The 72,089-nt window shown below is 36.3% G+C and overlaps 2 protein-coding genes across 2 annotated transcripts in view; one reads left to right on the forward strand and one right to left on the reverse strand.

Moving 5' to 3' along the window:
- Positions 1–3,948, reverse strand: part of LOC122407560 (uncharacterized) — a 4,196-nt gene extending 248 nt beyond the window's left edge. Inside the window, exons 1-6 of the mRNA XM_043413867.1 lie at positions 3,766–3,948; positions 3,588–3,656; positions 2,806–3,169; positions 2,614–2,722; positions 2,199–2,421; positions 1–2,101 (exon numbers count right to left, since the gene is read on the reverse strand). The exon at positions 1–2,101 is cut by the window's left edge and continues 248 nt beyond it. Coding sequence (XP_043269802.1) covers positions 1–2,101; positions 2,199–2,421; positions 2,614–2,722; positions 2,806–3,169; positions 3,588–3,591 — 2,801 coding nt within the window. The 5' untranslated portion in view covers positions 3,592–3,656; positions 3,766–3,948. The remainder of the gene's footprint in view (positions 2,102–2,198; positions 2,422–2,613; positions 2,723–2,805; positions 3,170–3,587; positions 3,657–3,765) is intronic.
- A 20,286-nt stretch (positions 3,949–24,234) lies between these two features.
- On the forward strand, positions 24,235–25,372 carry LOC122408453 (uncharacterized). The gene is made up of 2 exons (XM_043415248.1): positions 24,235–24,474; positions 24,569–25,372. Exons 1-2 carry the CDS (start codon positions 24,241–24,243, stop codon positions 25,370–25,372), a joined length of 1,038 nt encoding a protein of 345 aa, XP_043271183.1. The 5' UTR covers positions 24,235–24,240.
- The last annotated feature ends 46,717 nt before the right edge of the window (positions 25,373–72,089 follow it).

Raw genomic sequence — 72,089 nt, forward strand, 5'->3', positions numbered from 1 at the left:
CATAAAAAGACATCATTTTTCCGTTTACATTCCAGAATCTGTTCAACGACTCTCCATGCATCCCCAGAAAAATACTTTTTCATTGACAAGATATTGATATCGTCATCGATAATTGAATCACAAACTGCGTCCGGGTTCGATTCCACAGACTCTTCCTGGATATGTTTACCATGATAAACTGCTGAGTATGCAATTTTATCATCAACCACCCATTTCAAAATAACAAGGGCTCTTTCATTAATACTCAATTTAAAAAACGGCCGTTGTTTAATTCCTGCAGGCACACGACGTTTCTTGCGCAACCCAATGACGGTTTTCTCAGACCCTTTCGGACGTCCCCTCCGTTTTAAAGCACAGGGAACCGTAAGGTTTTCTAAATCGCGATTCCGCTCTGAGCGATTTCGGTTAACTCCCACTAAACACGCGTTTCCGTTAGGATCCATAGCGCTCAATGACGAGTTTTCATTTTCCACTGAACCAGTTCTGTCATATTCTACTCCACTGACATTGTCATCATCATTTCTTCCTTTGACAGTATTCTGATTCACGTCAATTTCATGAAAAAGTAAATCTTTACTCGAACCCAAATTAAAACCATCGTCAAAATTGAAATCACATGGAAGACTTGACGATACTGGAGTACTCGTAGAAAAACCGGAAACTTCTTCCATCGATATCGGTGAACTCTGGAATTCGCGATTTTCTGACCAGGCTTTTCGTATTTTTTCTAGTAACTTAACTCGCCCAAGGAAGATATTACCGGTGACCTCGCTGCCTAGTTTATTAAGTTCGCTAGTAATATCACGCATTATCCGATAACGCTGATTTTCAGTAGAAACATAGCGTTTTGAAAGTTTCGAAGAAACTGTTACGCTGGGAATATTTTCATCGTCTATTGTTTCATCGCTGAAAACTCGCTGTGTATTGCAAAAGTATTCCCGAGTCCATCGACGACTGCAAATACTGGGATCGTAAAGATCGCAACCTGACAGATTTTTAACAACGAACACATGGCTAGAAGAAAAAAACAGAAAAATGAAGAACACTTTCAGTAATAATTGAACATAATGCAGAGATCGATAATGGATTGATAGTAACCGGCACGGCAACGCCATTGACATAAATGAAGGACATTCGCATGACTTTTCAGACGCAATAATCGTTGAACCTGCCAATCGAAATTCGAAATGGTCATCATCCCGTTCGGTATAAGTAAGCTTTCCGCGTCTATAACATTTCAATTCCGCACTGACGAAATCGAATGCATATCGTGTAAGATACTGACAGTAAGACCATTCTGCGGAATTCTTTTCATACGGTATAACCAACGACTTTTGGTAAGTATATGCGGCCTTGAAATCGCGTTCAGAATTTAAACAAGCGACTAAAGCGAAGAAGCTTCCGATAAATTCTTCCAAAGTGCTGTACAATTTAACCACACTTTTAATCTTTGCGTTCAACGATTCGATTCTATTATTCGTTGTGTTCAAAAATGTGCTCTGCATGAAATTAATGCTCAAGGTCCATTCGTTTCGAATATCGTGCCAATTTTTGTTAAAATAGTTTAAAATTGCTGATGGCAACTTCTTGCTTTCTTCATAGTAACGCATGTATTCCGTTTCAGTTGAAGAATAAAGCATTTTCCGAAAGAGATCTTTTGCCGTATCCCGTTGTTCGGGTGTAATGGGCAACTTCTCACAACTAACTTCCCTATTGAACGTCCTTTGAGCGTGGAAAATACAAATCAAAACGTTGGCAGAAGGAAATTCTTCTTTGATAATTCTTCTCTCGAGTAAATCTTTATCCGCCATGATACATTTAGTACTTGACCACGATGGATGAACTTCTTTAAAAGTTCGAAGAAACCAAATCATACTTTCTGCGTCTTCATTCATAAGAATGCATACAGCAACAATCTCGGTATTTCCTTCTGAATCCTCTACAACCATCAGATAAACCGGAGCTCGTATATCAAGCAGCTTAAATGTTCCGTCAATACCCACAAATTCAGGGTATGCCAACATCGATTGTTTCATTTCAGTTGTTGCAAAAAAAAGACCCTTCATTTCTCGATTTTCTTCGAGTACATGACATTCAGCTCCTACAATAAAATCAAACATTCACACGTAAACATTTTCAAACATCAATCCATAAAATATATCCATTGCAAAAATTAACTAAACTATGCTTATACATACCAAACTCTTTCTCCAGTTTTTCGATTGTATTTTTCAAATTGTTTTGGCCGCTTTTTCGTGACATGACATTAGACAAATCTTTAAGCAAAATTTGTTTTTTGGATTTTGAAAAAGCTTTTTGTGCAATTAACTTTTTATTTGCACCGAGAGCCAACAAATTTTTGACTTGACTCTTTTCGTTTGCTGTCATGGCTCGAACTCGAGGCAAAAAATCATACAGTTTCTAAAAAAAAAATGTGTGAAATATGTAGCAATATAGTTGAACAAATAAATTTTTTCGATTCTAGTTATCATTTTTATGTACCAGTAGCCGACTAGCAAAAACACGCACAAAACACAAAGCGTTCTAAAATTTTCCCTATAAAAGTTTCAAAACAACCGAATTATTTGATAAACACTAAAAATCTCCAAATACCTTTGAACAGATGTGATTATGCTTATCAACCATTTTTCGCAGAACTAGTTTCTTCCCATCACTGCTGCAAATGAAGAACATCATAGCCGGGCATTGTTTTTGAAATGTCCTGGTAAATCAAATTTTTAAATGAATATATATAAGTTATAGCCACAAAAATAAGATCTGAGATTAACAACTATCAAAACTTACGAAGATTTCCGGATGCCTCTCGTCAACGATTTAAAATTTTTTCCTCCGTGTATACAACTATATCTTAACCGATAGTATTTCAAATCAGCATTGAGCAGTCTTGAAATACCTCTCTTTCTGCACTGATCGATAGTTGAACAGTCACGTTTGTAGAAAATACAAAAATTTTTCTTTTCGTAAGCCAAAACCGATTGTTCAAGTTCAGCGTAGGAAGCAAACTCAACCCCAACACTCAGCGGCATGACGGAGTGTAATGTTTTTTTTTTACTCGTTGATGGTCGCTCTAAATCTACGTCGCTTAACTCAGAACATGATTCCACCTCTTCGAACTGATTAGAGCTGTCGTCAGAACCCAATGATGACACTAAAAATTGAAATAATCCATATGGAAATTCTTTAAACGTGTTGACTATCAATGTTATTCAATTACAGCTGTGTCGGACACAGAGCGATACTGTGTTGAACTCTATATCCAACTCCGCTATAATTGAAAAGCACTGTATATTAATATTATCAGAATGCAATAAATGTAAGAGAGAAACGGATAACACCAAACAATAGTTAACACCGAATAGCTTGATTTTCAAACGAGAATATATTGAAAAGAGTAGAAACATCATCACTGCAAGACGCATTTTCTCATTTTTTTTCTAATAGATATTCGTAAGTATCCAAGAATTTAGCTGCCTAGCGTTATCCACCACTCAATACTACCACCTCACATCTTACCAAAAAAAAACTTGAATAAATTCTGGATGATAAAAAAATTATATAAAACTTACACATCGCTGCGAATCCTCCCAATTCCCAATCAATCGCTGACTTCTGATTGTTATTTGGACAACTAAATACTGTAACACGTGAAAAATTTAAGGTTATAACTGAATCAAACAACCAAAACAGAAAATCATACAAATTTTACCATTTCAATTACAGATAATTAAAAAAAAAAAAACTCACCTATTAAAATAACAAATCGCAACCCAATCCGACGCACTTTGATAAATAATTAAAACACAAAAATATCACGTCGAACCGGGAACAGCTTGCTTTTAGGCGCAAATATGCGTGATCGGCGTAGTTTAGAAAACGGTTAAATTGTGCGCATGCGTAACGAAAATTCGTCGAACGCAGCGCCCCATATTTCAAGAAACATTGAAAACGCTCAGCTGTATAATTATATATAATTAGTCGGACGAATAACAATTCGTCCGACTAGCCGGACGAGTAGCCACTCCGTAAATAGTAATATGCACTTCGTTAGATGACGAAAATTATATTTAGTTATCCCGCACGCACTTCATAACATCATAACCCCAAACGTCAACATGACGTGAAACTTCGGCTGGTGACTTTCGAGCTCTCGGCATGTGACGTCAGTCCGCGACACCGCCGCGAAGTAGACCGAGGGACATGAGGCCTTTGATGGTATTATATACAGACATGTCAAATTTCTAAATGTGTTAGTAACTTTTGCATAATCTTGAGCCTGTGCAAAGTTTTTTCTCAGCAATTACGCTACTGATCGTGTTGGTTTCGGGCTCATTCGAAAGAGATTTTGAAATTTAGTCTCCAAACTAATTTTCGCTTAACAAAACATCTCTTGAGCTCCGCAATGCCAGAAAATGACATGCCAGTTTTACCCCCACCACCGCGAATCGTTTTATTCAGAGAAAAGATAGTCTCGGCGAGAGCCTCAGGCCAGCAGACGACAGGGCTGTCAATGTACTTGTCCCGAGACTCTACCGAGTCTCTTGATGAATTATTTGCTTAGTACATTTTTATAGATTCCATTCTCATACGAACATTTTTTATGGGATAATCTTTTTCATGAAATTATCAGCAAATAAGGGACCATCAATGTACTTTTCCCAATCTTATTTTCCCTAGGTATGATGTTCGGATTATAAAGTTGGTTTCCACCATAAAAGACCAATTTTTTGTAAAAATTGTAGTGAAAATATTTCGTCACAAGTCTGCTCTTGAACTTTGGCGATTTTTTTCCTTATACTCTAATATGTTATGCCTATTAGGAACTCAACAGCATGGAGGAATCCGGGATGAGGCCCGCGAAATGAATTTCGGTTTATAATGTTTGTTTCCACGTAAAAGACCAATTTTTCTTCGAAATTGTATTGAAAATATTTCGGCACTGGTTTGGTCTTGGACATTGGTGATTTTTCTCCTTGTCTTCTAATATGTTTTGTCTATTGGGAATCCAAGAGCATGAAGAAATGCGTGTTGCGGGCCATAATACGACTTTCGGCTTATAACGTTGGTTTCCACGAAATAAGATCTATTTTTCGTTAAAATTATACTGGAAATATTTCGTCACAGGTCTGTCTTTGGACTTTGGCGATTTTTTTCCTTGTACTCTAATATGTTTCGTCTATTTGGAACCCAAGAGCATGGGGAAAAGTGTGTTGCGGGCCGAGATATGATTTTCGGCCTATAATGTTGGTTTCCACGAAAAACAACAAATTTCTCGTCAACATTATACAGAAAATATTCCGTCACAGGTCTGTCCATGGAGTTGGGCTATTTTTTTTCTTCTACTCTAATTTACTATGCTTATTGGGAACCCAAGAGAATGGTAGAAAGCGGGTTGGGGGCCGAGACATGATTTTCGGCTTATAACGTTGGTTTCCACGAAAACGGACCTATTTTTCGTCAAAATTGTACTGGAATATTTCGGCACTGGTTTCTTCTTCCACGATGGTGATTTTCCCCTTTATCTTCTAATATGTTTTGTGTAATAGGAACCCAAGAGAGTGAAGAAATGCGTCTCGTGGGCTGTAATATGATTTTCGGCTTATAACGTTGGTTTCCGCGACAAAAGATCTATTTTTCGTCAAAATTGTACTGAAAATATTTCGTCACCTGTCTGTCCTTGGCCTTTGGCGATTTTTTCCAAGTCTTCATACCAAGAAAGAACTGATGTAAAGATTTCCTTAATAGAACAGATTTTATTTATCCTTTTTCTTCAAAATTCAAATGAAAGATAGATCAAATTCAAGACACGAAAAATCCAACAGATTTGCCCACTTTAAATGTCGCTTTTGCATTCTGAATCTAGAGATTTGATTTCATCCAAAACGTGCCCTCAATGAAATATATTTCCAAAGTTTGTAAGTGGCCGCTGAGGTCTAATTATCCACAGTTTGATAGTTGCTGAAAAAAAGTACCCGAAAACTTCTAACATTTATTATGCCAGAACTCAAAGCAGCAAAAAAAACTAAGCGAACTTAATTCAACAAAGCAACAGAATTCAAAAACGTTTAAGGTACCTGCATTGGTTTTGGAGAAAAACCATTTCAGGACAATTCAGAAATTAATTTAGAAATTCGAAAACTCACAATGGAGTAGAAAAAGAAAAATTGAGGTATCTAGAAATGCGGAAGACTTTTGTGATGAATTTTCTAGATTACATGATACGGTTGGAGGAAATGATTTGAATGATTGGCACACATACTGCAACACAGAAATATCAAAGTTTTGAAAAGGAACACTTAAAAACTTGCCGAACCAAGTTCCATTACATATTACCATAATCAAAGATAAGGGGTGATCCGTCGCATATATATTTATCCACAGAAATTTCAGAGTTCGCAGGTATCTGCTGCGGTTCAATGTATCTGCGCAATGAGCTTCGAAGACAGCAATTTCAAATCTATCCATAAATGAGCAACTGAAGACTTTTATAATCAATTTTTTACTTCATATAGATGTTACAGTTAGAGTCAAAATGTAAAATGAATGGCACAGTATTTGAATTGTATAGTTTGCAGATTTTTGCAGTATTTTAATGATCCGAATCTACAGCATTATAATGAAAAGTTGTCAAAAGTCATGATGTTACATTAAAATGACATAGCGCACATTGCATTCAGCAATTCTGTAAGTTTCTGGGGATGTTGGTAGGCATCATATTTGATCGCATCCAAAACTGAGCAACAGTAGACTTATCGGAATGAATTTTTTTTATAATAATTCCATATTTGTAGTTTGCAAAGTGGAAATACTCAACATATATGTCATTCTATAAGTTTTGTTATCAAAATTTGTGTTTGCATACCGCATTCCTAAGATACGACTTTTCATATCATTAGCAAAAAAAGCATCCAAAGGCTTTCTGGAAAAGTTTCCAAATTTATCACTCGACAGACCTAATGGGAAAAGAATAACTACACACTATACCAAGACCAGATTTTTTTTTGAAAATCTGATTTACAAAATGTGCAATTCAAGATCATGGTTAGAAACCTCTCGAATCATGTTACCACAATCATCATGAAGGAGTAGAAAATCATAGAACACATATTAGGGAACGAATTAAGAATATGAATCGATCCGCTGCAAACTGAGCGGGTGAAAACAAGGATCGGAGAGGGCAGAGCCAAACTGAATATCAAGCAAAATATGGGGATGTTTAAAAATAATCACGACACAAGAAATAAATTAGAAAATATTTATTCAATTAAAGTTTCTAATATCGTTCTAACGGTTGCGTGTATTTTTGTTCCATTTATTCGTATATATAACCTATGTACACATGATATATAACCACGCCACTGACAATTTATTCGCACTCGACAATATTTCTCGTACTCTGGTTTAATTGAAGGATTATTTCAGTTAACACTTATTTCCAATCGAACGAAATAATGAAATCTTGAAAAGTTTCGTTGACATATATGCATCGCGCATTTTTTATATTCTTTTTCACACACACATCACAGACTACATTTACGCGGCCGCTTTGATACCGGTTTAATATATCACAAATAACAAAATAAATAGTAATATGCACTTCTTTAGATGACGAAAATTATTTTTTTATTGATCCCGCACGCACTTCGTAATGTCGAAACTCTGTTCATACGATCAAAAACTGACACATGGTTTGTACATATATATATGTATATCGGTCGAATTTATGACTGCTGATACCAGCTGTGCTGCGCCGTGTGCTACGTTCTGAAGTTGACGTTAGATTTCCAATCATCCACAACTAATTTCAACAACCAATCACAACGTCTAAAAATGGATGTCGTCAGATCCAACGAATCAGAAACTCGAGAGCATCAAAGTGCCTTTGATGGTGTTTATAAATACAGACGCATAAATTCTTGAATGTGTTGGTAACTTTTGCATAATCTTGAACCCGTGCAAAGTTTTTTCTCAGCAATTACAACACCGATCATGCTGATTTAGGGCGGAATCGAAAGAGAATTACTCAATTGGCTTAAACTTCAATTTTTAAGTTGCTAAATGGCTCCTGAGCTTCGTAATTCAATAAAATCACATGCCAATTTTACCCCCACCACGGCGAATCGTTTTATTCAGAGAAAGTATAGTCTCGGCGAGAGTCTCGGGCCAGCAGACGACAGGGCTGTCAATGTACTTGTCCCGAGACTCTACCGAGTCTCTTGATATTATCATTATTATCGAACAATTTTTTATCCACCGTTGAATCTCCGATTGTACTTTTGAGATCCTGCGGAACTTCTTGGTTGATTTTGGTCAACGAAATAAAAAAATTAGTCAGTTTGGGTGTTTGAGCTAAAGCTTCTTCTGTTTTTTTTTCACGTTCTACTTGCAATTTTCTCTTCTGGGAACCACTTGCAAATACTCGAGGAGTTTTATGACGATCACCCATGACTCCACTATGGAAGAAAGATTGAGAACACATTCAAGAGAAAAAGAAAATCCTTTAACTGGTAAGAAATCAGTCGTAGAATTGATAATAGAGCGACAACTAGAAGTTAGCGTGAGGTAAACGAGATGGTATAGATCGTGAGGACACAAAAAGAGGTTTTGAGTTCACATCGAAAAAAAAGAACAGATAACAGATGAGCTATGTAAAACGACAGAAAACACAAAAACTAAAAAGAAATGGAGTTTATTTAAAATTTGAACTAATGTACATTAATTCTTAAGAGTGCTACTGTCGTAAAGGTATCAAGCTTTATCGAATCGACTATAACCAGAAATAAATTTTTTGGGAATTTGGGATGATCGTGAGCTGTAATAATGAATCCTATAAATTCAGTTATGGCAGTTTAACGTTTCATTGTTATATTCCTATAAATTATAAAATAAAGTGAAGTCTAGAAAATTCAAAAAATGTACATTAATTCATTACTTATTCTCTTTTCATAACCTCTTTTATATGTTTTTAGTTTATTTATATTTTGAGTAAATATATATCACATTTTCTCAGTTACCCGATTGAATGTTAAATTTAATTTATATTATAATTACAATATTAATTATGAATATAAGAAAACTTACGTGTACTCATTCAAACTCAGGAAAACGTAATATGAGAATGATTCACTTTTTTTGCAGAATGTCTTTAGATTCTTAGACTCATTTAAGACAATGTAACGTGAACTCAGATTTCGGGGGATTCCCTGTTACAAGCTCGCCACACAGCGGACACTTGGCAAACAACCGACCGTACGGGCGAAGAGGGGGAAAACGGGTAGAAACAGGCAAAAACGTGCAAGGTGCTAAGGTGCAAGATATTCCGATATTCGTAGAATTGATACAAACTTAACCGAATTTGCAGCCATGCAGCCTTTGTTCTATTATGAACATATGTGTACAGGGCTCTTATAATTTGATGCAATCGTGTTGATAGATTGAGATATTATTTTCATCATGATTTTTGAATGCTATTGTCTATATCGCTTGCGTCGTTTGAAGAAGAAGAATATATTAGCAGATGATCGTTCATTGTTCATTTTCTTAGAAAAGATAAATAAATGTTCGAAGAATATTTTCAAAATCAATTGTTTTTTGTTTTCAATCATTCAAATAATTATACAAGCTGAATAAAACATTCAAAACAATTATTGCAAAATCGAAGGCAATAATGAAAGAAGTGAGTTATCAAAATTTGAAGTTTTTTTCTTTATAATTTTTCATATCAATCGACATTCGAGAGAAAATTTTAATTATAGAAATTTTTGTTGTGGGGGCCCCTTTGTTGTGGAGGCCCCGGGGCTGCAGCCCCGGTTGCCGCCCTTTAAATCCGGCCCTGCCTTCATTCCCCTCCGATGAACAAATACAACCCACGGACCATGATAGCAATATTAATGCTAATGCTCATGACGATATTAACGAAGTATCGGAAAATATGGTGGGACCCAGACGTGCGGTTGCCGTGACAAATAGCACCAAAAGAAAACGAGCTCGTGATGAAAATTTATTCGATGAGCCAATTCGAGAAAAAAGACCTTTGAATTCGATACATAACAGTAGCTATCGCAGTAAGCGAGTATATTGATGAATGATGTAAACGTAAGTACGAATATAATATCGATTGAAAGTTATTTTTCCGATTGTTATTTTAGATGATAACAGCAACCAAACAATTATGCGAGCATTGGCTAATATGGATTTAAGAATAGAAACTATACTAGTGGAAGTTCGTGATATCGCACGCACGTTGTCAGCGAATACAGCTGATAAAGAAATCGAAAAGACGGAAAGCCCGCTTCTAAAAGATTATCCTGTGGCAACTGAAACTTTACTAACCAAAGCAGAGCATCGTTTATCGACTGATCCAGATTATCTCAATAATTTAGTAAGGATAAAATATCAGTTAGACTTTTGTAAATACTGTCTCATTTCATTTTCCAACTATATTGATATCCTTTTGCAAGAGAATGTTTTAATCCTTTTCTTCACTGCACTGAGAACTTTTCATATAATAATCTTAGGCATATATAAAAAGTCTTTATGATATCAAGAGACTCGGTAGAGTCTCGGGACAAGTACATTGACAGCCCTGTCGTCTGCTGGCCCGAGGCTCTCGCCGAGTATACTTTCTCTGAATAAAACGATTCGCCGTGGTGGGGGTAAAATTGGCAAGTGATTTTTTTGAATTACCGAAGTTACGAGTCATCTGAGGCTTTGAAAATTGAACTTTCAGCTAATTAAGAAATTCTCTTTAGATTGCGCCCAAAACCAACACGATCGGTGGCGTAATTGCTGAGAAAAAACTTTGCACGGGCTCAAGATTATGCAAAAGTTACTGACACATCACGAGTTCGACGTATACGTATACGCGTTTTGACCTAGTTAGTGGTAGTAGAGTTGTTGCCTCTACGCATTCTGATTGGCTCAACGATGTCGGCTCCTCCAGCTGCTAGGCCGACCGCGGGTGAGGCTCAAGTGTTAGAAGGCCTAAAATAGCGAACGGGCATTCTGTATATCTATATATGCGTTATACAGAATGCCTGTTCGCCATTTTAGGCCTTCTAACTTTTGAGTCTTACCCCGACCGCGCTCAGACTCCGTGAATATTATATTATATATATATTAGGGTGGCCCTTAATATGGGTGAAAAAAAAAATGATCGCGCCGCCCCCCAAAACGGTTCCAAATGATAAAAAAAAAATCTACGCAAAGTCGTAGCTATGTCCGGTAAGAGGAAGACGTGCCTGTAAGCATGAACTTGGATTTAAATATCAATTTTTCTGCATAATTTAGTAATTTTAAAAAATGTTGTATTTCAGTGAAAAATGGTCGTATAGAGGTCTAAAAAAATGCATTTTGAAGCTTCAGGTTTCTATTTTCAAGATCTTATGACGAAAAAAATGCAGAGCTACATGTTGTGCGCAATTTTGAGAAAAAGTGCGAGAAAAAAACAGCAAATTTGTATGCTTTTTTATCAATCCCACAAGCGTAGATTTATTTTTTTCAACTAAGCCATGGTATGGACCGGATAGCTGGTTTATAAAGCTTCAATTTGCTTTTTTAAAAACTTCGGTAGGACCATTTTTTGTTGAGATGTTGAACTTTGAATTAAGAAGAACTCTTTTGTCTTTGATCGACGATATCTCAGCAACCAATGGTCGCACAGGAAATTCAAGGGCAGTTCTGAAAACTGGAATGAATGTCCTACAAGATTCCGTTGCGATCTCGAAGATGAAATTTTCCTTTCATCCTTGTCGTGAATTTAAAAAAATAGGAAAAAATGTATTTTATGGTTTTTCAGAAAGTCAATAGCCAAATTTCAAATAATCATGAAATGACTAATGTTGAGTATGCCATTTACAGCTGAATATACCCCCAAAAACCCTGCCGAAGTTACATTTCGATCTAACCAATCGTTTCTTCGTTGCAACCGATCAAACATTAATCAAATTTGAGGATCACGTTTTTTACGTTAAACGAGTCATGATCATGACAAAAATGAAAAATGAAAAATTTCCAAGATTTTTCTACATTTTTCCCATAAATAAGGTTGAAATATACAAAAAAAAAATTCCGAAAGTTTTTGATGAAAATTGATTGTTTTTCTTAAGGCTTCCAACATTGAGAGCTTCTGAAAAACAATAAATTACCTTTTTTTTCCTATTTTTTTAAATTCACGACAAGGATGGAATAAAAAATGGATCTTCAAGATTGCAACGGACCCTTGTAGGACATTATTCCAATTTTCAGAACTGCCCTTGAATTTCCTGTACGACCATTGGTTGCTGAGATATCGTCGATCAAAGACAAAAGAGTTTTTCATTCAAAGTTCAACATCTCACCAAAAAATGGTCCTACCCAAGTTTTAAAAAAAGCAAATTGAAGCCTAATAAACCAGCTATCCGGTCCATACCATGGCTTAGTTGAAAAAAATAAATCTACGCTTATGGAATTGATAAAAAAGCATAAAAATTTGCTGTTTTTTTCTCGCACTTTTTCTCAAAATTGCGCACAACATGTAGCTCTGCATTTTTTCCGTCATAAGATCTTGAAATTAGAAACCTGAAGCTTCAATATGCGTTTTTTTAGACCTCTATACGACCATTTTTCAATGAAATACAACATTTTAAAAAATTACTAAATCATGCAGAAAAATTGATATTTAAATCCAAGTTCATGCTTACAGGCACGTTTTCCTCTTACCGGACATAGCTACGGCTTTGCGTAGATTTTTTTTTTATCATTTGGAACCGTTTTGGGGGGCGGCGCGATCAATTTTTTTTTTTACCCATATTAAGGGCCACCCTAATATATATATATAAACCATGTGTCAGTTTTCGATCATCGTATAAACAAACGGAGTTTTGACATTATGGAATGCGTGTGAGATAAATAAAAAAAACTTTCGTCATCTAACGAAGTGCATAGTACTAAAACCTGTGGAATGCTAAACTAAACCGGTATAAAAGCAGTCGCGTAAATGTAGTCTGTGATCCGACGTGTGTAAAAAAGAATAAAATAAAAAAATACGCGGTGCATGTCGACGAAACTTTTTAACATTTCATTAATTCGTTTGACTGAAAATAAGTTTATCATTTATATCATTTGTAAATAGGTTATATGATATCAATACATCGATACGCACATCCTAAACCACCCGAGCCTTGTTTTCATACTGAACGTCATTTTGACAGGTGAGGTTATGATTCCCAAAGTGCTGTTGTGTGCGGACTCTAATTAATAAATGAAAATGGTTAGTGAAAAGTGGTTAATATTTATTTTGTTAAAACTTGTGGTATACTAAACCGGTATAAAAGCGGCCGCGTAAATGTAGACTGTGATCTGTGTGTGCAAATAAAACATATAAAAAAATGCGCGATTCATATATGTCAACGAAACTTTTCAAGATTTCATTATTTCGTTCGATTGGAAATAAGTGTCAACTGAGATAATCTTTCAATTAAACCAGAGTTCGCGGAATACTGTCCAGTGTAAATATATCGTCAGTTGCGTGATTATATATCATGTGTAATTATGTAGGTTATATATACGAGTTCCCTTTGATAGCTGTGTGGTAACGAACCGGCCGGGGTTTGACGTTACGAAGTGCGGGACATATGTAACAAACATCCGCATAGTTAGTGAATAATATAAATAAGGCAAATCAGTTTATCAAAAATAGGTCTGGAAGTTGTAAGAAAAAATGTTCGTCAACTTATAACGTCAAATTTTCTTTTTGCGATCTGAAATATTATGGTTTAATAAAACAAGAACACACAGAACTGTTAGTATATATAATGTGAGAAACTCCAATCGAATAAATGTTTTCTAATTTATTTCTTGTGTCATCATTATTTTTGAATATTCCCATATTTTGCTTCCTATTGAGTTTGGCTCTGCTCTATCCGATCCTTGTTTTGACTCCATCGGTTTGCAGCGGATGGATACATATTATTAATTGGTTTCCTAATATGGGTCCTATGATTTTCTAATATTTCTTCATGCTGATTGTGGTAACATAATTCAAGTGTTTTCCGACTATGATCATCAATCGCACATTTTGTATATCAGATTCTCAAAACAGTTTCTGGTGTTGATATAAGCGTAGTTATACTTTTTCCACCTGGTCTGTCGAGTAATAAATTTTAAAACTTGTTCCAAAAAGTCTTTGGATATTTTTTTGGCTGTTTCTAGTCGTCCGGCAGCCGGAAGAATACATGTATGTTATTCGTCCGGAAATTGGTCAAAAATGGGGTTATTTTTTTCCCTACTTTAATTTTCTACAAAAGAGCAATACATTCGAACCTTTAGGAAGCACAAACATATACACCTGGTTATTCGTCCGCATACGTTATTTCCAATGCCTTTTGCAAAATCCGGCCGACGCAATTTCCAATGTATTTTAAACGCATCCGGACGAATAGAAGTACGTTATTCGTCCGGGAAAAAATTACGAAAGGTTTTAAGAATGTCTGGACGAATAGTCACGCGTTATTCGTTCGGAATTTTCGTTAAAATGGCGGCATTTAAATTAAGTTACCCGGACGAATAACGAACAATTATTCGTACGGATACGTATTCAAATGTTGCTCAATAACGAATCCGGACGAATAACGAACAATTATTCGTATGGATACGTATTCAAATGTTGCTCAATAACGAATCCGGACGAATAACGAACAATTATTCGTATGGATACGTATTCAAATGTTGCTCAATAACGAATCCGGACGAATAACGAACAATTATTCGTATGGATACGTATTCAAATGTTGCTCAATAACGAATCCGGACGAATAACGAACAATTATTCGTACAGATACGTATTTCAACGTTGGTCCAATAACGTATCCGGACGATTAATGAATGATTATTCGTACGGATACGTATTTCAATGTTGGTCCAATAACGTATCCGGACGATTAATGAATGATTATTCGTACGGATACGTGTTTAAATGTTGGCCTAATAACGTATCCGGACGAATAATGAATGATTATTCGTACGGACATGTATATCAATGTTGGTCCAATAACGTATCCGGACGAATAACAAACGATTATTCGTACGGATAAGGTAAGTCAGTGTTCAACTGTTCATAGCCTGTCTTTGGCTATGTATTTGGCTGGTAAACTAAATTGTTTGCATAAGTCAGTGAAATGTGTCATCGGCTAGACAAGATTATGGCCAATCCTTGGCTATCCCTCCAAGACGTAATTGGGGATGCAAGAACTTGGCCCAAATTCATTCGTAAAGCCTTTTGGGCAGGGCAATTTGTCGATCATTTACGAATGATTGTGGTAAATTTTGCATGAGGCAATGGAGTCAGCGAAGAGTTTCTGCAGGAGGTCCTCGAATTTACCCTGGGTAAAAATTATACGCCAGCACGAAGAACAAATGTGTCATACCAGTATCGGTATTTTGATGATCCGGTAATGGGAAAAGAGCGGAGACAACGTGCATACACGTACGATTTGTTCCAGCGAAAGCTCCTAACCCTTGATGAAGATTTTTATTATACATCGTGAGTTTTTAAGTTGTCCTATTTCTCATTCGTTCATAATTTATCAGTTCGTTCGGTTAAGCGGGAAAAATTTGATAAAACGAATTCTCATTCGGTACAGCAGAAAAAATTTGAAGAAAGAATTTTTCGTTCGGTAAAGCGTGAATCATTTGAACTATCAGTTTTTCATCGTCGGCCACTGTTCTACGTACTCAATTATAATACAGACAGCTTAACGGTTCGGTAAAGTGCGAAACATTCGTGGTAACATATTCTCGTTCGGTAAAGCAGGAAAACATTTGATGAAACGGATTTTCGTTCGGTAAAGCGTGAATCATTCGAACTATAAGTTTCCCATGGTCCCCATTCGAAGAAAGAGTTTTTCATTCGGTAAAACGTGAATCATTCGAACTATATCAATCTCTCGTGATTGGCCGTTGTTCTGCGTACTCAATTATCAAGAGACTCGGTAGAGTCTCGGGACAAGTACATTGACAGCCCTGTCGTCTGCTGGCCCGAGACTCTCGCCGAGACTATACTTTCTCTGAATAAAACGATTCGCCGTGGTGGGGGTAAAATTGGCATGTGATTTTATTGAATTACGAAGCTCAGGAGCCATTTAGCAACTTGAAAATTGAAGTTTAAGCCAAATGAGTAATTCTCTTTCGTTTCCGCCCTAAATCAGCATGATCGGTGTTGTAATTGCTGAGAAAAAACTTTGCACGGGCTCAAGATTATGCAAAAGTTACCAACACATTCAAGAATTTATCCGTCTGTATTTATAAACACCATCAAAGGCACTTTGATGCTCTCGAGTTTCTGATTCGTTGGATCTGACGACATCCATTTTTAGACGTTGTGGTTGGTTGTTGAAATTAGTTGTTGATGATTGGAAATCTGACGTCAACTTCAGAACGTAGCACACGGCGCAGCACAGCTGGTAACAGCAGTCATAAATTCGACCGATATACATCAATATATGTAGAAACCATGTGTCAGTTGTTGATCGTATGAACAGAGTATCGACATTACGAAGTGCGTGCGGGATCAATAAAAAAATAATTTTCGTCATCTAAAGAAGTGCATATTACTATTTATTTTGTTATTTGTGATATATTAAACCGGTATCAAAGCGGCCGCGTAAATGTAGTCTGTGATGTGTGTGTGAAAAAAAATATAAAAAATGTGCGATGCATATATGTCAACGAAACTTTTCAAGATTTCATTATTTCGTTCGATTGGAAATAAGTGTTAACTGAAATAATCCTTCAATTAAACCAGAGTACGAGAAATATTGTCCAGTGCGAATAAATTGTCAGTGGCGTGGTTATATATCATGTGTACATAGGTTATATATACGAATAAATAGAACAAAAATACACGCAACTGTTAGAATGATATTAGAAACTTTAATTGAATAAATATTTTCTAATTTATTTCTTGTGTCGTGATTATTTTTAAACATCCCCATATTTTGCTTGATATTCAGTTTGGCTCTGCCCTCTCCGATCCTTAATTGTTTTCACCCGCTCAGTTTGCAGCGGATCGATTCATATTATTAATTCGTTCCCTAATATGTGTTCTATGATTTTCTACTCCTTCATGATGATTGTGGTAACATGATTCGAGAGGTTTCTAACCATGATCTTGAATTGCACATTTTGTAAATCAGATTTTCAAAAAAAAATCTGGTCTTGTTATAGTGTGTAGTTATTCTTTTCCCATTAGGTCTGTCGAGTGATAAATTTGGAAACTTTTCCAGAAAGCCTTTGGATGCTTTTTTTGCTAATGATATGAAAAGTCGTATCTTAGGAATGCGGTATGCAAACACAAATTTTGATAACAAAACTTATAGAATGACATGTATGTTGAGTATTTCCACTTTGCAAACTACAGATATGGAATTATTATAAAAAAAATTCATTCCGATAAGTCTACTGTTGCTCAGTTTTGAATGCGATCAAATATGATGCCTACCAACATCCCCAGAAACTTACAGAATTGCTGAATGCAATGTGCGCTATGTCATTTTAATGTAACATCATGACTTTTGACAACTTTTCATTATAATGCTGTAGATTCGGATCATTAAAATACTGTAAAAATCTGCAAACTATACAATTTAAATACTGTACCATTCATTTTACATTTTGACTCTAACTGTAACATCTATATGAAGTAAAAAATTGATTATAAAAGTCTTCAGTTGCTCATTTATGGATAGATTTGAAATTGCTGTCTTCGAAGCTCATTGCGCAGATACATTGAACCGCAGCAAATAGCTGCGAACTCTGAAATTTCCGTGGATAAATATATATGCGACGGATCACCCCTTATCTTTGATTATGGTAATATGTAATGGAACTTGGTTCGGCAAGTTTTTAAGTGTTCCTTTTCAAATAGTATTGAAGTTTGTATGACTGATATACAGCGAATACTTCCAAACTTTGATATTTCTGTGTTGCAGCATGTGTGCCAATCATTCAAATCATTTCCTCCAACCGTATCATGTAATCTAGAAAATTCATAACAAAAGTCTTCCGCATTTCTAGATACTTTAATTATCCTTTTTCTACTCCATTGTGATTTTTCGAATTTCTAAATTAATTTCTGAATAGTCCTGAAATGGTTTTTCTCCAAAACCAATGCAGGTACCTTAAACGTCTTTGAATTCTGTTGCATTGTTGAATTAAGTTCGCTTAGTTTTTTTTGCTGCTTTGAGTTCTGGCATAATAAATGTTAGAAGTTTTCGGGTACTTTATTTCAGCAACTATCAAACTGTGGATAATTAGACCTCAGCGGCCACTTACAAACTTTGGAAATATATTTCATTGAGGGCACGTTTTGGATGAAATGAAATCTCTAGATTCAGAATGCAAAAGCGACATTTAAAGTGGGCAAATCTATTGGATTTGTCGTGTCTTGAATTTGATCTATCTTTCGCTTGAATTTTGAAGAAAAGGGATAAATAAAATCTGTTCTATTAAGGAAATCTTTACATCAGTTCTTTCTTGGTATGAAGACTTGGAAAAAATCGCCAAAAGCCAAGGACAGACAGGTGACGAAATATTTCCAGTACAATTTTAATGAAAAATAGATCTTATTTCGTGGAAACCAACGTTATAAGCCGAAAATCATATTATGGCCCACAACACGCATTTCTTCATGCTCTTGGATTCCCAATAGACAAAACATATTAGAAGACAAGGAGAAAAATCACCAAAGTCCAAGACCAAACCAGTGCCGAAATATTTTCAGTACAATTTTGAAGAAAAATTGGTCTTTTACGTGGAAACAAACATTATAAACCGAAATTCATTTCGCGGGCCTCATCCTGGATTCCTTCATGCTGTTGAGTTCCGAATAGGCATAACATATTAGAGTATAAGGAAAAAAATCGCCAAAGTTCAAGAGCAGACTTGTGACGAAATATTTTCACTACAATTTTTACGAAAATTTTTACGACTGCTGAAAAACGATTCTATGTTTCCAGGATTCGTGGTGGAATCGTAGTTGGTCAATAAAATTTGCGATATTGTCGGAGAAACAGGTCCAGAATGAGTTGAGTCGTTCGGAGAGCGGTTAACCACCATGATATAGTTGGGAAGCGACTGAGACTCGGATTGAAGCTCGAGAGGACGTTCATCCCCGGAGACGATGGGTGTGCTTGCCACAATGGGTGGCGTGAACCCAGCGGACAAGATTTCAATTTCTTTATTTTCGGACCATAAGGCCTTGATTCTCGACAATTGTTCCAACCGTCGAAGGTAAATCTCACCAGTGACTTCAGATGCCAAGCTCGCCAAGTCTTTTGAGAGGAAATAGGCCTTCCGGTAACGATCGTTTTGCGATGGCACACGGCGGCGAAGAATATTTTGAGTCACTATCGACGGACCGGGTACATCGACGGGATCATCGCCTCCTTTGTCGACAAAAACTCGCTGCTTTCGAAAGAAGTAGCTGCGCGTCCATCGCTTGTTGCAAATTTCAGGTGCACGAAGTGTGAGGCCCAAAGTTTTTCTTACTTGAAAAATGTGCCTATATGGGAAAAAGGACGATTACAGGAATATGAAAATGATTACAACAGGGCAAGGAAACGAGGAATCATTTCACCAAGATACTTTCGTGAAAAGGCTTCAACTGCGTAAAGCAATCATGAGTACTATGGAAATAATTACAACAGGGCAAGGAAACGAGGAATCATTTCACCAAGATACTCTCGTGAAAAGGCTTTAACTGCGTAAAGCAATCACGAGTACCAAAAAATGTTGAATGCCAAGACACAAAATTGCGAATGAATTGTCTAACGTCCTCTACGAGGATTTGTCAATGTAGGAAATCTCATGACTGAACAACAGCCGGGAAGGATGAGAAAATAGGAATAGGAAAGAATGGATGGGAAGGAATTGTGGGAAGGGATGGATAGGAAGGAGTGGATAGAAAGGAATGGATGGGGAGGAATGGATGGGAAGGAATGGATGGGGAGGAATGGATGGGGAGGAATGGATGGAAAGGAATGGAGGGGGAGGAACGGATGGGAAGGAATGGATAGGAAGGAGTGGATAGAAAGGGATGGATGGGGAGGAATGGATGGGAAGGAATGGATGGGAAGGAATGGATGAAAAGGAATGGAGGGGGAGGAACGGATGGGAAGGAATGGATGGAAAGGAATGGATCGGAAGGAACGGATAGGAAAGAATGGATGGAAAGGAATGGATCAGAAGGAAATGATGGGAAGGAATGGATGGGAAGGGGTGGATGGGAAGTAAGGGATGAAAAGGAATGGATGGGAAGGATAGGATAGCGAGGATGAAATACGAAGGAATGGATAGGATAAAATGGGTAGATAAGAAAAATGGGAAGCTTGCAAAACCTCGCTTCAGCACGTTTAGACAATTCATTCGCAATTGGAACATCATCTTCATGTCCCTATTTGGAAATAAAAACTGAATGTTTGTATTGATTCAAATATAGATTGAAAAGAGGAATGGAAATGGATGAATAACCAGCAAGGAAGCTTCATGGCGACAAAGAACGAACAATCACACGACTCCGAATTCAAATGGATTGTTGAACCATTACTCCGAATTGAGAAACCATCCGGTTCTTCTGTTCGAACAAAGTCCGCGTTGATCTTCGTGTGGAGTTCCTCTTGCACGAACCGGAAGACGTACTTCGTGAGATGATTTGAATAAAAACACTCTGGGCTGTCTGGACGGAACGACTGGACCGCAATCTTTTGATACATATACGCTGCCTTGTGATCACGTTCATTGTCGAAGCACGAAACTAATTCGAAGAAACTTTTAACGAATTCTTCAGTACTGCAATAGCGTTTCACAACACTTTTAACTTTCGCGTTGAGTGATTCGATCCGGTTATTTGTTGTGTTGAGAAAATTGCCTCTCATGAAGTTCTTCGACAGAGACCATTCGTCCCGGATGTTATGCCAATTGGAATTGAAATAGTCCAAGACCGACGGCGGCAATTTTTTGCACTCTTCATAAAGATGCATGTATCGTTCTTCACTAGATGAATATAGCATTTTCTGGAAGAGCTCTTTGGCCGCGTTTCTTTGTCCAGGCGTAATCCCCAGTTTGTCGCAGTTAATTTCTCGATTGAACGTCCGCAGCGAATGAAATACGCAGATTAATACATTAGCAGAAGGCAAATGTTCTTTGATAACTTTACGCTCCACAAGATCCTTATCCGCCATGACGCATCGAATTTTGGGCCAACTGGAGTGTACTTTTTTGAACGATTCAATCATCCACTTCACACTTTCCGCATCTTCGGAAATTAAAATGGAAACGCCGACGATTTCTGTCGAGTCTTCCGAATATTCGACGATCATGAGGTAGACAGGAGCTCGAATGTTCAGCAACTTAAACGTAGCATCTATTCCCAAAAATTCGGGAAATGCTTCCATCGATCGCTTCATGTTCGGAGTAGCGAAAAACAATCCTTGAAGGTGTTCTGTTCTTCATAAATGTGACACTCAGCATCTAAAAGAAATGAATAAAACGAATGTTCAAAAGAATACAAGAATGAAATCAACACTTATTGCAACACAAAACTCGAAAAACTTACGGAACGTTTCACGCAGCATGCTGACGGTTTCTTCCAAATTATTGTTTCCATTTTGCTCGGTCGAATTGACGTTCGACAAGTCTTTCAGGAGAACTTGTTTCCCCGTTACAACGCGAATCATATTGTTGACTTTTTTTTTATTGGCACCAAGTTTCATCAACTGGGAAACTTGTTTTTTCTCTTCTTTAGAGAGTGACCGAACTTGTGGCAAGTGGTCAAACAACTCCTGTAGAAAAATATCACACATTCTTTAAATGCTACTTTTTATTTTAAACAGCCGTGGTTATGCAAACGAATTTACAAACTTCCGAAATTAAAGTTTATATTTTATCAGGGCAAACTATCAATTTATTAGGAAATGCACGATTGGGACTAAAAATAAGAACAAATCTTACCTTCGAGCAAATGTGGTTGTGTCTACCATTCATCGCAGTAACCACGAGATGGTTACCGCTCTCGCTCAACCGGAGTTTGATGAACGACGCACACGCCTTTTGAAATGTGCTATAAACGGAAAAACGATATGTGAAAAAACATGCAACAATCGGAAACAATACGAGATTCAAACGTAGCAAACTCGCTGATGAAAAAGGGATGATGAAAAAACGAATGGCTATTATTAAATAAAGGTAATGATTTCGATTTTAGTTTTCATTTGCAGGTAGAACAGAGTTGGCAGAAGCAGTCAAAACGGAAAGTAAACGCAAAACCGAAACCAGCTCCGATTGCGAGCACCTTTTCTGTGAAAAATTATTTTGCCTTCAATTTTCTTTTTAAAAAAACTATTATTGAATAAGATTATTGATTCCCAGTTTCTTGTTAATTTACAGTTACAGCGTAAAAATGGGAAAGCAGTGTCATCGTAGAGGGACCAGTGAAAGAGCAAGTCTGCGAAAAACAAAAACCAGCCCCGATTGCAAGGAGCTCTTTTGCGAACGAATATTTTGCTTTGAATTTTGTTTAAAAAAAAAAAACTATTATAGAATTACATTGATTTTCAGATTATTTTTAATTTGCAGGTACAGCGGAAAAAATGGAAGAGCAGTGTCAGCGTAGCAGGACCAGAGGAAGAGCAAAGTCTGCGTAAAGTCAAAACCAGCTCCCCCGATTGGGAGCAGCTCTTCAACTGACAAGAATTTCGCTTTGCATTAAAAAAAAAAAAAAACCATCATTAAATGAGATTATTGATTTTGAGTTCCTTTTTAATTTGCAGGTACAGCAGAAAGAAATACGATATTGAAGTTTGCATCCTTGGAATGCAACGAAATGCGGTTTTTTCTTCACCGAAACGCATTAATTATATTCAGAATTAAATTACGATTATAAACGATCGATTTTTGTTCCTAGAAAAATATATCAACAAAAATATTATCAATAAAAATCATTATTTTTTGTTACAATCGAACGTTGCAAACTTCAGCATCATAAAAAATCGAGAGAGCAGTGTCAGCGTAGCAAAGAGTACCCTAGCAAAGCAAAGTCTGCGCAAAACTGAAATAAGCTCTTCCGCTAACAAATGCTTTGCTGTCAATTGTTTCTTTCAAAAACATATTATTAAATAAGATTATTGATTTTGATTTCCATTTCTATTTATATGTACAACGGAAAAAATGGAAAAGCAGTGTCAACGTAGCGGGACCAGAGGAAGAACAAAGTCTGCGTAAAGCCAAAACCAGCTCCTCCGGTTGGGAGCAGCTTTTCTGTTGACGAGCAATTTGTTTTGAATTTTCTTTTAAAAACAAACCATCATTAAATGAGATTATTGATTTTGAGTTTCTTTTATATTTGCAGGTACAGCGGAACCAATGAAAGAGTCAGCGTAAAAGCAAAAACCAGCTTCGGTTGCACCGAGCTCCTTCGCTGACCAGTATTTTACTTTAAATTTCCTTTCGAAAATATTATTATTGAATAAACTCGTTGATTCTAATTTTTCTTTCTATTTACAGATGCAATGGAGCCAGCAGGGCAAATAGAATAACACATAGAAATTTTGTAAAATGAACGAAATAAAAAACAAAATGCACTGAAACTTTATTTTTACTGATTTCTTAGGTATTAAAACAATATTAATATTGATTTCGATCGAGAAACACTTGAGCACAGATTTGCCGCTTTATTTTCACTCGGAGGAATAAAATGGCGACTGGGGACTCGGCTCGGCGTCGGTTGAATGATGAAATAACAGTTGAGTTGACGCGAGCACGCCAGCAACGCTAGCTTGGCTTGTAAGAGTTATGGGGCATGCACCGATATACTCCGGACCAGGCCCCCTGCACTCAGTCCATTTGTCTGTATAAACGCTGTCCCCCTTATGTGTCTATGCCGCTAGAGGCGCTGGTGGTCATGTAGTCCTACTCATACACTTATATACCGTGATTTTGTTGGTTAGATCCGTTCAGTTTTTCTGGTTCGTTCAGCGGTGTATGATTGTTGTTTGAGGTTATGCGAATATTCTGTGCATTCTGTGATAAATAAAGACGTTCATTTTCGAGTGTATACAACACAGATTTAAGTGAAGTGCATCGATTACTTTAAATAAAATTCGTTTTGATTAGTGTAATTCGCTTTCCATATAGTATACTACTTTTTAAGTCTGTTTCTTTTCATATACAGCAAAATTTAAACAAGTGAATATGCCGCGGTGTATATCTGTTGGTTGTACGTCGGGTTACAACTCGAACACGGAAAAAGTCCATTTTTTTCGTGTTCCCAAAAACGAAACTAGTATAGAATTATGGAAAAAGGCCTTACGTCGAAAAAATTTTAAGGTTAAACACGGCCAAACTGTTTGTGAGAAACATTTTACAACGAACGACATTCTAAAACACCGTGAGATATTGGGGCCCGATGGTTCAATTCTGGGCATTGTAAGTTGAATTTATTAAACGAATGATTTAAAAATTTATGTCAATCAAATAATAGCATAATAATGTTTTTTGGAACATATTTTTTGTAATCCAGAGCTCCTACAAAATTCCCCGCTTACGAAAAGGGGCAGTGCCATCAATATTTCCTTGGATTGAAACAGAATCATTACGAAATATTGAGCAACCTATCACTGATGAACGTCATGAACAACATGAGGATGCTCCATCTCCCGTTGGTGCTTTTTTGAATAATGTTGAAGAAAAATGTTTGGCTGATCAATTACAGGGTACTCTGAACATGCCCCCAGGATGGATGAATCAAAGTATTCAATGTGGAGAAACCATTTTAACTCACTTATATCTTCAGAAATGCAAGAGAGTCAATACTTTTTTTAAAGTATCGAATTTAAAAGAAGTATTTGTTACATCCGATGGTTCACTTCAAATCAATGTCGCAGGGCATACTTTGGATCCTTCGCAATGTACCTTCAGCTTGAAAATATCTACCAGAGATGAACTTGAAGATGTTCTGTTGACAATTAATAATCTGAACATTTGTCAAGGTTTCTCATTGGCACCTGACGTCCCGTCGACTACTTGCCATTCAATTAACAGAGATGATGATGGTTGTTTACGCAGTGTCAAGTGCGCATTATTATTATCAAACTCTAAAGTTTGTCAGTTTTGCACTGAAACGAGAAACAAAATCGTAAGAAGATTGCGGAGATGCAAAAAGCCCAAATATACTCAACGATTACGATTAATTCTGTCACCGAAAAAAAGAAGCCAAATACAGCACTTACAGTCCAAATATAAATCAGCTGTAAGAGCTAAAAACAGAGCTGTGAGTGTACGGGAGCAGCTAAAATCGGATTTGAACGAGTGTAAAAAAAACTGAGTGAAAACTGCGAAGACACTCTGCAGAAACATATGGAAACCGGTTCTATTTCAAAAAATCAAATGAATCAAGAAACAAACAAAAAACAACCAGATGAAGAAAAAAATTGCGAAACATTGTTCAACCTAGTTATTGAAATGAAATAAAAATATTTTTCCAATTTCTTGTCATTTTTAATCACCCTCGTTTTCGACTTCGTTTTTTTTCTGAATATTCGAGAAGCTAGTGTTCGACAAACTTTTATGAACTTAATATAAACATCGGCATTTTCAATGAATTTACGTCCAAATTTATAACGTTTTTAAATCACGTAGAAATACATTAAATTTTGTAATACTTTGTGAATGTTCAAATCTTTTCAAAAAGATTAAATATCAATAGGTATTGTAATTTTTACCATTATTATTACTATAATTAATTTCGAAATAAAATTCACATAAAACAATATTTTAATACAGAAAAAAAAGGTTCTCTCGTCAATGTGAATTGTTCCTTCCAAGGTCAAAATTGATTAGATATAAAGGATATAAAGTGTTTAAGGTGTTTAATCATTTACAATATGTACGCTGTGAACGCGTATTACGCGAGTATCGTGTGGACTACATGACTCCCAGCGCCTCTAGCGGCATAGACACGTAAGGGGGACAAGAAAAAGCTCGAGTGCCGGGGGCCTGCTCCGGACGAATAAGCGAGCTTAAGACGTACGTCATATGATATACGAGAGATGGCGCATGCGCTGCTACACTCTGGACTCCGGACGAATAACCTTATGGTAAAAATACGGTTGCCGGACGACTGGACAGTGCGTATTTTTTTTTGCTGATAGTATGAAAAGTTGAATCTTCGGAATGCGATAGGCAAACACAAATTTTGACAACAATACTTATGAAATAACGTGTATGTTGAGTATTCCTATTCCGCAAACTGCAAATGTGGAATTATTGGTGAAAACATTCATTACGATATGTCTACAGTTACTCAGTTTTGGATGCGATTGAGTATAATGCCTGCCAACATCATGGAAACCTACAGAATTTCTGAATGTTATTTGCGCTATGTCATTTTAATGTAACACCATGACTTTGAACAACTTTTCACTATAATACTATATAGATTTGGATCATTGAAATACAGCAAAAATCTGCAAACTATAAAATTTATATACTTTGCCATTCATTTTACTTTTTGACTCACACTGCAACATAAATATGAAGTGAAAAATTCATTAGAAAAGTCTTCAGTTGCTCATTTATGCTTTGAAATTTGATTTGAAATTGAATGAAAATGATTTGAAATTGCTGTTTTCCAAACTCATTGCGCAGATACAATGAATTGCAGCAGATAGCTGCGAACTTTAAAATTTCTGTGGATAAATATATGTGCCAAGTATCACCTCCTATCTTTAATTATGGTAATATGTAATGGAACTTGATTCAGCAAGTTTTAAAGTGTTTCTTTTCAAATAGTGTTGAAGTTTGTATTACTGCGGTATGAAGCGAATACCTTCAAATTTTGATATTTTTGTGTCGCAGCATGTGTGCCAATCATTTTAATTTTTTACTCCAACCGTAACATGTAATTTCAAAAATTCATCACAAAAGTTTTCATCTTTACTATTTAACTTAATTTTCCTTTTTCCATGCTAAATTTCTCCATGCTAAATTTCTGAATTTCTAAATTTATTTCTAAATTATCCTGAAATGAAATTGTTTTCCTCCACAACCAATGCAGGTACCTTAAACGTCTTTGATTTCCGTTGCTCTGTTGAATTAAGTACGCTCAGTTTTTTTGCTTCTTTGAGTTCTGACATAATAAATATTTCCGGGTGCCTTTTATCTGCAACTATCAAACTGTAGATAATTGGATCTCAGCGGCCACTTGCAAACTTGGAAATATATTTCATCAGGGGCATGTTTTGGATGACACGAAAACGTCTAGATTCAGAATGCAAAAGCGACATTTAAAAATGGCCAATTCTGTTGGATTTGTTGTGTCTTGAATTTGATCTGTCTTTCCTCTTTTCTTTTCTTTTTTCTAACGTTATAAGCCGGAAATCATATCTCAGCCCGCAACACGCATTGCTACATGCTCTTGAGTTCCCAATGGACAAAACATATTAGAAGACAAGGGGAAAAATCGCCAAAGTCCAAGGACAGACCTGTGACGAAATATTTTCAGTACAATTTGGACGAAAATTAGGTCTTTTTTCGTGGAAACCAACGTTATAAGCCGAAAATCATATCACGACCTACAACCTGCTTTTCACCCTGCTCTTTGGTTCCTAATTGACAAAACATAATAGAGTACAAGGAAAAAAAGCGCCAACGTCCAAGAACAGACCTGTGACGAAATATTTCCAGTAAAATTTTGACGCAAAATAGGTCCTTTTTCGTGGAAACCAGCGTTATAAGCCGAAAATCATAAATAATCCATAGAAATTCAAACTAGGGAGAGCGGCTGGTCCGATGGACAAAGATCCGGGCCCGCAATCCGCGGGTCCCGGGTTCGAATCCCGGCCAAGACACCAATGAAAAATTGAAAATGTTTTTCAAGTGTTTTCTGCTGTTACTGCGGGTGGTTCGGACTCCACCTTTATAAATCCATGGCCTAACACCTCTATGTGATACGTGTGCGGTCGCGGTGTACGGCATTGGGAGCCTCCGTGGACGGTTCTCATCGTGCGGATGGCCCTCTAGCCGTGTACTGGCTGGCGCAACGTATCACAGTTAGAGGGGTGCATGATTGAGCACCTCTGATGGAGGCGCTTGAGCGTGCTCGCACTGCCACCAGAGGGGATCAACCAAGTACCGGCTGTATCGGCAAGGTTTTCTGCAGTTTCCCTTCGCCCTCGGCAAATGCGATACAGTGGGGAGTAAGTCGGCTGAAGCCGCAATAGGAGGGGAAAAAATGGAATAAGGGAATAGGGAGGGATTGTAAAAAGGCAGAATGCCGTACACTGGTAACAAAATAAAAAAAAATAAATAAATAAATAAATAGAAATTCAAACTAAAATCCTATAGTCAACTGAACATAAATAAGGAACTTTTGAGAAAAAAGACGTGATATCAAACCATAAACTTCCCCTAGGAAAAAAAGGTTGGGACAAGTACATTGATGGTCCCTCGTTTACTGATAATTCCATCCATAAAAACATTAAAAAAAATACAGAACAATCCGAAAAAAATTTCACAAATCTTGAAAAAACATTATGTTTAAAAAAAACTATTTTGTATCTATTTTTTTAAGTATCGAAAGTATCAAATAACAAGTAAAAAATAAAAAATCGAAAAATGGCGCTTGAAATCATTTTGGAAACCGATGCCTCATTCTTCTTATTTGATTCGAACAGCTAAATCAATTTAAAAACATTCAATCTAATTTACGTGCAGCATTTAAATTTATTATATCAATTCGATTCCAAGTATTTTCTAATAAATTGAAAAAAGGTACCATTTGAGTTACGTGCAGCACTAAAATTTATGATATCAATCGAAGGACAAGTAATTTATGAGTAACTCCAAATTTTGACATTATTAAATTGGTCTAAGAAGCTTTTAAATCCAAAAAAATTACATGCAAGCTAGTCATTTCTTACTCTACGGTGGCAGAGGCTTATAAGAAAATCGATTCTTTTCAGACTTTCAGGAGCTGCTGATATTATTCACAATATTCGACGTCGATTGGATCGATACAAATTATGTTTAAATATGAGTTAAAAGTACTTGTCCGGCCCATCACTTTCTATTAAAATTGTTTATTCAAATAAAAATCAGGGCTTTTTTAGAACTGATGGAGCACATATATTCATGCATATAAAACTGTTTAGTCAATTTCAAATGATGTAAATCTTGTCTATATTAGAATGGTCTTATATTTTTTTCCCTATCATGAAACAAATAATGAGGAAGAAAATTCCAAATTAACAATGATAATATGTGAAGATCATTCAAAACTAAGGTTGCGGTCTTTCAATATTTGTCGCGCTTTTTTTTTACTTTTTTTCAAGTGTTTTCACTACCGAGGAAAAATTTCCGAATAAAAGATCAAAAATGTTCCGCCCTCTTTTTTCTTCTACTAGGCCACTGGTTTAGATCTCGGATGCAAGAAGGAGCATTTTAAAGGGAAGAGCTTACTTTGGTTTATTCGAAAAGTCATTACGACCCTTTTTACGGGTGCTACGTCATTTCGAAAGACGTTGATTTTTGGTTTGTTGGATTCCCCTTTCAATTGGACCGCGTTTTCTCATGAAATTTTTTCTCCTCAATTCTACGAGCGAATCCTCAAAAGTTTAGGTTTTAGATTCAATTTTTTTATTGGAAACGATTTTTTCGCTCAATCATCGCGTTTTTAGCAAAAGAAAAATTTTGAAAATTCCCGCGTATCGCGAGAAATATTAAATTTCACACGATATTTCAAACGTAAAAAGAGTCGCGTCAGCGATTGTTTATTCACTAAATCTTTTTTAACATTTTCCGCCATGCAATTTTCAGTGAAACTTCAAGTACCCCGATTGTCGTAACTCTGAAACAATGAGATTTTTTAATGAAATTTGAAGGAAAAGTTTTACCTTTTATTCAATTTCAGCTCATTCATTCAAACAGTTATGGATTGATCTAGGTTTTTCGAGAATCATGAAGTCGTATTAGAATATTCAACGTAGAAAAAGTGTCATTTTCGCTTTTGAATTTTTTATTGATCGATTTCTTTATAATAAGACATGGCACGAAACACTGAAATGCATTCTTGAGAAACTCATAGAAAAAATACTGTGAATTGTGTAAAAAGTACTCATAAAATGTTTGTCTCATATCAAAGAAACTACCTTTGGTGTACAGCACTTTTTTTCACACTTCACGAAATTCACAAGTTTTTAAAAAAACGAGCATTGGCATCTCATACCACGTATTCGCTCTGTGTACGTGGGCGGAGCCAAAAATCTAATACTACTGCACTAATAGTATTAGTGTATTCATGCATACTGCCAGCACCACCGTAAATGGAACTCCGGCGTTTTTGGGGGAACACGTATACACGACACACGCTCGCACTTTCAAAGTAGTACGAGCGCACTACTTTACGCGCACGGAGCGAATAACCTGTTGACTGGTATATACAAAAAAAGTCGGGTTAGTTCTGGTAATAATGTATGATATGCGTACATATTGAAATCTTGTTTTAAATTTTCAACCGATTGGGATGAAAAAGGGTTTACAAGGATTTTTTGTGTCGCCGAATCGACTTCCGGGCTTAATTTTCACCTTGAAAGAGGTGAAAATCGAGCGTTAAGGCTAACATTGTTAGATTTTTCAATGGAAAGTTATTATGCGATATTACCCGAAAATTCCACACTAGACTCTTTAGAAATAGAATTTAGAAATAGAACTAAATTCACTATCCCCGAAGAAATTAAAAATAAGGGTTGGGGTGAAATTTTCAGATTTTTCAATGGGAAGTTTTTATGCTATATTACATAAAAAGTATTCGTTTTTGAGGAACCAGATTCTTTTATCGAAATAAAATAAAATTCACCACCCGCGAAAGGATGAAAAAAAAGAGTTGGGGGTGAAATTTTCAGATTTTTCAATGTGAAAGTTTTTTACATTACATGAAAATTGCAAGTTTTTTAGGACACGAAACTCTTTTATTGAAATGAAAAAAAAATTACTATTCCCTAAGGGGTGAAAAATAAGGTTTGAGGGTGAAATTTCCAGATTTTTCAACGAGAAATTTTATGCTTTTCCACATAGAAACTGTATGTTTTTTGTAGAGCATGAACGTCCTTTGTCGAAATAAACCAAAACTCCGGATCTGCCAAGGGGTGAAAAATGAGGGTTGGGGGTGCATTTCAATAGAAGAGTCTAGTGTTCTAAAAAACTCAGAATTTTCATGTAATATAACACAAAAACTCCCTATTAAGAAATCTAAAAAATTCATCCCCAAACCTTATTTTTCACCCTTTCGCAGGTAGCGAATTTTATTTTACTTTGATGAAAGAATCTGGTACCCTCAAAAACGAACATTTTATATGTAATATAACGCAAAAATTTCCCATTGAAAAATCTGAAAATTTTACCTCTAACCACCATGTTTCACCCCCTCGGGGATAGTGAATTTTATTCATTTTCATCCTAAAAAATTTGGATTTTCCATTTAATATAACATAAAAACATGTTGCTAGCAAATCAGAAATATTCACTTTCAACCCTTATTTTCATCCTTTTCGAAGGTAGCTACATGAAAATTAAGATTGGGAATGAAATCAGCAACCTCGAAAATCCCAAGAAACAAATTTTCATGTATTTCGGTAATTTATTGACTCGTGCCAGTTTTGGCACGAAAACCAGAAAAAAAAGCTTACTAGTCAACCGGTTAATAATAAAAAATCAAAAGTAGAAATGAAATTTTTTCCACTCTGTATATTCTAATACGGCTCCATAGTTCTCGAAAATTCCAGATCAATTTATTAACGTACCATGTAGAAATTTTTGGTTGACAAAAATTAGCAAAAAAATCTGATAAAATTTGAATGTGTTGGAATTGAAGAAATAAAATTTTTTCTCTCCGAATTTTCCAAAAAACCCCATTGTTTTACTACAGTTACCACAATCAATGTACTCGAGGTTCCGCTGAAAAATAAAAAAAAATATATATCGAAAATTGAGGAGACAAATTGTTTTATCTGAACTTGCGGCCCAGTTGAAAAAGAAATCAAACGAACGAAAATATCAATGTTTGTTGAAACGATGTAGTACCCGTAATGAAAGTCGTAGAGACTTTTCGAATACACCAAAGTAAAGCTAAATGTCTTCTCTTCAAAATGCGCCTTGTTGCATCCAAATATCTAAACCAGCGGTGCAGTAGCATTAAAAAGAACGTGAGAACATTTTTGGATATGCGTACAGATCTCTCGCCACGTTACGACGAGTGGGAGAGAGAGGGAACGAGTCTTCGCGCGCTGTCTCTCGCGCTCGATCGGGCGCGAGTAGAGGGGATATCGCGTTCAGTGGACTGGGCGAAACGAAACGGGACAAAAGTAACGTTTCGTGCAAAGGACGTATGTCCAAAGGTAAACAAACGCTACTTAAGTCTTTCTGACTCCAAGCGACTAGAGCGTACCGAAACATTCGATTTTAATTGCTTAAATCATCATATCTCAGGATTGAGTAAACGGATTTACTTGCAATAAGGATCAATTGAAAGAGAAAAATCGAAAAAAAATTATCACTAATTTTCAGATTTTTAACTACAATGGTTTATCCGTGAGAACGGTTTGAAAAACGTTATGACGTCATAAATCGACATATTCGCGTATATAAGAGTGCGGCAGGGCTCGCGCTGACTTTTCTTTTACACTTTCGTTTTTTTTTTAATACTTGGCGTCGAGCCGCTACCGCGTCTCTTGATCTTATCAACTAATCTTTCAATAAAATTGTTTTTAATTGTTCTGCGAACACAATAAACTTTTCATATGACATTGGATATCATTTCTGTCTATAAATTGACTCTCTGGTAACAATCTGTATTAATTCGGCCTTTAGGATAAGTTTCGTTCGGAATCATACTTCAAATGAAAAATACAGGCTATTCCTATATGTATATCCTGTAACGATCCCATTAGAGTTCCAATCGTATGCTCGAGGAATAATCAACACGACACCTATGAGACGTTATTTGGACATCAATTTCTTATTTACAAAAGCTCTTTTATATGTCTTATGTACATCTTAAGATGTCACATGGACTTTTTTAAGACGTCTCTCAGAGTAGCCTATTCTGGTAAAATGAGCGGACATTAAAGGTCCCATAGGCATCTCATGAGACTGTCCTATTACCGATACAGGATAATGATTGGGACGTTTAAAAGATATACTTTGGATCTACCATAACAGTTAGGGCTATCTAACTCTAACATAACATATAATATATATTTATTACCTACAGTAAAAAATTCATTTCGCTCTTAAAAGTGAAGTGCATAGTAAATAGTTTTTTTTCAACACGAACGATCGCAATTAGATTAAATGAATGAACCTTTTTCCATTAAAATACGATACTTGATTTTTTATTTCGAGTCTCTATCCTCGTAACGATCTGTAATCCTTTCCAACTCGTGCCTACCTTATAAAGTTCGCTCGCTTGAATCTCGAAATTCATCTCTCGAATTCGATAACTCTTATTCTCTCTGTTGTCGTTTTTCTCTTTCACATCCTGTCTCTTTCAATGACTTTCTCCCTTGAAGTAAACCTAACACACGTTTTCACCCTTCCCCCTCTCACTGACAAGCTATCTTCGTTTCGCTTACCGTACCCGGCGCATCGACCGTCTCGTACAATCAGTTGCCGTAATGCTGCGATTCAGAGTTCATCAAGGGGGCCATTTTCCTGACACCCCTTATTACCGTCATTTTGTCAAGGCTTCAGGAACTCACACGCGTACAAAAGCTATGATTTTACTGGATCAGGTATCTGGTGGTGTTGGAGATGCACAGCGCTTTGCACGTATTTGCCTCACGTTGGACCACCCCTGAAGAACGTGATAGTGCAACAGCCCTCATTCACAGAGGTTTGGTTAGATTTCTTCCATGTGAATGAATCACAGCTACATCGAATATGATCGTATTATCCAGGCGTATATACAGGCTGACACAAATGAAGTGTTCCAGAATTTCTCACCTCCTCGCTCATCATAGTTGATACCACGTCCGCTCAACTTCGTCTTGCGCAATGTCGTTAGACGAAGAGTCAAAATTTGTCCAACTCTCGTCATTTGCTTCATTCATCCACTCACTCAAATCCGATTAACAACGCATTGTTTGCTGTGAAGGGGCGACGACAACACTATAAAAGCATACTTCCGAGTAAGATTCCATAGTATAAATTTTTTTTTAAATAACCGTGCAGCACACGTATATACTTATTTATGTCTAGTAAACATACTGTAGGTGGAAAGCCACAGAATGGTTCCATCATCAGGTATACAAAATGAAGACCAGGATGCGCCCTTCTGCAGTCTTATTACATATTCAATAGGGTGCTTTTTATTTTGCGACAATTTTTTTTTCCACTCCCACCTCGAAATTTTGTAGGAAACACCTAAAAGCAAATTACCTGAAAATTTGAGCCCTTAATATTAATATTAAGTGCTCGACCAACGCGTACAATGATTTCCCGTTTAAAATACACGTAAAGTTTGATTTTTTTTCTTCAAAATTCTACAGCTCAGAAACATTTCATGGGATAATCTTGGTCAATGATGCGATTTCTTCCGAATTGAATGCTCTACAAAAGAGTCCATTGCGGCGTAATCGTAACTCGAACTAGCGGGGTAGTACGAGTCACAAAACCGAATTTTTTCGTGAAATTTTCGTTTTTTTACCCCTATCTCGTGAACGACAAGAGCTACAGAAAAAATATAAATGACAAACTTGTAGGGAATTGAATTTCCTACAAAAAAGTTCCCTAGCACGACATTGCTAATATCGATATTTCTAGAGATATTGTGTTTTTAAGTTCAGGTAGTATGCAATTTTCATGGGTTATTGAGGTAAATTGTAAATGCTGTAAAAAAACTAGAGACAAAAAAATTATATACCAAAAAATTGAAACAAAAAAAATTTGGCCGTTGTACTTTTTTTTGTTTCAATTTTTTGGTATATAATTTTTTTCCGTGGGTAATTTATTTAAAATTTTTATGATCTTAATTTATTTTAGTCGCAATTTGTTTTTGTAATGTTTTGTCTTTGTATTCTTTGTGGTTGTAATTTGTTGTGTCCTATTTTTCTTCTTTTGTAATTCTTTTGTTCGTAGTGCGATGTACTCGGCAACTTCTGCATTTATTTAACAACGTTTTGTTTCTTGGATTTAAAGTCTTACGACCATTGATTTCCATGATTTTACAGATGACTTCCCAGAGGGCATAAATGTACTTGTCTCTAGTTTTTTTACAGCATTCGTGCTGTGTTGCAGGTTTATTTGACGACTTTTTGTGTACTCGAAATCTGAAATTTTATGGGATACATTGAAAAATTGAAATAATGATCATAAAATTGAAACATCTGATCACCCAATAAAGCAGTTTATATATTCACCTACACCCATCTCTCTCTATATATTTATTTTGACATGCTGAAGCCGAATTCCAAAATACCGTGAAAATAGGTGAAAATTGCGAAAAATGGTCGTTGAGCAAAATTTTGTTGACCTAAATCTAGAATGTTTCTCGTGTTTTTCGAAAGTTCTGATAAACAAGGTTTCAGACAATATTTCGGATTTTTCGATTCTCACAAGTGACCCATGAATCTCATTGTCAGTATCCACTTATATATTTGAAGCCCCTGGCTCAAGGAATGTCTTGGTATGAATCAGTTGAGATTTCACACAATCTGGACAAGCGATGAGAATTTTTATTATGAGGTCCAAAAGCTTGGAATATTTCCATGAGGCACCCGAGACTTTGTAAAACCATGTTGACCAATTGATTTTGTTCTTCCGAACAGATGTACCAATATTGCGATCGTAGAAAATCACTCCGTATCGGTTTGAAGTTAAAAGTATTATTAGGAAATTGTGCACCCTTTCCACTGCAAAATCTATCGACGTCAAAAAATCGAATTGAAACTTGAATATTACTTCAGAAATCAATTGACTGTAGAATTTTAATTAAAATTGAACATGACGCTAAACGAGTTTATCAGTTGTGCAGTTTATATTCTGTTTTAGGATGTTTTATCAAAAGGTAATGATTAAAAATGATGAATACAACGTTTTTATCACTCCTTCTTTCGGATTAACAAAATGTTTGCCGGTTCGTTTGCCTGTTTTGCTTTTGAACCAGGCAAATTTCCGGGTCCCTTCCTATTATTGTACCGCGAAACAAGACTCTGCAAGACCGGAAACGAAAAAAAAAACACGCATTAGTTTTGCTATGGCTGAATTTTCAAAAACCCAAGATTTCGCGGTGTCGAGGACGAAATGAACGGTGGTGTGAAAATAATATGTCAACTCGAGGAAAATACAAGAAATAATTCCCTGTCCGTCGAGTAAAGCTCGAATGACCGAGGAATGACCTTCCACAAGAAAAGCGAGTATAAAGTGTATGTAACAAGTTCTAATACTTTGGGAATCCATGAGCTTGGTTCGTTACGACAAAGCAAAGAAGTCAGATTTATATAGAAGCCCAGTTCTTATGGGCGGCTTGAAGACAAACTTTCTGCGACCCAAACTGCCGCTCTGCGGCGCGGCGTTCGCTTGTGACGTCACTAGCGAACAGCTGTCACGGAGGTGGGGAAGTTGGAATGTTGTTTCTCTCTCACACATTAAATGGCCAAAAGATGCTTGGCCTAAGCGCGTGGGGTCGAGGGATCGAATCCTACATTTCGATATTTTTTTTTTGTGTATACTTATATAAATATCAGCGAGCACTTCTCTTTATAATATAATTTTTGGAAACTATAAATATCGTTAAAACAATAAATAAATCACGGGTAATTTGGACAAGCAGTATGAGCTCGATCTGGGATCGAGTGTTCAAGTCCTGTTTATTTTTTTTTTTTTTCGAGTCCACAACAGACTATACCCGTGAAGCAGCTGAAAAATCATAGAAATATTTGAGTAGAAATTTAAAGGATGAGAAAACTCTTTGACTGGAAATAAAAGAATATTAGATAGCGATCTAGATTTTTTTTAATGCACTTACTCGTATGCATATGTGATTCGAATGTGCAGTTTTCTCATGTAATTCGATGAGTTATTTATTCACGTAGTCAGGATTATTGATGCTTGAGTTTGAAATGTTTCCGTATTAGAGAATTTCGTGAATTTAAAATGGAAAAAAAATTCGATCATAGCTAGAATTTGGTAAACACCGATTTGACAAGAACAAATCTTGAGTTAACAGCCCAATAATATTCATGACATGAGATTTTTTTTTCCAGAATCAACTATATATCTTTTCAAAAATTTCTGAAAAAATTCCTGTAGATTTTTGTGAATATTGATGTTATTTCTGAGACGTTGAATGAACGATTCCTGGAATACCGTCATATGAAAAAATTGAAGAAGATCGATAGTAACAAGAATAGAAAAAAATTCAGCATAGGTCAGAAGAACTACATTTATTTATGCAACGAAAGGGATATTTTTGTATAAAAAGGGTCTGTCCCTGTGTGTGAATGTGATTGTTTTCGAAACTTGGTATAAAGCAAGCATATAGTTGTTTCGTGTACCCACTCTCAGTTAATTTGAGTTCACGTATAGCAGTGTTATTGAAAAATAGACAGTGCATTTTAGAGTTTTTCTTTAAAGAAAAAAAACATGCGTGAGCTAAAATTATTCAATGGAAACCACGGGAAGGTGGTGGGTGTCTTCCATCAGGACAGGAAGGATGTACTGGAGAGGGAGGGTGGGAATGAGAATTCAATGAAAGTGTTAAAGAGTTTTCCCAGAAAAAAAGAAAAAATTGTAGAAAAAAAACGGTCAACTTTTTTTTAAAAGGATTTTGAAGAAATAATGCTCTTACATGCTGGGAACAGTAGGATCACTCTTTACACAGGAAGTTTTTGAGAACCTTTACCAGGTTACAAAACAAACCTTAACGATAAAAAAGTAAACGATATTAAAAGTTTTCAGTTAGGTTACAACAAGAACAGCTTTTCTGACTAGAAATCGTTAACGTAAATCAAGTTTAAATAAAGAACCCATGCAAAACTTCAATCAGATCTTATATCTTATATAAAAATTTTTCTCAAAAAATGAAAATGTGGACTAGTTTTGAAAATCACTTCAAAAGTACCATTAAAAAAAAATATTTGACTAGAATTGTAAATAAAACGTATCCCTGAAAAAAAATATCGCTTTAAGCTTTGAATAAATCATAAATCTGAAAGAAAATCTTTGTTAGGGATGTGAAAAAGCATACTATGGCTTTGAATAAGTAAAAAAATATATTTAGCTTAAAAAAGTTGGGACATTGAAGCTTACATCTTTGAAATGCTACGTTTCTTGCTTTCAGAGAACAAAGCTTATAAACCATATTTAATTGTAAAAACTATCTGGAGTACTCAAAAAGTTTAAGCATAAAAAAATGCAAGAACTTTGAAATTAATAATGAAAAAGGTATTTTTTTTATTACATTTCAACGATGCTCACTCCAATTTCATAAAAATTTTCATCCATTTATATGAGCGTGCATAGTCAATCATGGAGACAAGGACCCCCTGGTTCGTCACCTCCAAGGTATTTATAAACGACTCCAAACCCTCTCTATGATATACACGAACACATAAATTATTTAGTAGAAAGATCAATCATTTGATTTAATAGTTCTGAAAAAATATTTGGAGTTACTGAAGAATTTAGTGATTTCAAAGCAATAAAAAATAGAAAAAGTATTTACATAAAAACAAAAGGTTGATCCACCCTGTTCATGCGTACTACTCATTGATGAGAAACTTTGAGCAATTTTCTTGATGGCTTTCCGTACGGTGTCTTACGTTTTCGAATTGCTGCATCTCGCATGTCTCGGGATTTCCATTTCAAATGGTTAAATAGAAGCATGCGGACGCAGCGCTGAATTATTTTTTCGCGGTGAGATGCGCATTCTCCATCAATCGGCCAAAAGTCAACGTGGTTTTGAACTACAGCATTGCTGACACAGTTCACGAGGAGTTTTGAAATACCCTTCAAATGCCAAACTTGTGGAAATTTCGCTGCAAAAACTCTAAAAGCCGTTATTATTGCTTCTAAAAATCCATCCGTTGGAACTCGCAACGAACCAAGTTCGTTATTTTCGCGGTTTTTGTATGCTTTCCAAAAAATCAAAAAATCGTCGGTTTTTTCGAAATTTTGTCCAGCGCGTGTCAAAGTCTCCTTACAAGTTTGACAATCGAATTCAACAAGAATTTTGTGAGCAAGATAACCAGCAACATACTTAATGGAGCACTTTTCGAGAGTTCCAAACGAAATGTGCTCATCATCAATCTCAAAAGATTCGCATTCCTCGAGATTTGTTGGTTCGTTAACCTCGTCACCAAATGGCCAATCGTCGAATAATACGTCATCATTGCTGTCAACTATTTCTGTTCTACCGCTTTGAGAATCCTTTTTTTCCGCGTTCGTTTGAGTCATAAGAAGTGCGGTTGCCTCATCATCGGGTTCGCAATTAGCCCCTACTGGTGGTCTCATAAGATGGGCTACCATATTGTATTGCAAACTTCGACGCAGTGAGGCTGCCGAAGGGTTATCGCAATGCCCGCCGCGACTTCTGATCACTCCGAATAAATTCTCAATAGGATCTTGATTCAATCTCGACGTAATTAAATAAAGAATCCCTTCGCGTTTCAAGTCATCCCAGAGTTGCAGAACAGCATGAATGGTCAACCGGAAACCTTCGAAACACGGAGGTTTTCTAACACCGCCCGAGATGGTCCATTTTTCGATCCACGGGAGGCAATTTTTGAGGAAATCTTCTACTTGAGGTTGTTTTTCGGAAAGAGCGCGATGTAAGGGATTAGGATCGGACGGAGAGCGACTGTTAAGACAATCGAACATGTCGTTAACTTTTTTTACAAAATTCGCAGTTGCGCTGCTAGCCGGATGTTTTAGTTCGCCTGTAATTTGACCCGTGTTGATTGCGGCAGAAACGGAATGGCTAAAAAGCTGTGTCGCGAGACTGACCTTCATCTTTTGAAAATTGTTCGGGTTGAAATGTTGGTCAGTGAGTTTTGGGACCGCTCTACAAGCATGAGAGCTCTCGACGTGCCGGAGTTCACGAAGTACGTCTGCCGAGACTTTTTCACCGTCATCAAGTATGTCGTGGTTAAGCCAATTGTTACGGAGACACTTGATCAAATGGGGGACGTCGAAACCGAAATAAATTTTTCGACCATGTCGTTCAATGTACGGTTTTTCTACTGTCACCCCTAATGAACTTACCGCTGCACGATTATTGGATCCCATATCACTAACCATGTAACGAACTTCGAGTCCAATTGAGTCTAAAGAATCTAAAACTTTCGGTATAAGTTGCGCCAAGTCAGTGTGTCGGACGTTCCCATGTGAGAGCACATATCCAATCGGTTGCTTCCATGGGTGTATAAGGCCTTGTAACATGAAAACTAGTGCGTAATTTGCACACCTATCTGTTCGACCGAGTTCGCCCAAGTCTTCAAAGCCTTCGACCAAATCGGCTTTCGGGTTGTACTCAAGATTTCGCTTAATCGATATCTCATCCCACATGAGAACGCATTTTTTTTCGTATTTGTTCATCGTTTTTACTTTTTCTGCAAGTTTCGGTATTATACTTGATTTTACTCCCGGAGCTAACTCTAAATCATTGACCCACGATATAATTAGTGAAACACAAGGTAAAGCAAAACGCTTATTATCTCTTAAATGGTTGTACGCGCTCGGTGATTTGTAATATAATGACAATGCAAATTGTTTCTCGTCTTCGGTCCACTGTCGTTATTTTTTATGATTTAGCTGCATTTTGAAAAAAGCGAGTTGATCGTTATTTAGACCGTATGCGGCTTTAGCAAATGCTACGGCACTCGCATTTTTTCTCAATTCAGCTTGTTGTCTTTTAATTTTCTGATCTTTCTTTTTTAATTCCGCACGTAAAGTTTCCGCTAATCGTTTCAGCTTTTTTTCATTAGGAGTCAGTTCTCTAATTTTTTTTCTACGCGAAGGAATAGAGACGTTTCGTCTCTCCGGCTCCTCGAAATCACTCAGGGTTTTCCGGTGAGTCTGAGTTTCGGTGGGTGTCGATATGAGGGACGATTTTACCGCGGTCGAATCTGCCGCTGTCGACGCAAGGGTGGAGTTCCCGAACATAATTACGGATGTTCTAACCGCAGGCGCTATATTCGCGGGTGTTGTATCCGCGGGTGCTGTATTCGCGGGTGTTGTATCCGCGGGTGTTGTAATCGGGGGTGGTGGACTCGCGATTTCGGGACATGCGAGTGCAACATTTTCCGTTGATGAATTTACATTGCCTCTATCAATGGGTAGTGCATCAGGACGTAAAAACCGTTTACCTTGCTTGTTTTGTACGAAATTGTCTTCTATAAAATGTACAGAACACAGTCTTACCTCCATTTGCTTGGGTGTTTTCCATTCCAAAGCGGGACTTCCGGATCTAGCGATCCAAATCATGCAACTGTAGGGAGGGTGGGAAAGTGTTAATAGTGCAAAACTTGTGTCAAATGAAAGGAAAATCAACAAGCGTGAATTATATAAACACAAAAAGTTTTATGGTAAAAATGTGGTCAAGACACATAAAATAAATAGGGGCAGGTGGAAAAAATCGTGCGGAGAGGCTATATTCATTATTGCAAAAACATTCAAAAAATTCAAACAAATCCAAACAAAAAGGAATCAGTTCAGCGCGAATCATTAGATAAAAATCATAAAAAAACGTAGCATTCAAAGTCATGCGGAAAGAGAAGAAATGACTATAAAAAATTCCAGTGAAATTTGTTTAGAGGAAAGCGAGTGCGACTTATCTATAATAATAATACACAAATTAATCGTCCAGATTCCTTGTGAATGAATGTGCATGAGAGTTATATTATGGAAACAAAAAGAGATGCATGAAAATATTTTCCGAGAGCTCATTTTGTTCCCGCTCCCATGTTTCATAAAAATCCATTAGATACCAATTAAAGAATATTCATTCCATACTTTAAATGGTATAAATTACACCGTTGATGGAAAATCTGTTTCTCTGTTCGAAATACAATTCATTTCCTGTGTGCAAGCAGCTGTTTTTGTTTTGATGCTGTAACTGTTAGTGATAATAAGTGTAAAAAAAGTAGATTTTACGAAAAGTATCGAAAAACAATAAAAAAGTAATACCAATTTTATTTAATTTCAAGCTAAATCAAAAACGAAAAAGGGTAGCGGTTACTGGGGGGTCTAATTTTGTACAAAAAAAGTTTAAACCATTTTGGATACTTCTAAAATGAAAAGTTTATAAATTGCAAATCATTCAATATTGAATCTTAAATATTCACTGAGCAAATCCCATAGAGAAAAAAAAATTTGTAATAAAAATGGAAGGAAAAAAATTTAATCTATCATTGTAATTTACTTTATTACGCGTTTTATTATCCGTAATTTACTTTATTACAATAAATGGAAACAATTTAGTTGGAAATAAAGTGAAAAAAATGATTTTTCTTTCATGGCAAATTTATCAAATCGACAAAATTGGGCTCGATCATTTTTTTGAAATCCCAATGCCAAAAAAATTAGAAATTAAAATGAATTCTGCTAGATATATACTACCTGAAAAAAAAACTGCAATAGCGAAACTAAATCTAATTTTCGTATAAATCACTGAAAAATGATGCTGAAGTTTCCAATGTTGCAGTCCAACGAAATGAATGAAAAAAAACGTTTTTAATTCACCAATTTTTTATTTCACGAATTGTTGGTACAGCTTGAAAAACTACGAATCGCAAATTTGGCAGGGAACAAAATAGGAGAATTACTGGAATTATTGGAGTTTTTTTCGATCATTTCGTTGGACTCCAACGTTGGAAACTTCAGCGTCATACCGAAAATACATTTTTCTGTTTGAAAACAATTTTGAGGAAAATAATATAATTCAAATTAATTGAATTTATATCTAAAAAGTTATAATTTTATTGAAAAAATGTTCATTTAAAAAAGATGTTTATTTAGAAAGAAAAAAAAATGCATCATCATACGAGATTCGAACCCTAGACCTTCTAGACGGTAAATGTGGATGGTAACCACCTGACCACGCTAGTACTTATACAGAGTAAGAATTGTTACTTCGTCATAAGTCGTGAGAAGGCTTGAGGTTTAAGGGTTATGATTTGTTTAAAATTTGAGTCACACCGTCACTAATTTTTGTTTTCATACATTTGTGAAATCGAATGTATCGACGTTCAGTTAAATCGAACTGAACAAAAAAACTGTTCTCCGCGGTTTCTCACCACACACGTACACGTATAACAACATTCGCGATATTCAATATTCGTTGAATTTACGGTTAATTTGGTCGCATTTCAAAGAATATACTAATTGGAGACAATAATAACTATGAAATACTTTATTTTTTGATATCTCCTCCTTTCTCGAAGATATAATCACAAAATGTCATCCAATAGCTTACATTGTTTCATTATTTTTCCTTTATCAAAACAAACTCACGCTTCTCTCTCCTTCGGAAAACGATGAAACGTCAATTCCGGATTTTTCCTCTTGGAGTTTCTGCATCCTTGATATAAACACAAGGCGTTAGACGGCATTTTCACTACATATAATTAAAGATCCGAAAATTTAAAGGGACCGGCACGACAAAGCGCTGACTCAAAACACACAATGGCGGTTAGAAAGTGAGGGGTGAGCGCAAGCCTGACGTCACAGCCTGACGTCACGTGTCCCCAGCGTATAAGCCCATGAGAGAGAGTGAGAGCGAGAACGGTATGCCGACGGCAGCGCCGCTGGATACGAACTAACGCTGGGGACATGTCCCCACTAAAATCGGCACAAAATTTCCTGAAGGACTGGACTTCTATCTAAACATCTGACTTCTTTGGACAAAGTCTCCAAAACTTCTGTGTGAAATGAAAAATACCACCAAGCGGAACCATCTGACATTGCTCTGACTCGATAGCATACCATGAATAAATGACGAATGAGAAATAGTGAAGCTGCGACAAGCCTCTTCCACATTTATCAGCACTGGGGATCAAGGGACGCGGTAGTGGCTCGTATTGTTACAAGATTCTGCAATCGAAAACATGCAGGTACTGTTTTACTTTGGAAAAACGTTTATCAGAAAATCTTTTAATCATAAATGACATTTCAAATGATTTGATTCCATCCAATAGTCGTAAGACTTTTAAAAGTTCTCTTTAAATTCAAGTCAATAATGAACATTTTTCTGCTTACTTGACAACCATAAACTACACGGCAGAACACACAGCACAGGCATTATTAACATTTTTTTATAGAAGTATCCAAAAGTCTGAGAATTTCAAAACCATTGTCACCAGCTTGTACGTATGCAATTACAATCGCAAGATCTCTATCATCATTTTCTTTTCAGAACACCAGAAATTTTCTCAATGCGTCGAGCCCTTGACTAGAATTAAACTTTCTTAGTGTTTTTCCATACAATGGGTTTGCTTCTTCGGTAGATATTTTTGTAGTCCTTGATCTTATTCGTCACTCCTATCTTGGGTTATTTTATTTATATTTTTCAATGGAATCTATCCAATTTTTGATAAAATAGCATAATGAAAATGATAATGATCATCTACAAATCTGATAACCCTAGGAAAAAAAAGGTTGGGACAAGTACAGTGAAGGTCCCTCGTTTGCTGATAACTCCATCCATAAAAAAAACTTAAAAAAATTTTTTTTTTTTAATTGTAAAAAAAATTATTTTACAAAAAAAAATACAGAACAATTCGAAAAAAAATTTTCAAATCTTGAAAAAACAGTATCTTTGATAATAACTAATCTATATCTATTATTTAAAGTGTCAAAAGAATCAAAAAACAAGTAAAAAATAAAAAACCGAAAAATCATGCTTGAAATCATTTTGGAAACCGATGCCTCATTCTTCTTATTTGATTCGAACAACTAAATCAATTGAAAAAATTCCATCTAATTTACGTGCAGCATTAAAATTTATGATATCAATCAGTGGACAAGTATTTTATTAGTAACTCCAAATTTTGACATTATTAAATTGTTCTAAGAACCTTTTAAATCGAAAAAAATGACATGAAAGCTAGTCATTTGTTACTCTATGGTGGCAGAGACTTATAAGAAAATCGATTCTTCTCAGACTTTCAGGATCCTCTGGTATTATTCACAAAATTCGACGTCGATTGGATCGATACAAATTATGTTTAAATATGTGTTAAAAGTACTTGTCCGGCCCATCACTATTCATTCAATAAAAAATCAATCATAAAAAAACGAAATTGTACGGCATAATCTGGTTAAAAATTTGTTGAAGTGCGATTCATTATTAATTTAATGTTCTTAATAATAATATAAGTTAGTTCTTATTCCGAATGGAATTCGTTCGCTGGAAGAATAAGTGGGAAGTAAAAATTGCCGTTATTGAATATAAACTGGAGAGTTATTTTGGAAGCTAAAACATATGTATTATGTACAATTTTTTTCATTTATCGATTCACAATAATATCCCTTGTATATTGCGAAACAATTTGTTTCCGTTTTTTATTAAATTAGTGCAATTAAGCAACAATTACTTGAAGATAATTCTCTCAATTCCCTCTACATGAATACTTGTGACTCATCAGTTCTAGACAAGCACGGATTTTTATTTGGATAAACAATTTGAACGAAAAGTGATGGGCCGGACAAGTACTTTTAACACATATTTAAACATAATTTGTATCGATCATATCGACGTCGAATTTTGTGAATAATACCAGAGGATCCTGAAAGTCTGAGAAGAATCGATTTTCTTATAAGTCTCTGCCACCATAGAGTAACAAATGACTAGCTTTCATGTCATTTTTTTCGATTTAAAAGGTTCTTAGAACAATTTAATAATGTCAAAATTTGGAGTTACTAATAAAATACTTGTCCACCGATTGATATCATAAATTTTAATGCTGCACGTAAATTAGATGGAATTTTTTCAATTGATTTAGTTGTTCGAATCAAATAAGAAGAATGAGGCATCGGTTTCCAAAATGATTTCAAGCATGATTTTTCGGTTTTTTATTTTTTACTTGTTTTTTGATTCTTTTGACACTTTAAATAATAGATATAGATTAGTTATTATCAAAGATACTGTTTTTTCAAGATTTGAAAATTTTTTTTCGAATTGTTCTGTATTTTTTTTTGTAAAATAATTTTTTTTACAATTAAAAAAAAAAAATTTTTTTAAGTTTTTTTTATGGATGGAGTTATCAGCAAACGAGGGACCTTCAATGTACTTGTCCCAACCTTTTTTTTCCTAGGGGAAGTTTATGGTTTGATATCACGTCTTTTTTCTCGAAAGTTCCTTATTTATGTTCAGATGACTATAGGATTTTAGTTTCAGTTTCTATAAATTATTTATGATTTTCGGCTTATAACGTTGGTTTTCACGAAAAAAGACCTATTTTTCGTCAAAATTGTACTGGAAATATTTCGTCACAGGTCTATCCTTGGACTTTGGCGATTTCTTTCCTTATACTTTAATATGTTATGCTTATTGGCAACCCAAGAGCATGCCGAAATACGTGTTGCGGGCTGTGATATGATTTTCGGCTTATAACGTTAGAAAGTTAGAAAAAAGAAAGGAAAAGAGGAAAGATTGATCAAATTCAAGACACAACAAATCCAACAGAATTGTCCATTTTTAAATGTTGCTTTTGCATTCTGAATCTAGATATTTTCGTGTCATCCAAAACGTGCCCCCGATGAAATATATTTCGAAAGTATGCCAGTGGCCGAAAAAAGGCACCCGGAAACATTTATTATGTCAGAACTCAAAAAAGCAAAAAAAATTGAGCGTACTTAATTCAACAGAGCAACAGAATTCAAAAACGTTTAAGGTACCTTCATTGGTTTTGGAGAAAAACAATTTCAGGAGAATTTAGAAATGAATTCAGAAATGTAAAAATTCAGAATAGAATAGAAAAATGAAAATTAAGAAATTCAGAAAAATTGAAGACCTTTGTGATGAATTTTCCAGATTCCATGCTACGATTGGAGTAAATAATTTGAATGTTTGGCACAAATGCTGCGACACAAAAATATGAAAGTTTGAAGGTATTCGCTCTATACCGCAATAATACAAACTTCAATACTATTTGAAAAGAAACACTTTAAAACTTGCTCAACCAAGTTCCATTACATATTACCATAATCAAAGATAGGGAGTGATACTTAGCACATATTTATCCACAGAAATTTCAAAGTTCGCAGGTATCTGCTGCGATTCAATGTATCCGTGCAATGAGTTTGGAAGACAGCAATTTCAAATCCACCCATAAATGAGCAACTGAAGCCTTTTGTAATGAATTTTTCACTTTATGTTTATGTTACAGTGAGAGTCGAAAAGTAAAATGAATAGCACAGTATATAAATTTTATAGTTTGCAGATTTTTCTGTATTTCAGTGATCCAAACATATAGTATTATAGTGAAAGGGTGTTAAAAGTCATGATGTTACATTAAAATGACATAGCGCACATTGCATTCAGCAATTCTGTAAGTTTCTGGGGATGTTGGTAGGCATCATATTTGATCGCATCCAAAACTGAGCAATAGTAGACTTATCGGAATGAATTTTTTTTATAATAATTCCATATTTGCAGTTTGCAAAGTGGAAATACTCAACATACATGTCATTCTATAAGTTTTGTTATCAAAATTTGTGTTTGCATACCACATTCCTGAGATACGACTTTTCATATCATTAGCAAAAAAAGCATCCAAAGGCTTTCTGGAAAAGTTTCCAAATTTATCACTCGACAGACCTAATGGGAAAAGAATAACTACACACTATACCAAGACCAGATTTTTTTTTGAAAATCTGATTTACAAAATGTGCAATTCAAGATCATGGTTAGAAAGCTCTCGAATCATGTTACCACAATCATCATGAAGGAGTAGAAAATTATAGAACACATATTAGGGAACGAATTAATAATATGAATCGATCCGCTGCAAACTGAGCGGGTGAAAACAAAAGGATCGGAGAGGGCAGAGCCAAACTGAATATCAAGCAAAATATGGGGATGTTTAAAAATAATGACGACACAAGAAATAAATTAGAAAACATTTATTCAATTAGAGTTTCTTATATCATTCTAACAGTTGCGTGTATTTTTGTTCTATTTATTCGTATATATAACCTATGTACACATGATATATAACCACGCCACTGACAATATATTCGCACTGGACTATATTTTTCTATTTATTCGTATATATAACCTATGTACACATGATATATAACCACGCCACTGACAATATATTCGCACTGGACAATATTTCTCGTACTCTGGTTTAATTGAAGGATTATTTCAGTGAACACTTATTTCCAATCGAACGAAATAATGAAATCTTGAAAAGTTTCGTTGACATATATGCATCACGCATTTTTTATATTCTTTTTCACACACACATCACAGACTACATTTACGCGGCCGCTTTGATACCGGTTTAATATATCACAAATAACAAAATAAATAGTAATATGCACTTCTTTAGATGACGAAAATTATTTTTTTATTGATCCCGCACGCACTTCGTAATGTCGAAACTCTGTTCATACGATCAAAAACTGACACATGGTTTGTACATATATATATGTATATCGGTCGAATTTATGACTGCTGTTACCAGCTGTGCTGCGCCGTGTGCTACGTTCTGAAGTTGACGTCAGATTTCCAATCATCAACAACTAATTTCAACAACCAATCACAACGTCTAAAAATGGATGTCGTCAGATCCAACGAATCAGAAACTCGAGAGCATCAAAGTGCCTTTGATGGTGTTTATAAATACAGACGCATAAATTCTTGAATGTGTTGGTAACTTTTGCATAATCTTGAGCCCGTGCAAAGTTTTTTCTCAGCAAATACGCCACCGATCATGCTGATTTAGGGCGGAATCGAAAGAGAATTACTCAACTGGCTTAAACTTCAATTTTCAAGTTGTTAAATGGCTCCTGAGCTTCGTAATTCAATAAAATCACATGCCAATTTTACCCCCACCACGGCGAATCGTTTTATTCAGAGAAAGTATAGTCTCTCGGCGAGAGTCTCAGGCCAGCAGACGACAGGGCTGTCAATGTACTTGTCCCGAGACTCTACCGAGTCTCTTGATATTCAATTTTGGAGAGCTGATGAAAATTGTCGCCATGACAAAGATGCAGAGGCATGGATTTATTTATTTATTTAAATCTCCTTTAAAATGTAAAAGGATATTTAAAAACCAATTTCTCGTGAATTATTGAATAAAATGTTTTCCATATGATATAACAAATGAAACGAAAATGGAATGTGTAGGGAATTGAAATCTGAGTATATAATCAAACAAATATCGTAGACGAATATAAATTCTTCATTTGTTATTAAATAAAATGTTTTCCATGAGAATTGAATAAAGAATCAAAAATGTAATGTGTTAAATCAAGAGACTCGGTAGAGTCTCGGGACAAGTACATTGACAGCCCTGTCGTCTGCTGGCCCGAGGCTCTCGCCGAGACTATACTTTCTCTGAATAAAACGATTCGCGGTGGTGGGGGTAAAATTGGCATGTGATTTTCTTTAATAGCGAAGCTCATGAGTTATGTACGGCTTTGAAAATTGAACTTTAAGCTAATAAAGAAGTTCTCTGTCGAACGAGCCCAAAATCAGCATTCTCGGTGGCGTATTTGTCGAGAAAAAACTTTGCACGGGCTCAAGATTATGCAAAAAGTACCAACACATTTACGCAGCTGACGTATCCGTATATGGGTTCAGACCGATACATACAAGGGCTTCTTGATGCCCATCATAACCAATCACCGGTGAGAATCTATCCGTCTCGACCAATCGCCGATGAGAAAGTTTCTGATAGTCCTCAATGTTTTCTTGTATACCGTCTGTTATCGTCTGTTATGTTATTATAAAGTGATTGCGATCGTAGCCCCGTGGATCAACGGTGCAAGATTTGCAAATTTCGTTTAAATAAATAAAACATTATTGGAAATAGCAGTGGATATAATCAATTTTATTTTTTTCATAAAAGAAGTTTCAATAAGTTTCGAGCCCAATTCACGACAGTAATATCTATAATAAATAAAACCTCAAAAGTGGATTAATTGATCTCATGCAGTGTACTGAGAGTGAGTAAAATATTGAGAAGTGAAAACGTGAATAATGTGTCGTGAAAATTAAGAATTATCTGTTCTACTTCGATATCGTAATATATACATAGATAGCAAATTTGCGAGATTTCGCGTCATGTTGACGTTTGAGGTTATGACCGCCGGAGTGCTGTAGCGTGCAGAGTGTAGAAAAATAAAAGTGGTTATTGAAAAGTGGAAGGAATCGATATTATTAATGACGTGACTAATTAGTGTTGAATAATAATAATAATAATAATAACAATGAGAAAAAAAAAGTTCGTTCATTATAACCTCTAAAACGTTCTTTCCAAACAGAAATTCTATGTTGTGTAATTACATTAAAGAAAGAGGTGGATGGTTGTGTGTAAACGAATTCAAATAAATTTAAAAAAACTTTGGTCAAGTAATTCAATGTATTGTTGTCATAATTTCTTTCATTTAGTTTGGCTGTGTTCACCGGTCCCTTTTTCCACCTGCTTAGCTTACAGTGTATTGTCATACCAATTTCTATTTGTTCTCCAGACAATACGAGAGATATTCGTATTTCTATTTCTTTATATTGATTTCAACAACATAATTTGAAATATTTATAACAAAAAGCCTTCATAATTGCTTGTTCATACACCCAAGTTTTGAAAAATCTTTGAGCCATGTAATAATGTATAGATATATTCATTTGAGTTGTTACATGATAAATTTGGAAATTTATTTCAATAAGTCATTGGGTGCTTAATTTTCATGTTATCAAAATTTGTATCTTCGAAATGCAATGAACACCTCTAACCTTGTGGGTTGAAAAATTCATGTCTGTAAGTCTACACCTGATCATTTTTGGATGTGATCAAATATTTTGTCTGCGGATAACCATGGAGACATACAAAATTACAGCATTTTGCTTGCTTCAACATGCATCGTATCTGTCACTTTTTTTTTGAATGTGTCATAATAAGTTTCAAAAATGTGGTTCATGTAATTTTGAAGTGTTTTTCCCTATAGCACCAAAGTCTGTATAACTGATACGTAGCAAGTACCTATGAACTTTGATATTTCTGTGAAATAGCAGGTATGCCAATCTTTTAGCTTTTTGGTTCCGACTGGAATATATTAACGAAGATATTCATTACTAAAGTCTTCACCTACTTATTTCTGAATAGATCTGAAATTACTGTCTTCAGAAACTAATGCACAGATACATGAAACAATTTTGATTTCTGTTCTCTTTCAATTGCGCTGTCTTTTTTCTTTTTAACTATGGCTCTGCTCTTTCCGATCCTTGTTTTGACTCCATCGGTTTGCAGCGGATCGATGCATATTATTAATTGGTTGCCTAATATGTGTCCTATGATTTTCTACTATTTCTTCATGCTGATTGTGGTAACGTGATTCAAAAGGTTTCCAATTATGATCATCAATCGCACATTTTGTACAACAGATTCTCAAAACAGTTTCTGGTCTTGATATAAGTGTAGTTATTCTTTTTCCACCTGGTCTGTCGAGTAATAAATTTTGAAACTTGTTCCAAAAAGTCTTGGGATGCTTTTTTTGCTGATAATATGAAAATTTGAATCGTCGGAATGCGGTAGGCAAACACAAATATTGACAACAATACTTATGAAATGACGTGTATGTTGAGTATTCCTATTCTGCAAACTGCAAATGTGGAATTACTGGTGAAAACATTCATTACGATAATTGTACAGTTGCTCAGTTTTCGATGCGACTAAGTATAATACCTGCCAACATCATGGAAACCTACAGAATTTCTGAATTTTATGTGCGCTATGTGATTTTAATGTAACATCATGACTTCTAACAACTTTCCACTCTAATACTATAGATTTGGATCATTGAAATACAGCAAAAATCTGCAAACTATAAAATTTATATACTGTGCCATTCATTTTATTTTTTGACTCCCACCGTAACATAAATATGAAGTGAAAAATTCATTACAAAAGTCTTCAGTTGCTCATTTATGGATGGATTTGAAACTGCTGTCTTCCAAACTCATTGCGCAGATACATTGAATTGCAGCCGATACCTGCGAATTTGGAAATTTCTGTGGATAAGTATATGTGCTAAGTATCACCCCCTATCTTTGATTATGGTAATATGTAATGGAACTTTGTTCAGCAAGTTTTAAAGTGTTTCCTTTCAAATAGTATTGAAGTTTGTATTACTGCAGTATGGAGCGAATACCTTCAAACTTTGATATTTTTGTGTCGCAGCATGTGTGCCAATCATTTAAATTTTTTACTCCAACCGTAACATGTAATTTCAAAAATTCATCACAAAAGTTTTCAGCTTTACTAATTATCTTAATTTTCCTTTTTCTAAATTCTATGCTAAATTTCTGAATTTCCTAATTTATTTCTAAATTATCCTGAAATGAAATTGTTTTCCTCCACAAGCAATGCAGGTACCTTAAATGTCTTTGAATTCCGTTGCTCTGTTGAATCAAGTACGCTCAATTTTTTTTACTTCTTTGAATTCTGACATAATAAATGTTTCCGGGTGCCTTTTTTCTGCAACTATCAAACTGTAGATAATTGGATCTTCGCGGCCACTTGCAAACTTTGGAAATATATTTCATCGGGGGCATGTTTTGGATGACACGAAAATGTCTAGATTCAGAATGCATAAACGACATTTAAAAATGGCCAATTCTGTTGTATTCGTTGTGTCTTGAATTTGATCTATCTTTTCTCTTTTCCTTTCTTTTCACTAACGTTATAAGCCGGAAATCATATCTCAGCCCGCAACACGCATTGCTACATGCTCTTGAGTTTCCAATGGACAAAACATATTAGAAGACAAGGAGAAAAATCACCAAAGTCCAAGAACAAACCTCTATCGAAATATTTCCAGTACAATTTTTACGAAAAATAAGCCTTTTTTCGTGGAAACCAACGTTATAAGCCGAAAATCATATCACGACCTACAACCTGCTTTTCACCCTGCTCTTTGGTTCCTAATTGACAAAACATAATAGAGTACAAGGAAAAAAATCGCCAAAGTCCAAGGAGAGACCTGTGACGAAATATTTTCAGTTCAATTTTTACCAAAAATAGGTCTTTTTTCGTGGAAACCTACGCTATAAGCCGAAAATCATATCCCGGCCTCCAACCCGCTTGCGGCCGTGCTCTTGGGTTCCTAATTGACAAAACATATTAGAGTACAAGGGAAAAAATCGCCGAAGTCCGAGGACAGACCTGTGACGAAATATGTCCAGTACAATTTTGACGAAAGATAGGTCTTTTTTCGTGAAAACCAACGTTATAAGACGAAAATCATAAATAATTCATAGAAATTTAAACTAATATCCTATAGTCAACTGAACATAAATAAGGAACTTTTGAGAAAAAAGACGTGATATCAAACCATAAACTTCCCCTAGGAAAAAAAAGGTTGGGACAAGTACATTGATGGTCCCTCGTTTGTTGATAATTCCATCCATGAAAAAAACTTTAAAACAAAATTTTTATAAAAAATGGGCAAAAAAATTATTTTATAAAAAAAATACAGAACAATTCGAAAAAAATTTCACAAATCTTGAAAAAGCATTATCTTTAAAAAAAACTAAACTTTATCTCTTTTTTAAAGTGTTAAAAGAATCAAATAACAAGTAAAAAATAAAAACCGAAAAATCGCGCTTGAAATCATTTTGGAAACCGATGCCTCATTATTCTTATTTGATTCGAAGGGCTAAATCAACTAAAAAAAATTCCATCTAATTTACGTGCAGCATTAAAATTTATTATATCAATTCGAGGCCAAGTATTTTCTAATAAATTGAAAAAAGTTACCATTTGAGTTACGTGCAGCACTAAAATTTATGATATCAATCGAAGGACAAGTAATTTATGAGTAACTCCAAATTTCAACATTATGGAACTGTTTTAAGAAGCTTTTAAATCCAAAAAAAATCACATGCAAGCTAGTCATTTCTTACTCTATGATGGCAGAGACAATCGATTTTTTTCAGACTTTCAGGAGCTACTGATATTATTCACAATATTCGACGTCGATTGGATTGATAGAAATTATGTTTAAATATGAGTTAAAAGTACTTGTCCGGCCCATCACTTTTCATTTAAATCAAATAAAAATCAATCATAAAAAAACGAAACTGTACGGGAGAATCCGGTTAAAAATTTATTGAAATGCGATTTAGGTTAGTTATGCCGAATGAAATTCGTTCGCTGGAAGAAGTGAGAAGTAAACACTGCCGTCATAGCAATACAAACTGGGGAGTTATTTTGGAAGCTTCAACATATTTAATGTGCAAAATGTTTTTTATTTATCGATGCACAATAACATCTTTTGTATATTACAGGACAATTTGTTTCCATTCTTATTAAATTAGTGCAATTAAGAGAAAATTACTTGAAGATAACTCTCTAAATTCCCTCTGCATGAGTATTTGTGCTCCAACAGTTCTAAAAAAGCCCTGATTTTTATTTAAATATAATAAGTTTAATGGAAAGTGATGGGCCGGACAAGTACTTTTAACTCATATTTAAACATAATTTCTATCGATCCAATCGACGTCGAATATTGTGAATAATATCAGTAGCTCCTGAAAGTCTGAAAAAAATCGATTGTTTCTGCCATCATAGAGTAAGAAATGACTAGCTTGCATGTGATTTTTTTGGATTTAAAAGCTTCTTAAAACAGTTCCATAATGTTGAAATTTGGAGTTACTCATAAATTACTTGTCCTTCGATTGATATCATAAATTTTAGTGCTGCACGTAACTCAAATGGTAACTTTTTTCAATTTATTAGAAAATACTTGGCCTCGAATTGATATAATAAATTTTAATGCTGCACGTAAATTAGATGGAATTTTTTTTAGTTGATTTAGCCCTTCGAATCAAATAAGAAGAATGAGGCATCGGTTTCCAAAATGATTTCAAGCGCGATTTTTCGGTTTTTATTTTTTACTTGTTATTTGATTCTTTTAACACTTTAAAAAAGAGATAAAGTTTAGTTTTTTTTAAAGATAATGCTTTTTCAAGATTTGTGAAATTTTTTTCGAATTGTTCTGTATTTTTTTTATAAAATAATTTTTTTGCCCATTTTTTATAAAAATTTTGTTTTAAAGTTTTTTTCATGGATGGAATTATCAACAAACGAGGGACCATCAATGTACTTGTCCCAACCTTTTTTTTTCCTAGGGGAATTGAATTATTGTAAAAATAGATATATTCAACAAATATACCCATCTATAATATTCAATTCAATTCTACACATTTCCGTTTGGATTCAATATTTATATCATACACAATACATTTTATTTGAAAATTTATTCCGAACTAGGGTGCATTCCGTGCGATTAAGCGTGTGAATAGTTTTCTTGTAGCGCTGCAACGCTACTTTTATTGCAACAGCGTCTTCAAGCCCACCAATCTTGAAGCAGTTCAATAAGAATAAACAGGAGTACAGGGGGATGGCTCCATAGTTTTCGATGTCCAGGTATATTTCTCAAGAGTTTTTGATGTCTAGGTATATTTCTCTACGGCTTTCGATGGCGGGGTCAACGGCTCCATAGTTTTCGATATTTAGGTCGCTGTAGTTTATGGGGTCGAGAACAATCTCTCAATGATTACCATGTAAACACTGTTATTGTCAGTGTTTTTCGATGTTTGAGAGGACGTTTCCATGTTTCATTATCTTTTTCATCTCGTATCATGTTTCATTAGGTTCCAGTATCTAGATTGACAGTTTCATGTTTATCAGTGTCCGGTGATATTTATTCACGATATTCTGGGTTCTTGAAATCTCCCCTGTTATTGAAGACCATGGAGTCTTCGATCAGGATATCGATAACCATGATGAAATATATCCAGACATCGCAAACCATTGAGTCATCGACCTCGACATCGAAAGCTACGGGGAAAATACCTAGACATCAAAAACTGTGGAGCCGTCGACCTGGACATCGAAAACTATAGAGCTATCGACCCAAACTTTGAAAACCATGGATCCATCAACCTAGACATCGCAAACCGTAGAGAAACATAGCTAGACATGGAAAATTATGGAACTGTCGACCGGGATAGCGAAAACTATGGAGAACTATACCTGGACATGAAAAACCATGGAGAAATATGCCTAGGCATCGAAAAACATGGAGAAGTATACCTAGACATTAAAAACTATAGCGCCGACGACCTGGATAACGGAAACAGTGGAAAAAAATATACCTAGACATTGAAAACCATGAAGAAATATATCTGGACATCGAAAACTATGGAGGCGCCGACTTAAATCTCGAAAACCTTGCAGTCGTCGACCTAGATATCGAAAACTATGGAGCCGTCGATCTGGACATCAAAAACCATGGAACCGTCGACCTAGACATAAAAAACCATGGAGCCTTCGACCTAGACATCGAAAACCATAGAGCTGTCGACCTAGACATCAAAAGCCGTTAAGAAATATACCTAGGGTCGAAATCTATGAAGCCGTCGATGTGAATGGCAACGACTATCATGAATCATACCTAGACATCGAAAACCATGAAGAAATATACCTAGACATCGAAAACTATGGAGAAATATACGTAGACATCGAAGACTATGGACAAATATGCCTGGACATCGAAAACCATGAGGAAATATACCTAGACATCGGAAACTACGGACCCATTGACCTAGACATCGAAATTCTTGGAGCCGTCGACCTAGACATTGAGAATCGTGGAGAAATATACTTAGACATCGAAAACCATGGAGAAATATACCTAGACTTCGAAAATCTGGGAGAAATCTATCTAGACATCGAAAACCATGGAGCTGTCGACCTAGACTTCGAAAACCTGGGAGAAATCTATCTAGACATCGAAAACCATGGAGCCGTCGACCTAGAAATCGAAAACTATCAAGCCACCTACGAGAGATGGATTTTGCTTGTGCCCTTGGTGAAAAGGGGTCGAGATCGTTTCTCTATTGCGTATGCACCGACACATCATTCTAACCTCGTACGATGACGCGCGTAATTATTTTTTTCCTGCAAGTTTTGCTCATACAAAAAATAAAGAATGTACGAATGTACATTTGGCGCATTCTTCACTTAAATTCACTCCAATGCTTATCATCAACGATAAACACGAGTAAAAAAAAGCCCAATCCAACGATTTACTCGATAGCATCATACCTACTAAAAGAACATTAAACGATAGCATCACACCGACTAAAAGAACATTAAAAAAAAGATTCGGCCACAATACGTGACTCAGATTTCTTGGTAAAACGAACATGTGGTATCCTTTAATCTCTGAATGATTCGATAACATTTCGTGAAATTGACAGCTTAAATTTTGAATACAACGGGGAACTGTCACTTTCCAAATTTTTGAAGCATGAACAGATTCATGGAAATATATAGGTATACAATTTGTATTATGACACCAGAAAAAAATATATAGATATATAAAATGTATTATGGCACCAGATTTGTCACTAAAGAAAAAACAAATAAACATCAAAAATGTGTGCGAAAAAATGCAACATTTTTTGATGAAATTAAAAAATAAATAATTAATATCTTTTCAATGCGTTAAGCTACAGAGTTCGTAGAGGTCGCGATCGAAAGATAAAAAAAAATAAAAAATACGTCATCTTGCAGGATTCTTTGGAATACTGTAATTATTCAGTTATTAAAGAAATAAATTTTGAGTGTTATCGAAAACAGCTGAAAAACACTCTCGCTCCGGTAAAGACTCTCTGGAAGCGACTCGTCATACATAAATGTACTTGTCTCAGAGTCGCTACCGCGACTCTAGATCAATTGAAAATAATTCCATCTAATTTAAGTGCAGCATTAAAATTTTTTATATTTATTCGAGGCCAAGTATTTTCTAATGAATTGAAAAAAGTTACCACTTGAATTACGTGCAGCACTAAAATTTATGATATCAATCGGTGGACAAGTATTTTATTAGTAACTCCAAATTTTTACATTATTAAATTGTTCTAAGAAGCTTTTAAATCCAAAAAAAAATCACATGAAAGCTAGTCATTTGTTACTCTATGGTGGCAGAGACTTATAAGAAAATCGATTTTTCTCAGACTTCCAGGATCCTTTGGTATTATTCACAAAATTCAACGTCGATTCGATCGATACAAATTATGTTTAAATATGTGTTAAAAGTACTTGTCCGGCCCATCACTATTCATTCAATAAAAAATCAATCTCAAAAAAACGAAATTGTATGGCAGAATCTAGTTAAAAATTTGTTGAAATGCGATTCATTATTAGTTCAATGTTCTTAATAATAGTATAGGTTATAGTTCTTATTCCGAATGGAATTCGTTCGTTGGAAGAAGAAGTGGGAAGTAAAAATTGCCATCATTGCATATAAACTAGAGAGTTATTTTGGAAGCTTGAACATATATATTATGTACAATTTTTTTTATTTATCGATGCAGAATAATATCCCTTGTATATTGCGGAACAATTTGTTTCCGTTTTTTATTAAATTAGTGCAGTTGGATAATAATTACTTGAAGATTCTCTCTGCATGAATACTTGTGATCCATCAGTTCTAGACAAGCCCTGATTTTTATTTGGATAAACAATTCAAACGGAAAGTGATGGGCCGGACAAGTACTTTTAACATATATTTAAACATAATTTGTATCGATCCAATCGACGTTGAATTTTGTGAATAATACCAAAGGATCCTGGAAGTCTGAGAAAAATCGATTTTCTTATAAGTCTCTGCCACCATAGAGTAACAAATGACTAGCTTTTATGTGATTTTTTTTGCATTTAAAAGCTTCTTAGAACAATTTAATAATATAAAAATTTGGAGTTACTAATAAAATACTTGTCCACCGATTGATATCATAAATTTTAGTGCTGCACGTAATTCAAGTGGTAACTTTTTTCAATTCATTAGAAAATACTTGGCCTCGAATAAATATAAAAAATTTTAATGCTGCACTTAAATTAGATGGAATTATCTTCAATTGATTTAGTTGTTCGAATCAAATAAGAAGAATGAGGCATCGGTTTCTAAGTTTTTTTTTATTGATGGAATTATCAGCAAACACGACACCATCAATGTACTTGTCCCAACCTTTTTTTCCCTAGGGGAAGTTTATGGTTTGATATCACGTCTTTTTTCTCGAAAGTTCCTGATTTATGTTTTGATGACTATATCTTTTTAATTTAAATGTCAATGAATTATTTACGATTTACTGCTTATAACGTTGGTTTCCACGAAAAAATACCTTTTTTTCGTCAAAATTCTACTGGAAATATTTCGTCACAGGTCTGTTCTTGAACTTTGGCGATTTTTTTCCTTGTACTCTAATATGTTTTGTCAATTAGGAACCCAAGAGCATGGTGGAAAGCGGGTTGGAGGCCGAGATATGATTTTGGCTTGTAACATCTGATTCATCAAAATAAGACTGATACCGTACAATCAGTATACCACGGAAGAATACTATACACTAATGCTGTAGGATACTAATATATTTGATATTTTCTACGCTTCGAAACCATTTTCGTTGTGTGATTTAAGAAGTTTTGTTTACATTTTTTGTGGTATAATGCGAAATCGGGCGATCATCAATATAATCGTCCAAATTTTTTTTCTCCGGGAGAGGATTTTTACGGCTTGTCATTAAATCTTTTTTCTGTGGTTGTCCTAAACGACAAAAAATATTCTTAAATAAGATTTTCTAAAGTTCTTCAATGTTTCTATTGTGATATTTAAAAATAATTTCTCCAATGATTTTCTTTAAGTTTTGTACAATTTATAACAGTTTGATATTCTTCGAATGCTTTAAGTGATACCCTCAATTTTTCAACCATTTCGAACAGGTCCATAATTTTGTGGGATTAAAATTATATTCCGTAAGGTTTTTCAATATTTTGTATCATTGTGGAATTTTACCCCATCATTTATAAATTTTGTTTACAATTTTTTTGATAAAATCATTGTGAATAAAGAAAATATGAAGATTTTTCAATGAAACGAATTTTTTGATTGATTTTCTTTAAAATTTGACAGAAGGAGAAAGAAAAAGAGATATATAATGTTCACCAAGTCCACCAGAATTAGCAATTTTCATATATGTTTATTGAATTCTAATGCTAGCAATTTTTATTTCATTAAAAAACGTACTTCCAAGGACTTTTTGAAGCAATATTTTCCATTCGTATTATCATACCCAGAGATAGAAAGTTGACGCACCCACGTCGATGCACAAAATTTTCAAACTCTGCATGTAGCCATCAAGGTTCAACCGGACAAAAGAAAAAGTATGAAGTGCATCAAGACCAACAGAATTGCTTACTTTTTAATATGAGCATTGCATTTTGAAAACATAACTTCTTATGCCATTCATAAACAGGCCATCACTGAATTTTTGTAACATTCATCATTATTTTTTATTATCGATTACTATTTATAATCCATATCCAAATCCTATAATTCATGTATAATTTTTATTATTTGTAGATATCCATATTCCATAATCAAAAAAAGGAAGTACCAATACCTGGCATGCATGTCAATACACAGAATTTTCCAAGTTTGCAAGTATCCGCTGCGATTTATTCATCTAAATTTTGATACAGACAGAAAAAATTACCACCGATTCATAATATTTATTATGCCAAAACTAAAAGGAACAAAGACAGCGCACTTGAAAGTGAACAGAACTCATAATTGTTTCATGTAATTTCGTTCATATATTACAGTTGGGACCAAAAATGGAAAAGATTGGCACACCTACCGCTTCACAGGAATATCAAAGTTCATAGGTACTCGCTGCGTACCAGTAATACAAACTTTGGTGCTATGGGGCAAAAAACTTCAAAATTACCCGAACCACATTTTTGAAACTTATTATGGCATGTTCAAGAAATAAAGTGACAGACACGCTGCATGTTGAAGTAAATCAAATAGTGTAATTTAATATGTCTCCATGGTTATACACAGACAAAATATTTGATCACATCCAAAAATGACCAGGTGTAGACTCACACACATGAATTTTTCAATCCATAATGCCAATCGTAAACATAGTCTGGAAATACATGTCGCTTTATCATGTTCTCAAACTTAAGAGGTGTTCATTGCATTTCGAAGACACAAATTTTGATATCACGAAAAATAAGCAACCAATGACGTATTGAAATAAATTTCCAAATTCATCATGCAACAATTCAAGTGAATATCTATGTATTTACATGGCCCGAAGATTTTTTAAAACTCGAGTTTATAAACAAGCAATCATGAAAACTTTTTGTTATGAATTTTCCAATTTTCTGGAATCAGTATGAGGAAATAGAAATACGAATGTCACTCGAATTGTCTAGAGAATGAATAGAAATTGGTATGGATACACTGTAACCTAAGGAGGTGGAAAAAAGGGCCCGGTGAACACAGCCAAATGAAATGAAAGAAAATATGACAACAAAAATATGACACTTTTACTTCACCAAAGTTTTTCAAAATTTATTTGCATTCATTTACATACAATCACGTATATTTTTTCTATAATGTAATTACACAACATAAAATTTCTGTTTGGAAAGAACATTTGAGAGGTTATAATGAGCGAAAATTCTTTTTTCTCTCATAACCCCCGTTGAAAATTTTTGAAGAACGAGAACCAGGATTGCAACAAAATTATGTCATAAATAAACGTAAAATTAAAGAATTAGTACAAGGAGAAATTTCCCAATACTAATATATGTCCTATATAACAAATACTCGCGAAACGATTGCGATGAGGGTAAACTAACCCATATTGTCACGAAACTTACATAACATTTTTTTTTTTATAGTCATATAAGAATTTTGAATCGAATTCATACAGCTCGCACTGTTTCTCCGAAATTTTATCATTTAGATCGCTGTTGCTATTGCTCATACCATCAAAAACTGACAGATGGTTGAACAATATATCACGCCAAAGTCACTATATGTCTGGTTTTCGTAATACACTGTGTGACACCACGTACCACTATTTTTAATAAAATAAATAGATATTGAACACTTTATTAGATGAAAAATATTTTTTTTTCACCCCGCACTTCGTAATGTCGAAAATCCGTTTGTTATAATATCAAAAACTGACGGCTGACTGATGGCATTGTATATATAGGTATATATTCATAAACTTTATTCCGCTGGAACGGTACAGCGAGTGTCCTGACCAATTACAACTCATTATTTCTGTAGCCGGGATCCCGGGACCCGAGCTTCCATAGAAATGGGTTATAGCTGGCATCAAGAGGCCTTTGATGGTGTTCTGTACAGACACGGTAAATCCATAAATGTGTTAGTAACTTTTGCATAATCTTGAGCCTGTGCAAAGTTTTTTCTCAGCATTTACGCTACTGATCGTGTTGGTTTCATGCTCATTCGAAAGGGATTTTGAAAATTAGTCTCCAAACCAATTTTTGCTTTATAAAACATCTCCTGAGCTCAGCAATTTTAGAAAATCACATGCCAATTTTACCCCCACCACCGCGAATCGTTTTATTCAGAGAAAGTATAGTCTCGGCGAGAGCCTCGGGCCAGCAGACGACAGGGCTGTCAATGTACTTGTCCCGAGACTCTACCGAGTCTCTTGATCTCGGCGAGAGCCTCGGGCCAGCAGACGACAGGGCTGTCAATGTACTTGTCCCGAGACTCTACCGAGTCTCTTGATAAACTGGTGATTTATTATTTCCTATTATGAATTTATTACATGGAAATGACTGGTTGTTTAAAAAATGCTATGCTTGAATACAATTTTCAATTTTGATTCAATGACGATTTTAATGAATTATAAAGTGAGTAATGACAAAATATTAAATCAAAGTAAATGTATTATTTGAAAACAAAAATAAAGTATTTTAGGACATTTTTTTCTGCGAGTAAATTGATTTTGTACACAATAGATATTGCGAGCGATGATTTTGTACTGTTTGAAAAATTTTCTGCCTTTCATTTTCATCATGTGTTAAAGCTTCATTAAATTTCTCGGTGAGAGCGACTCCTCGTTCAGCAGTATCATTCACCACTTTCAACCTTTTGAATGTGTCAAGACATTTTTGGTAATCAGGATTTGATTCCCATGTGTGTTGTTCAGTATTCAAAAATTCAGAAGGAAGATTAAATTGTTTGAAAATAAACGATGAATTTGGAGTCTCAAAGTCACTGATGTTCTTATCGGCAAGTGAAGAAATGATTGGATAAGGCATTGAATAATGCTTATTTGATTTCTTGACAGCTATGTTAATACTCATTTTTTCAACAATTTTTAATTTTTCTTCCGGTAACACCGTATCATCGAAGAGAGCCAAGCAAGCTAGCTGCTCGTGCAAATACCATAAATGTCTAGATAATTTCTCAAGCGCTGCATTGGCAATTTCTGGATGAACTTTTCGATGCTCGATGAGATCTTTTATCAATTGTAAATCTGAATTTGGCGCTTTTATCGCGTTCGGAGCATTGAACCATATTTTGACGTAAAATAATACAATAAAAGCACATATTTTCCGTAGAATATCCAGAACCTTTGCTGATACTTTGAACTGCTTACGAAATAAATATATTTTCAAACAATAAAGAGCCTTTGAGAGCCATCTTGCATGGTGACAAGCACCAGGAGCTTTGAATTTCACATCTTGACTGCAAACACCACCCAAAAAAATACGACTTAGCTCTAAAAATTCTTTATGGTCGTCCCTTGGATGATGATTCTAATCGAAAAACAGAAAAAGAAATAAGAACGTGAGAAAGTGTAACCACTTTTAGCTTTCAATATAATTCCATCAGCAGTAATAAAGTTGTATGGAAAATACTCTTATTAGTCAATAATTTTTTAAATAATTATAAAGAAAAAATGAAATTTGCAAAATATTCCACCAAAAATAGATCTAAAATGTGTCAAATGAATGAGTTGGAAAATTAGAAAGTTATTATTTCGTATCTGTTCTTAACCCATGCAAAAAAGTGTTAATAACTAGTTCATAACTGTTTGAATGTAAATGTTGAATCGTTTGAGCGTAGAATTGTTTATTGTATAGAATTGAATTTATTTATACCTTCAATTGATTTTCAATAAAATCAAGAACGTCGTTCAAGATATCGGCAATTCTTACATCGTCTGTACCGATTTCATAAATGGAAGTATCAATTTTACTCCAATAATCTCTAAACCGTTTGAAAATATGTACATTTGGGCCACTTGTGACTTCTGCGACATTCCGTAGCATTAATTCAGACACATGATGACGACAAACGAGATACAATAAATCACGACCAATTTTTTTTTCAAGCAAAGTACAAGCACCGTTGTTATCACCTTTAAGAAATTTCATGTTTTGATTAAAATAGTTAGTAAAAAATATAGACCCAAAAATTTATTTCAACGATATAATAATTTATCAGTATTTGAAGCCGTTGTATCAAAACACATTGCCTTAATATTGTCGCAAATGTTCCATTCTGTCAGAGTTTCAAAAACTACTGAAGCTTGACTGATACCGGTGCCGTCAGAAAGAATCGGAGCTTTGAGTAATTTTTCAGTATTTATCCCGGAAATGAGGATCGCAAGCCGTTCTACTTTTGATACTCCTTGTCCTGTGGGGAGCATTTTCCCATCCCAGTGGACTACACAAGATTCTTTGATTTCTTCTTTTTTAATTGAATCAATAATTTCTTCTCACTTGGAAATGCGGGCATTACGAATAGAAGTATAACTTACGTTATATCATATCTATCGATATCTAGCCCTAAACTCGTGATAACAGCTGAAATAATGAACATTGCGTTTCTATCGCTAGTTTGAGTGTGATCTAGGGCTGATACTAGTTCTGGAGTTAAGATGTTGATTTTCTTCATCTTAGGAGGTGGAGGAAGTTCATTCTCAAAATCCGAACAAGTCCGTTTCAATCCACTGGGATAGGATGCTTCACTACAAATACTTGATGACATCGTACGTTGAGATAGTTTTAAGCCTAAAACAACGTATTTTTTGGAGTTGAATTAATAAATATTTCAAATTCAAACATAATTTTGATTTCGTTGATTCAGAGGCAAAAAAAGTCTTTGAATTGAGTTTCCATTGATTGTTTTCAAAGAAAATAAGGTACAAAGTAATTATTTAATAGCGTAGTAATTTTCTTTTTTGCAAATATTTTTACTCGAAAAAAAAACAAACTCTTTACTTATCAGTTGAAATTGTTGTCACTATTAAATAAATTTTTATTCTCTCAATTTGTACATGGATTCAGCTAATATCAATTCCAATGAAAACAATAGAGTAATGATAAGAAAGTAATTATCAATCTGGAAGTTTCATTTGAAATATTGAAAAATATTATGGAACGCATTTTTGTAACCACGAGGTTTTTTTTTTGAGGTTAAAGTGAATTTTCATGCAAAGTAAATTTGACAAATAAACCAAACGAAAATCGACCTGGATCACACTGAAATGTTCTTGATTACTGACAAATTATCGCTGACTGAATTGAAAAAAATTATAATTGTGGGGAAAAAAATAATTTAATTTTAAAACTAACCAATATCGCCCTCGTTCTCGATATCTTCTTTAGTTATCTCGTGCTCCAGATCAGATTGATCATGAAAAGTTGCGTCTGGTAAGGAAGAAGTAACTGGCGAGTGGATATTGATTTTTCCATTTCGACATTCAGTCAAAAATTGTTTAAGTTCTGTTGGTAAATTTTTAACTGCCGTGGAATTCGCGATATCGAACAATTTATCAAGTTTTTGACTCAACTTTTCCACATTTTTTTGTTGCGCTTTCGATGTTTTTTCTCTGTTACGATGTTTTATGATTAGCAGATATTCAGTGTAAAATTTTTCCAACTTTTTAATACTATGCTGAGGACGAATCGTCGGTATCATAAAATTTGCCCAAACAGCATTCGTATCACTGATCACTCTAGAAGCACTGTTTCGTATATCTAAATTTAACGACTGATGCTTATATAAAAATAAACTTAACACTGCACGATAAGAAGGTAACTTATTGATATTCATTTCGGTTGTTTCAAATCCAATTAAATGGTTGTAAATATTTTTACCAATTTTTTCACACATTTTTATAGCGCTAGAAGTCAACGTGATCTGAAATTTAACACGGAATATGTTTGACGATGTTTGGCCACTCAGGACACTTGGAGCTTTGTTCTTACTTTCGCGGAATCAGTACACGAAAACAAAGAAAGCGCTACCGGGAAATTTTTGAAGCTCATTCAAGGTCGAGTAAAAGCGGAGTGCACTCTAGATAAAAAATAAATTCGTATCATATTACAAAGTAATGGAGATTTATACTTCATATATTATTTGTCTTGTTTACAACTTATTTTCAACTAGAACTTTATAGGTATTAAATTATTGATAAATAAATTAGAACAATCAGGGGAAAATCCAATGAGAAATTCATGAAAAAATGAAAAACATTTTTCAAATATCCTTTTTAAACTGTTTTTTTTTTTTTTAATTTTAGTTTCCAAATATTCAGTTATTGAACTTTTCAATCATTTGCAACTTAACAAATAAATATTTGATGATTAGAGTGACAATAGAAAATAAGAAATCACCAGTTTATACAATTTACCTCAATAACCCATGAAAATTGCATACTACCTGAACTTAAAAACACAATATCTCGAGAAATATCGATATTAGCAATGCGGTGCTACGGAACTTTTTTGTAGGAAATTCAATTCCCTACAAGTTTCTCAATTATATTTTTTCTGTAGCTCTTATCGTTCACGAGATAGGGGTAAAACAAATGAAAATTTCACGAAAAAATTCGGTTTTGTGACTCGTACTACCCCGCTAGTTCGAGTTACGATTACGCCGCAATGGACTCTTTTGTAGAGTATTCAATTCGGAGAAAATCGCATCATTGACCAAGATTATCCCATGAAATGTTTTTGAGCTGTAGAATTTTGAAGAAAAAAAATCAAAGTTTACGTGTATTTTAAACGGGAAATCATTGTACGCGTTGATCGAGCACTTAATATTAATATTAAGGGCTCAAATTTTCAGGTAATTTGCTTTTAGGCGTTTCCTACAAAATTTCGAGGTGGGAGTGGAAAAAAAAATTGTCGTAAAATAAAAAGCACCCTAATATTCAAGTATAATGATTTTCAGACTTTCCAATTTTTCAAATCGATCTCACGAATCATGAGTGAACAGATTGAGTGGAAAATTAAATTCAACGTATCAATCTTGAGATATGATTTTCTAAATTAAAATTCAATTTTTTGGGATTTCTTAGTATCTTCGAATCAGAAATGCATGATTCGAACTCATTCTTTATAAGATTCGTTCGTCTACTCCGGAATTTTGAAATAATGTTTTGAAATATCCAGAACGTTGATTGTATCCCGAACAAAGTACATTGACAGCTCATTAGTCTACTGGTCCAAGACTATAGATCCGTAAATGAAATCATGTGAAATAATGCAAGTGATTTTTTTCAAGCTTTTGGCTAATTGTGGAGCTGATAAGGTATGTAATTTCTTGAGAAATGATAGCGATTGAGTTGCGAAAATTCCTGAAATTTGTTTCGATAAAAATTGTATGATGACAGAAATCTAAAAGATATGACGGATTCGTGTATTTTTTCTTTTCTCTCTCTTTTGATTGTGACGAATTACAGCTCTGTAGCCTGATACATATTGTAGATATCAATATCTAATTTTTCCGAAAAATGCAAAAGGATGACTTTTTCGCGAACATTTTCTTGGCTCTTCATGGTTCCTGTGTAATTATGTTAATTGTAACTAGAATAATTCTGCTAATTTGCTCTGCAAAATCCAACCCTACGTCCGAGATTTCTCACGTGCAGGGCGGGCAACGTGTGCTTTTGCACACGGCTAACAGGGCTCTGGTCACACACACACACCCACACTCACACACTACACAAACATTCACACGTACACGCCTTTCGACAAACCGGGGACGTGAATGCTCGGGGACCCTATAAACGGGTCCTACCGAAAAGCGAATGTCCGGGGACTCCTATAAACGGAGTCGCCCGAAAGCGAATGAAGGGGATCCCTATAAACGGGCTCTCCCCGTGAATGGAGCCCGGTTTGTCATCACGGGCACTCACACCCACGCACACTCGACAGGGGGGAACACAGAACCCACAGGGAGAGGGGGGGGACCTCAGGGGCCGTGCCTTGTACCAGCGCGGTTCGTGGAGTCGCGACCACGAGGGACCCGTAGCACGATGGGACAAACAAATATGGACATGCACAACAAAAACATTGATTTACCTCAGGTGGTAACCCCTTCTCAGGGGGAATCCACCCCTGGTTCCGATCGGGTGAAAGCCCCGGTGGCCATGGGCAGCGGCACGGATTCTGAGGGCCGCACCTTGTGCACGGTGAAGAGGAGGACGACCCGGACCAACAACACGGACAGGACGTTACTGAATCTACCGAGACGAAACAGGACGGACAGTGTCTCCAGCGGAAGCAGCGCAGCAAGCTATGCTTCCGCCGTGGACAACCAGACAGCAACGACGAGACAAACGGCGACAAAGACAAACGACGAACAAGACTTGACCCAGCTGCTCCGGCTCATCCACGAGACCGCGACGAAAATGGCCGAAGCAGCGGGCGTACAGAAAAACATGAACATGACGGTGAAGACAGGAATCAAGACGATTCTAGAGACTGTGGACATCGCGCTGCACAAGCAGATGGACGCGGCCTTGGGAAGAAGCCTTGCAGACGGTGACAAGACGTCGACTGGTACCACCACGAACGACAAAGAAACGCCTCGGACGAAACGAAAACGGTCGGCGACCGGAACCACGCCGGAGTCCTCTCAAAAGAGACCACTGACGATGGTGCCGGCCGCGGACTGGCAAACGGTCACACGGAACGAGACGAAGAAAAAGAAAAAGAAAACGGACGCGACAACCCGAGCTGGCCAGAGCGGTCCGGCCCCCCGGCAAAGGGGAACGGTCGTTCTCGTCAAACCGGGAACGGACATGACGTACTCGGACATAGTACGCAAGATACGGACGACGGTCGATCCGAAGAAGAGTCACGTGCAGGTGACGACTCTAAGGAAGAACAAAAACGGTTTGTGTTTGCTGAAGCTTCAGGCGGACTCAAGCAAACCGGACGGACGCGACGAATTCGAGCGATGCGTTCAGGACGCCATAGGGGAAGCGGGCAGCGTCAGGGCTCTGAACTCCAACGTGCAATTGGAGATCATGGACCTGGACTGCGTTGCGACCCCGGCAGACGTAACGGACGCTCTTCGACGGGAGACGGGACGAGACGTGGACTTTCGAGTTCACATTTTCGGTCCGAACCGTGCCGAACAGTACATGGCGGTCTGCGAACTTGATTCGCGGGAAGCCGATGCGCTGCTTCGGCGCGGACGGATCGGGATTGGGTAGGTGCATTGCCGCGTTCGAAAAAGACTGACGGTGACGAAATGCTACAGGTGCCTTGGCTTCGGCCACGTAAAGGCCGACTGTAAAGACGTGGACAGGACGAAATGCTGCCGCAAATGCGGCGCGTCCGGACACCATGCGACGGACTGCAAAAACAAACCGGTCTGTCCACTGTGCTCCGCAGCTGGGCACAAGGACGTGGCGCACCTCGCCGGCACCGGAAGGTGCGCCATGTTTCGGGCCGCGCTGGAGGAGTGCAGGAAGCAGGCCGGAAGACGGACAGAATAGTCCAGGGTAACCTGAACCGAAGTAGGACCGCGGACATGCTCCTACCACAGATAGCCGACGAACACGACGCGGACATCCTGATCCTGTGTGAGCCATACAGGAGAAGGACGATCCAGACGTACATTACGAACGAAACTGAGACCACAGCTATCTGGGTAAGGGGTGCCGCCCAATCGCGAGTCTCCGACCGCAGGGCAGGGGACGATTTCGTCTGGGCCAGGGTGGGCGCTGTCACTTATGTCAGTGTCTACCTGACGCCCAACTGCACCGCGGCGGAGTTCGAGAGGAAGGTGGCACTCCTAGAAGACGGAATCAGGGACCTGCCCGGGGACGTCATCGTTGCGGGGGACCTCAACGCGAGGGCGACCGAGTGGGGAATGACGGAAACGAACAGACGCGGACGACTGCTACTGGAGATGGCCGCAAGGCTGGACCTGGTAGTGGTAAACACGGGAAACACGCCGACGTACAGACGACCAGGGTTCGGAGACTCCATCCCTGACGTGACGATGACGTCGGACAGAATCCTGCCGCAACTGAGGCGGTGGCGGGTGGTTGAGGACTATACAGCCAGCGACCACCAGTACATCGTCTTCGAAGTGGCGGGATCGACAGAGATAAGACGAGCGAGACCACACCGACCCCCGCGGTGGAATCTCGACAAACTCGACGGACGAAAATTTTCTGAGGAGTTGATGGCAACATCAGCTCCGATGACGAAAATTCCCCCGGAGCTGACTGGCCGGCAAAGGGCGGAGAGACTGACAGACGAGACGGCCAAACTGGTAGACGGCTTGTGCAATAGCACAATGCCGAGACGACGACAGAACGGACACAGACGACCACAATACTGGTGGACGGACGAGATAGCCGAGCTGCGCAGGACATGCCTAGCAAATCGGCGTCGAGTCACAAGGGCTGGGGGCAGACCCGAAAGGGAAAACCTCCAGGCCATTTACAAGACGTCACGGAAGACGCTGACGAAAGCGATCCGATACAGCAAGACGCGATGCTGGAGGAAGCTCTGCGAGGAGGTGGAAGAGGATCCCTGGGGAACCGGTTACAAGATTGTGACCGGCAAACTAGGGGCCCGAATTCCACCGGAACTCAAAGATGCTGAAACAGCAGGACGGATTGTTGACGGATTGTTTCCGACGCACCCGACTAGGACAAACGCGACGAACGCAACGGACGTGCCGGCGCCCCCGGTCTTTACCGCGGAGGAGCTCACCAGAGCGACCAACGCGATGAAGGCTGGCAAGGCGCCGGGGCCAGACGGTGTACCGGCCGAGATCCTCCGGCTCGTGGCTCGCCTGCGGCCGGAGATACTTCTCGACCTGTACAACACGTGCTTGACGACGGGGACGTTCAGCGACCGGTGGAAGGAGGCGAGGTTAGTCCTTATCCCAAAAGGTAGGGGCGACCCTAATACGCCTTCGGCCTACCGATCGCTGAGTTTACTGGACACGACAGGTAAACTCTATGAACAACTACTGAGACCGAGACTGATGGACGCGATGCAGGCCGGAGGGGGTCTCTCCGACCTGCAGTTCGGTTTCAGGAGGGGTCGATCGACTATTGGAGCAATCCAAAAGGTGGTCGACTCTTTCCTGGAGCTGGGCAGACACTGCCATGCAGCTCGACCTATCGTGCTGCTGGCGACACTGGACATCAGGAATGCTTTCAACTCGGCTAGGTGGGTGGATATCTTGGAGGCGCTTAACGGCAATTTCGGGATTCCACCATATCTGGTCCGGGTTGTGGAGGATTACCTGAACAACAGACGGATAACGTACGAGACGATCGAAGGACAGGTAACGAGACAGATCACCGCTGGGGTTGCCCAGGGGTCGATACTGGGACCTGACTTCTGGAACGGTTTATACGACAGCTTGCTCAGGCTGGAGATGCCGCTCGGAGTGATCCTCGTCGCTTACGCTGATGACGTAGCGGCGGTGATTACAGAGCGATCTCCGGAACTGGCACAGTTGAAGTTGAACCAGACCATGAGACGAGTAGGACGGTGCATGACGGAACACGGACTCCAACTGGCAACGGAAAAGACGGAACTGACGTTTCTTACGAGAAGACGCATACAGACGATACAGCCCATGATAGTGGGGACACACGTGACTGAGACCAAGGGGGAAGTCAAGTACCTAGGGGTGACCCT

The sequence above is a fragment of the Venturia canescens genome, chromosome 3 (genome assembly GCF_019457755.1).
Source record: "Venturia canescens isolate UGA chromosome 3, ASM1945775v1, whole genome shotgun sequence".
In the NCBI taxonomy this organism is placed as follows: Eukaryota; Metazoa; Arthropoda; class Insecta; order Hymenoptera; family Ichneumonidae; genus Venturia; species Venturia canescens.

Excerpts from the sequence above, each read along its gene's own strand:
- LOC122408453 (XM_043415248.1), top strand. The coding sequence starts at position 24,241 with ATGCCGCGGTGTATATCTGTTGGTTGTACGTCGGGTTACAACTCGAAC. Across the intron at positions 24,475-24,568 it reads ATGGTTCAATTCTGGGCATT|AGCTCCTACAAAATTCCCCG; the intron begins GTAAGTTGAATT and ends TTTGTAATCCAG.